General features: G+C 38.0%; 3 protein-coding genes and 1 long non-coding RNA gene across 19 annotated transcripts; 3 read left to right on the top strand and 1 right to left on the bottom strand.

The window, feature by feature from the left end:
* Positions 1-3,280: 3,280 nt before the first annotated feature.
* Positions 3,281-5,686, bottom strand: LOC103719804 (heavy metal-associated isoprenylated plant protein 7). The gene is given in 6 exon segments (XM_008809203.4): positions 3,281-3,960; positions 3,963-4,184; positions 4,682-4,769; positions 4,891-5,102; positions 5,203-5,479; positions 5,567-5,686. Coding segments are annotated over 6 exon segments (1,077 nt in total). The 5' UTR covers positions 5,576-5,686; the 3' UTR covers positions 3,281-3,691.
* A 12,579-nt stretch (positions 5,687-18,265) lies between these two features.
* On the top strand, positions 18,266-42,797 carry LOC103719805 (F-box only protein 6). Of its 16 annotated transcripts, none has more exons than XM_039133393.1 (8): positions 18,276-18,430; positions 18,539-18,607; positions 18,754-18,881; positions 33,040-33,116; positions 35,326-35,384; positions 39,752-39,809; positions 39,895-40,426; positions 41,332-42,797. In XM_039133393.1, exon 8 carries the CDS (start codon positions 41,351-41,353, stop codon positions 42,470-42,472), a length of 1,122 nt encoding a protein of 373 aa, XP_038989321.1. In that variant the 5' UTR covers positions 18,276-18,430; positions 18,539-18,607; positions 18,754-18,881; positions 33,040-33,116; positions 35,326-35,384; positions 39,752-39,809; positions 39,895-40,426; positions 41,332-41,350; the 3' UTR covers positions 42,473-42,797. The 16 variants fall into 16 exon arrangements, 15 of the variants coding, with proteins under 15 accessions (XP_038989321.1, XP_038989320.1, XP_038989319.1 ...); XM_039133392.1 differs by lacking the exon at positions 35,326-35,384 and adding an exon at positions 38,069-38,171 and having other exon boundaries at positions 32,395-33,116; XM_039133391.1 differs by having other exon boundaries at positions 32,395-33,116.
* Positions 42,798-45,988: 3,191 nt separating this feature from the next.
* LOC103719814 (probable serine/threonine-protein kinase PBL7) lies at positions 45,989-48,889 on the top strand. The gene is made up of 3 exons (XM_026809516.2): positions 45,989-46,194; positions 47,266-47,657; positions 48,364-48,889. The coding sequence occupies exons 1-3, from the start codon at positions 46,074-46,076 to the stop codon at positions 48,667-48,669; spliced, it is 819 nt and encodes a 272-aa protein (XP_026665317.1). The 5' UTR covers positions 45,989-46,073; the 3' UTR covers positions 48,670-48,889.
* An 11,886-nt stretch (positions 48,890-60,775) lies between these two features.
* On the top strand, positions 60,776-61,189 carry LOC120113143. The gene is made up of 2 exons (XR_005514970.1): positions 60,776-60,817; positions 60,924-61,189. It is a non-coding gene; the product is annotated as an uncharacterized LOC120113143 (long non-coding RNA).
* Positions 61,190-72,089: the final 10,900 nt, after the last annotated feature.

Genomic DNA, 72,089 nt, shown 5'->3' with positions numbered 1-72,089 from the left:
TAATTGCAAAGCAGTTCATGAACAAATCATACTGCAATTACTTGTTGGCTTGGTATCATGAACACATTGTGGCATGCATGTACATTTAGGTAGACTTTATCTGCACAATTAATATTACAGACCAGCTCGATCATATTAGAAGATAACTCGATCATAATAATTAAATAGATTTAGAAGATCCATGCTTCGAGGTATGGATAGAGATGGAATGAGCCGAGGAGGAGGAGCTTCCTCGGATACTTCATAACTTTTTATTTTCTAATTTTATTGAACATATTCATATTTATATTATGTAAAATATCTATTCTATAATATATATATATATATATCATATATTCTATATGATTGGAGTTTCATGGAATGGAATTTTGGTGATGGAGGGGGTTGCATTAATTATCACTACGGTCAAGTGGCCTGGCAAGTCTCAAAAATTATCAAACACTTCCATTGAAATATTGGCAAAAAGGGAATCTGCACGGCATTCAACTTGTATGACAACTAACAATGGTGGAAGGAAAGGGAGCATGGGAACAAGATTAAATAAATGAAAAAGTGTGAACTATTCTGTTCTCCTTTTGGATTGCATTGTCGAGGGAATACGGTAGAGTTACAGAATAGTAGGACGCTGGTTTCACGTTGAATGCTCATGGTGTGGGGAAAGTTTTGGTACCCACTTTGGGGCCCATAGTACGACCATTTGTAATACATAGATTCGGACATTGCTAAAATGAATAACTTCAAAATATACCGACATGCCGTTTATTTTGGTGCAATAAAGATCAATAGTTATGCTGTAAGTGCACTGATCGGTGCAATTATTGTCGTATGGTAATCACGTAGAGTTGTTACCATGCTATTAATGTGCCATCAAACTATTATCATGCAGATATAGCACGTCTCACTAAAACTAAGTAATAGATATTAATTCCATCCTATATAGAAATGATTCAGATAAGCAATTTCAGACTTTTCTCAACATATTTCACTATCTTGCTCTAGATCTCTAACTTAAGTAATCGAAGGTTCCTGCTTGAAATCTTTCAGCAGCAGATTTTTTACAGGTTAACACCATCTTCCATCTTAGTTTCAACCAATCTCAGATCATTTCGGTCTCATCCAATTCTCAGTGCACTTCAATTCCAACCAAGCTCAGCACACAGCAGACGAATCCAACTGAAACAATCAGCACTATTAAATTCTCTTTCAGCAAAATAGTGATTAAAATTCACTTCCAATTCATGTATAATGCTCTTAGCGGTCAAAGAGAATTAATTAGAGTCGTGGAGACAAGTAAAAGTAAAGACTACTTTGAATGAATTAAGTATATAGTCATCTTGACCTAAGACGGAGCACTTGTTTTAATTACTATTTTATGCATTCAAGCGTCACAACTATAAAGTGAGATCTGGTTAGATTCTAAATAATAAAAGACACCTCGTTCCATATTTAATTGTAGATAAGATCACAGCTTGTGATTCGTAACACTGACCGTTCCACTTATAATATTTGTTTAACTAAAAATTAACCCAGCTATAATCTGTACATGCACACATGTCGCATCTTATAGTAGTGTGCCACTGGATCAATCAAACTACTCAACCAAATAATTATTTTTCTAAAATACTTAACTTTTAAAGCTAACAAGAGGCTCTAAGAAACTAATGACGTACCAACCTGTGCTAATTTACCCTCCCACTTCGTTAAACAAAACAAAACAAAACAAAACACAAGGGGTTGGCGTGTTTACCAATTTAATAGCTTTCTTGCACCAACCGAAGTATACGCCTTGCACAACGAGCCAAAATTGGAGCCGGTCATCGGACTGGTCGACCACATAAAAGCCGGTTTACTACTACCAGTCCATGGGACTTTAGCTTCGAAGAGTTCTGATTGCTTTATGGTTCGACACTTCGATGACACTTCGATGAACTTATTTAGACGAAAACCGCTGATATTTCTTCTTTTTTATATTTTTTTATTTTTAATTTATTTAGCTGTAGTCACGTGAGATCTATATAAATGTCATTCTTATCCCGAACAAAATAAAAAATCTCCAGTTTAGACCCCAGTCGATGGGACTTTAGCTTCGAAGAGTTTCTGATTGCTTTCTTTATGGTTCGACACTTCGATGACACTTCGATGAACTTATTTAGACAAAAACTGCTGATTTTTTTTTTTTTATTTTTTTTATTTTTAATTTATTTAGCTGTAGCCACGTGAGATCTATGTAAATGTCATTCTTATCCCGAACAAAATAAAAAATCTCTAGTTTAGACCCGCCCAAAGTTTCAGCTAAAACTGCGGCTAGGGAGGGACCAGAATGTAATGTTTTCATTTGAGTGGGTGATGCAAGCATTTTTGTCGTGTCTCCCGCTCCAATCTCTTATCAAAGCAACCAGACAGCGACTTCGATCGCTATCCACGGATCTCCTCAAGGTCTCTCCATATCCCGAATAACAACCATTCGAAAAGCAACCGTATTTCTTTTCAAATCAACACCTATTCTTTTTACATATTGATCCCTGACAGAATATCCGTCACCTTTTCCATCCAAAGGGGCATGCAAAAAGTAAAGCTTTTTTTTTTTTAACAACATACTACCTAGCTCTGGGCAAATATTCCATAGGTCCTGCTGAACATGTTCCCTCGTAATGAGTCGCATGACTAAAATAACAGTAACTATGAAGTATTTTTATTAACTTTAGGTTGAGGTTTAGCTGCAAAAATTGTACCATGAAACCATAGGGCTTTAGACAAGGCTAATAAGGCTAGGAAAGTTGAGAAGTATTTTGGCTTTGTAGCAGTATAGGATGTAGTGGCTAGCAATGATGGATCACAACTGAGATGCCAAAGGGCAAAAACCAAACCAAGGTTGGAGCAAAATTTGACAGAGGCATTTCAATACCACTAGCGCCCAACTCACCCAATAACACAGAAGGTGAAGGTTAAATTTAGCTACCTCATGCTTTCCCATAGCAGTGATGAAAAGCTTCTTAAAGGCTATATGTACCAATCGGCCACCTTTTTCCAAAACAAAGAGAACATGACAAGACTCCCTGCACACGTATTTAATAGATATTAAAAGTATGACAATGATGCTCCATGCAGTCAATTATTAAAAAGGCCAAAAAAAAAGAAGAAGAAGCCAATCTATAACTAAATATACTCAAATAAAAAATACTAGAGACAGAGATAGATCTAAACCCCTGCTCATAACTCCATCATAACCTGAGCAACTTACCAAACATAGTAGCTATTCCCCTCATTTTCTCTACTTAAATTCCAGAAGCTTCTCTGCATACAATCCCAAGTAAACTTGAAACTAGTCCAGAATTTCTTACACAAAAATACCAGTCCAAAGAGAAAGTACAGCTTAACTTACATATTGCTAAAAAGAAAGGATACATGCAAATGCTACAATTCGCTAAACAGATTTTTCTCATAAAAATAAGAAGATAAAGATGAAAGAAAGAAGGGGTAAAAGAAGAAAAGGAAAGGGGGCAAAAGGAAAGGAAAAAAAAAAACAAAAAGCAGAAACTTACACAGGGGAGAGGAACAAAAGAAGGACAAGAACGAGAAAAATAAAAGGTTGACAGCCTCCTCAAAAAGAGATGATTATTTCTAATTATATGTTTACCGGGGTAGATACCGCAAAGAAATTTCTCTCTCAACCCCCCAACTTTCTCCATTTTCACATCACGGCACACGCGTTGGGGTTCTCATCGCTAAAGATCTGAGGAGGAGGGGGATACGAGTACGGGGGATACGCGTATCCCACTCCGTATCTCGGATAGTAGTAGTATAACTCGTTCTTCATCAAATCCACCACCTTTGCGGCGCCGCCGGCGGCAGCCACCGCCGCCGTGGCGTCCTCCGCCGCTCCACCGCTGCCCTCCTTCTCCTTCTCCTCTCCGCCTCCGCCGTCTCCGCCGCCCTCCTTCTCGTCTTTCTTCTCCCCTCGGCCTTCTCGCCGCCAGCGTCGGCCTTCTTCTCGTCCTTGCCGCCCTCCTTGCCGTCGGCGGCCTTCTTCTCGTCGTCCGGCTTCTTCTCCACCGGCTCCTGCTTCACGACCACCGCGTGCTTCCCCGTCCGCTTGTAGACGTACTCCACCAGCTTCGCCGGGTCGAGCACCCCGGTCACCGTGACCAGCGTGGCCTTCAGATCCGGCTCCACCGACTGGACCCCTGCTCCATTTCCCCCATCAAAATCCAATTTTTAGACCAATACCCGAATCTATCCACATAAAAAAACGGAGCTTTGGACCGAAATCTCGAACCGAGATAAGAGTTTCAGTCAGCGAGAGCAGAGAAAACCAGAGAAATCTACTGAATTCATCATGAATCCATTAAAAAAAAAGTTAAAATAGCAACAGGGTAGGTAAAGCATGAAGCGCACTGTAAGTCTGAGGTCTGAAGTCTAAATCCATTAAAAAAAAAGTTGAAGCTTTTCTTAAAATTTGAAATATAGAATGAGTCAGAGTAACTGGAATTAGAAAAAGCAAAAACCAAGGGATAATCCACTGAGTACAAATCTTAAAAAACCTCGTTTTTGCTATATTTTGAACCAGATCCAGCAGGAAATCATTAAAAAATGGAACTCGGATTCTGATTTTAAAAAGGAACTTCTTTTTTTTTTCTCTTTGGTGTTTCAGAAAGAGAAAGGGAGCTTTCTTTAGGATAACCTTTCATCTTTAGGATCCTTTTCTTAATCTCCTGGGCGCAGGCCTCGCAATGCATGTGAACCTTGAGCACCACTGCTATCACCGGTGGCTGGAGAGGAGAAGAAAACAGAGCTCAGAGAAACTATTAGGAAGAAAAAAGAGCTAGCTTTAATAGACTGAGACAGAGGGATTAAGAAGAAGAGAAGAGAGAAGAGGAATAGCTAACTGACCTCCTCCTTCTTCTCCTCCGGCTTGGGCTTCTCATCCTTCTTCTCCTCTTCTTTCTTCTCCGACTTGGGTGGCGGCAGGGGAGTGAGAAGCTCCACCTTGCGGCCCGTCTTCCTCTGGACTCTTTCCACCACCTTCAGCGGATCCTCCGCCGCCTTCTTCCCCTTCACCACCACCTTGTGGATCCGGCAGTCTGTCTGCACCTCCTCCACACCTTCCAAAAACGCAAAAAAAGAAATCTCATTTTATGTCGATTTCCCCGACAAATTAGCCCCCAAAAGCGATTTTTACATATAAAGAAGAGATTTTTATACCTTCGAATCCTTTTAAGCAGCGCCTCACCTTCCGGGCGCAGCCCTCGCAGTGCATGTAGACACGAATCACGATCTCTTCCGGCGGCGGGGGCGGTGGCGCCGCCTCCCCCTTCTTCTCTTCCTCCCCACCGCCTTCCTTCTTCTCCACCTCCCCTCCTCCTCCTCCTCCGCCGCCGCCGCCGTCCTTCCCTTCCTCCGCCTTCGCCTCCTCCTTCTTCTCCTTCTTCCCCTCCTCCGGCTTCTCCTCCTTCTTCCCCTCCTCCGGATTCTTCTCCTCCTGCCATCAAAATCAAATATTTCCAATAAAATCATCAATAAAACCTTCTAAACATGAAATCCGAGAAGAAAAGGCGCCGGATTTCACCTCCCCCATCTCTTTATCGGTGTCCAACAGCAGCCCCGAGCTCAAGTTTTTTGCAACGCCGGCGATGGAAGCGATGCGATGCAAAGCGTCAGTCTCTCTCTCTCTCTCTCTCGCACCTCTTGTGGGGAAGAAGAGGGGAGTGGCCTGACGTGGCATTAAATAAGCCGTCACGTGCGACGGGAGCGTGATTGGGCTTGGGAGTTCGAGCACCGTACGTATCTAAATTTCTATGCGAAATGTCGATCTAACGCTCCGTTATCCATCAGAACCCATCCTGTCCGTCTATGCGAGGCGTCATCGTATGGGAATGGCTTGAAATATCGGTGCCGCCTCACATGGACGGACGAGATGCGTTTGATTGAGAAAATATGCGGGATGGGTTTATTAAGTCGTGTAGGTACTTTATGCGCGCCTGCGGAACGTGGATCGGGTGCTTATCGTTTGCGGAAATCCGCCGTTGGTTTTCAGCTACAATACATCCTGTCCGTCTATTTATTTTTTCGGGCCGTTATGGTGAATTCTGTCTTACGCTGTGGCGCAGGGCTGGATGCGGCGTTTGACGAAGCGCATCGAGAATAAATACATCGGTAGAAATTAAAAAATAAAATATTTAAAAATTAAGCAGAAAAATTTGAAATGGAATCCCTCATCATAGTTATAGTTCTACTATAAATAACCACATAAACTGCCATCCAAGCATCATCATCATTGGATTCTTGATAAATATATAAAGCTCAGAAAAAGACCAAATTATGCATCCATAAAATAGGAGAAAACCTACTTTAGTAGATGGTGAACCTAAAAGCCAGAAAATTAGAAAGTTCTCAATACCAATATGGCATAAGTCAAATCTTTCCATGCAGCACGTAATTCTGCTATCAGAACTGAAACATTAAAAATTCTAACTCCACTTGTTGTTACTAGAGCATCACCAGCACTTTCGATAACAAAACTCAATTCATTGAAAATATGTTTCTCCTCTATACTGCTATCAAAATAGATCTTGAGGAAGTAGGGAATAAAGTGCAATGTATACTGGAACTCATCCATGTAGAAGGAGAAGGAATTGATAAAAGTTATGACCTTTTGGATAGAAATATAATAAGAAATAATTGGTGCTAATTGAGCATATAGAAATCAACTTGTCTAGCATGGAAACTATTTAAGATTTTAGGACGTATAAATATTTGATGATGACCTGAATGCCTTGATGTTCATTTTAATTTTTCTTTTTTTATTATATGCCATGAGATGCACTAGATCAAACTAGTCAATATTCCTAATCTCCGAGCCATAAAATATAGCCTACTATCTCTAATCTGCATGCAGAATAAAGATCATATGATTTGAAATACTACCATATGTATAGAATGGTTAAAAATGGATACTTTAAATAACACGAAACAATGCATACTTTTTTGACTATTCGATGCATATGCTAAGATAACATTTGGCATCACTTTGATTTTTATGTTGAGAAGTAAATTATTATTTATATTTTATTTAAAATTTTTAAAATATAAATATGTTTGGTGTTTTTAATTTTTTTTAAATAATTAAAAATGATGATGGTGGCTAAGGAGCTTGTCATAGTGCTGGTAGAAAATAAAGCCAATAATGATAGTGGCAATGGTGGTTGTAAGAATGCTAGCAATGTGGCTGTGATGCAATGGTCGTAAGGGTATCGATGATATAGTTGTGGTTGTGATGATGGTGGTGTAGTAAAGGCTATAGTGGTGGCAGTGTCGCCACGAATATAGCAGTGGTGGTGGGAGTGGAGATGTTGCGACAATAGTGGAGATAATAGTGATAGAAAAATATTGTGAAGGTGATAGTGACAATTGTGGCAGCGGTAGCAGCGATGGAGATGAGTGCAAAAATTGTGGCAATGATGGTGGCGACGATAGAGGTGGTGTTGATGGTGGCAATAAAAATATAAATTTCTTATTTGAGAAAATAGTGAAAGTAAGAATTTCTTACAATTTTTTTTCTAAATTAACAAAAATCTTTTGAAATGTAGAAAATAAATTTAATATCATGAACATGTTTTTGCATCGGCTTTTATTTTATTTTATTTTATTTTTAAAAAAAACAGTGATGCCAAACAAGCTCTAAGGATCTCCAAATTACATAATGTTTTGTGTATAAAAAATTTAAAGATAGTTGATCACATCTAATGGCTCAAATTATTAGCATTGAGTCCTATTATCTAGCTGGGATTGACCGATACTATATATTGTTCAAATTCTAGCCCACCTATGTTTTAATAATCCATTTTGTCTCTTCAATGTTTTATGCATAGTATAAGCTAAAGATGGCTATGGTTTAGTTTGATGAGGAATAAATATTTACACTAGAATTTGGCTAGTATACAGATTTTAATCTCTATTTTTCTTTCAAGGGAGAGAGAATTGAACAAAAGAGAGATGAATTTGCTAATTAAAAATGTTTGGATCCATAACACATACATGTTGAGACAACAATTTAACTCAAAAAGCTTGTGCTGCACTGGTGAAGATAATAGTTATACTTAGAAGTCATCATAGGATACTATAACGGAACAATGATACTATGGTTATCGTTATTTGATTTTTTTTAAAATTCGAGTAATGTATATATTCTTGAATTTTGAAACTATAACAATGTGATTCAATAATAGTTTTGACAATTTTATATGCAATTACCATAGCCATAAAACTTGTAAAAAGTTACTTTTAAGTTGTCATCTAATTGTTGCTATCATGGATGTATCATACCTTACAATCATTATAACCTTCACTATAACATTATGATGATTATTATTTATAGCCTTCACGATGAAAGATGTTTGGTACTTGGATATTATTATCCACAGAAAGATTAATTAGCAAAAATATCTAGACAACGAGTAACTATATTCTTTTTATCCAATGTTAAGTAGTGCACCATGTAAAATGGCCAATTCTAACTAGATTAACCAAAATCTTTGAGATGTTATTACAAATGACAGATCATCATGTGAAGGGTGCCAAAATAATTGTACCAATACCACCTCATTAAATAGTGACACAACAAGCAATTACAATATCAAATTGAGAAATATACCTTGCAGAGATTTAATTCTTTTTTCATATATTTTTTAAAGCTGCTAGCCTACCTTAGTTTTCCTAAATGGCATCCTTCTCCATTTGTGACAGATCTAGTATTATCCTAGGATTATATACTTCATTTATCATAATTTTATTTCAAGTATATATTATATGATATATAATATAACTTTTATTCTTTCCCTCCGATGGCAAGTCGATCTGCCATTTGCTTTGATATATAATATAGTAAGTCAGACTTCGTTAATAATGCTGAGGTTTGCATGTAATTCTGTTTCTGTAAGTCTAAAGAAGTAGTAGTAGCAGTAGAAGTAATCCGGAGCTCCTCGTTTTGCTCAAGCTATTGCATTAGAAAACTTTACGAAACAGAAGAAGTGCAATGATCTTGTTAATTATTTTTTAATCAACAGAAGCACATTGGAATGCTGCATGATTATTTTATGATCAGTGGGAAATGGTGCAAGCAGAAGGTATATTTCGTTTTGCCATTTTAAAGCATGATAATGTGATCATTGGTGGACTCCAAGACCTAAATCTTAACATTGTCAATGGAGGATTTACAATCTGCAAGTATCTGACAGAAGTATGTTGGGATTAGATTATTTTAAACCACAACCCATGACTCCAATTATAACATGTCTATGGGCAGTCATGGTAGTTTGAGATTAAAAAAATAACTTTACTTGATTCACATGCCATTGCACATGAACAGAGAATGTTGTTTGAGCCAAATCATATGGCATATGGGAGGTTTTTGAATTTGACCTCTTTGTCTACCTGCAGAATACCTTCACCAACAAACATTGAGACCCAAGCTGAAAGGAACAGATAAGCTGTTGGGCCTCCTGCACCATTACAGATGGAGGACCACCAAGATTAGCAGCATGCATGCATGTCAATTATTGAGTGGGGCCCCCACATACCACATTGTGGGGCATGTACTTGGTACATGGGGTTAAATTGGGTGCATGAGAAAGGTTCATGAACTTCAGGTCCATTCTAGCTGCTTAGGCTTTTGTCCATACCTTTGGACCATATTCACAATGTTTTGAAACTGAAGCATTAACATAATGACTCATATATATGTTTGTTTCATTTTTTTCCCCTCAAATATATATCAAAAACTCCTCCATATATAGTTTAGATACAAGAGGCTTCACAGAAGGGCCTAAAAGAAATATAATACTTATCTGTGTTAATCATTAAAGAAAGAGAGAGTTTTGATGGGTAGGTATGATCCCATGAACTATTATGATTGAGATGTGCTAAATGGAAGGGTTTTGGTTTATGTGAATTGGTATACATACTTCTCTTCAGCAAATCTATTCTAATAAGTATTTTAAGGATAATTCGGGCTCAAATCCTCGGTGCTAGATTTAGTTCCTTCGCCAAAATTGGTGGTTGGCTCGCACATGCAAGATAAAAATTTTCAATTGTTCGCCGGTATTAGAGTTGATAGTAGAAAGCGAAATAACTTTTTTTTTTCCCAGCTTTTCTATGTTTTGTTAAATATTGAACCCAAATGCATTCAGTTATTAATAGTTGTGAATTATTGTCCTTTTTAAGGAAATTTGTAGAGATTCCAACTAGAGGATAATTGCTAAAGGAATTGGAGAAGAGAGAGACAGTCCAACAGAGAGGGAGGAAGGAACCAAATTTTATGATCAAAACTGAACAAAAACTCAGCTAGATTTGGGAACAGCCAACACGCACAAAAAACATGAAAGGGAGGCGAAAACTATGCTATGGAGTTGAAGCTTTCTAAGAACTTATTCTTACAATCTCATACAACGTATCCAGCTTTTATGATACTCATGTCATTGATCAAGCAGCTTGAGAAAATTGGGGTACAATCATTCAAATTAATAAGATATTTGTTCAGACTTAGTTTTTTTAATTTTTAAAGAGAGATAAAGGGAAGATCCACCTGCAACACAATTATTCAGGTTTGAATATTGACTTATGCATCATTCTAAACTCGAATCCAAAATCATTTGTTGCTGAGCAAAAGTTTAGGGTTTAGGATTTAGGTTACACCAGGACAAAACCCAGATCGAAAAAGTCATGCACCAAATCAAGTCAGGTCAATTGAAACATGCCAACAGGAAGCAGCTGATGATTTGAACCTGTGACCATGTACTGAATGATCAACTTAGGAAAAGTCCAAGTTAAAATTACCACATGGACTTTTTTTACCATGTTAGAATCATTCAGTAAATGTTGCATGAATCATGATTCCATAGCCTTTGCCAATTGAACATCACCTCCTCAAAATCAAATTTTGCCGACAAATACTAAAACATGACAAGAGCAGGGATTTACATCTCCCATTTTATTTGCTAATCGGCGATTAGCATGTCAAGGTTGATGGAACCATGTCTATTTTCAATAACTATCAGTCAGCTATGCATCATCTATGCGTTGTAAACATTGTAGGTGGTGGCTATCTTACCACATGGGATGTTCCATCCCTAACCATTTTCCCTAGATTATTTCATAAGTAGGTTTGGCCTCACTTTGGTTTGTCTATGACTGCGAGGGTTATAAGTAACATAACAACCACCTACATATTATTATTGAATTGTAAGCAATAATAAATCTAAATAGGCCTCATATTTATTGTAAATCAATATAGATTCAAATTGGACATTGATAGTTTGGACATAAATGTGGATATTATAGGCCATCAAAACAAAATATTAGTATATAAAAGATAAGTTAAATTAAAGACATGCTAATTTGGTCACTTGTTTTTTTTTTAAAACTTCTAAATAGGAATACAAATAAAATTGAATATTCGAATATGTATCAGATAGATGCTTATCCATTTCAATTTTTCTTTGAATAGATATAAATATGGATATATATATATTAGTAAGATACTTCAATTTATATTCATATTTAGATAGATTTAAAATAGATTCAAATAGTATTATCTTGACTATTTTCAATTCTATTTAAAAATGGGCATTTAGAATATTACATTTGCTTATTAAAGCCCAAAAGTGGTTTCACCCACTCGAGTCAGCCATGCAGCCTATCCAATAATTGTTGGCACAAAAGACCCCCTTAGAATTCACTCTTCGCGCTTTGTCATAGAAAGTACAATAAAGGTTGCTATGTAACTGACCTAATTCAGAATTGGTCTCATAGGATTTCCCAGAAGCAGATGAATATTCATTGGCTTCTTATTCCATATATAGCCATGACATTGAGAAAGATCTACGAAGGCGTTTCAAGAATCAATCCAATTCAATCTTTGCTTGTTCTATTTGAAAAAAGGATGGAATTGTAATGGAATTGAAATGATTAACGGATTGATTAAAAGATCCTTTTAATAGGCTAGAATTCGTTATTTGAATGAAAATAGATCTTATTGAATTCTATTAAATATTTGCCGATGCATTCCGTACCTTGCTAAAAAAACTGATCCTTATTTACCAACCACACATTGTCTAACCAAAACAAATTTACTCTCAGTACATTCCTCAAAAATCTAATACACCCTGCTTCTTTCCCAACTAATGAGGACATCTTTGTGGAATTGCCACATCTAAAATCAAGCAGAATTTTGCAAATAAATACTCCACTTTTTTTTGAATAGTAACCTTAGCTTATTATTGTACGAAGAAAACTTCCCCTTCAATTAGTCCTTTTTTTTTTATGAACAACATATATGAAAACAAATCAAGTCTTTTCCTAAGATTTCCAATAGCCGCCTCAAATTCAAGTTGATTACATTTCACGAAAAGCCCTACCTGTAAATATCAATGGATGTAGATTTATCGCCAAATAATTCTTAATATCATCATTGTTGCCGGGCTACGGTGGCTGAGGCTCTTAATAGATAATCAGTCCTAAGGAAAAGCCATTGGTTCCTTGCCACTGAATGACAAATAATCAATCAATGAACTCTGCTAATCAAGATAGCTGACCCAAGACTTGGGCCACTTAGGGCCCAAAAAGTAAACCTCCACCAATCACAAATCAAATGCCGCAGGGAATCTTAACTTGCACCCAAACAAGCCTATCTTCTAAAGCTGAAGGTATCACCTTCCAATGTCGATCGATCGACTGGTGGGGCATCACCAGCTGAACTCCACAGATTAGAGACAAGATTGTAGGCCTGGCTTGATTGATCAGTGGAGAGTTGGGCTGTGGCCCGTGAATTCACAGCAGCAGCACATGGAGGGGGAGACTGGGGACAATGGAGGTATGTGGGCAGAGACATGTGAGAATTGAAGGGAATTTGTGAAGATATGTTTGATCCATCATGGTGCCAAATGTCGTGATCGTACAGCGAAAGCATCGGCATTGGACCAGCTGAGCTGCTTGCACCATATCTTGTCTGCCTCGAGCCATCTCTATCCTTGATGTTACATTAAAATGGTGGGGCTATGACATTGTCATCCTCCTGAAGGGGTACATGACTTACCATGTCTATGAGTGGCTATTTATACAAATGAATCGAAAAAATCTTTGCTCTTGCTCCTCCTGCACCTTCTTCTTGATGCTTGATAAAAATCGTCGATCTTGACACTAAGTAGAATGACAGTTTTTGGAGGCCAAACAAGTTATGTTTACATTGTGGGCACTAAAATGAAGACCTTTCTTCAGATATTTTGTTTGTTACAGCAGCTATTATTGCATGGATATTGCTTGAGCTTTCCACAGTAAATGATTATTTTTCATAATTGCTGCTATTTTTATAACTCTTACAGTGATCTCTCGAGAAATGCCATTATGAGTTATGGCCCTGAGGATACTGGCATGCTCTGATTCTAGGAAACAAGCAAGAATTAGGTACACAAAACTTGGGAGACCTATGTTACAATGAAACAAGCTTTTGGATGTCAGAAATTAATTCCTTTCTCATGCAAACAGACACACCATTGAATGTCTGAAAGAGTCAGAGACAGAGGGTTGTGACTTTCAGGTGGAGAAATCAGCTTATAATTTCTGATATGTGAGGGTGAAAGCAGAAAGTAGACATGGTGGACGACCAAAAACTATATTCCTGGGCTACCTAATTTCTTTACCCAATGCTATGTTCTGCTCAGCTATGAGCGGTGGAGAACTCCACCCATGCAGAAAAACATTGCAAGAAATATGGGGAAAAGACAGTAAAAAAATCACACCGAGAGCAAGCATGCTCTCATGAATATGCAAAATACAAAAGAATCAAACAAATCATATGATGATAATTTTTTCATGAATTGGATCAATTTGGATCAATGATTCATGGCTTTCTGAGTTTTGTTCAAATTAAGTTTCTTTGAAGTTCTGAAGAGTGTTTCCTTTGCTGGTCTCTAAAAATTTTTTGCTAATTCTTTCCCAAAAAAAATAATGGCTTCTTTTTTTTCAAAAAAAAAATTCAATAGTTCTTTATGCCATAATAAATCACAAATGCAAATAGATTGGAGTTAACACTAATTGCATTAAAAGGAGTGAGAGAGAGAGAGAATGAAATTGTGACAACAAACTGTTAGAGCTAAAACACTTGCAATGCCCTACCCTATGCAATCCCAGTGAATTCAAGCATCAAAGGAGTAACTTGTTAATCACAAGCCCAAGTTGAAAGCAATTCTTCCAAAAAGAAAAGTGTAGCACATTAAGTCTCAAAAAGTGCAATAGTTCCCAGCTAGTTTACTCATGAATTAATATTGGTTGGGTTACAGGTTTATGAACCAACAATATGTCTGCCAAGTCTATACCTTGAGAGCCTTCCATGGTACCATGCCACATTTAGACATTTACAAAGCTGGTTGGCAAGGATAAGAGGGAATCTGCTCACCAGTATAATGAATATACCTACACCACTTTGATCAATTTGTCCAATAGTTAGGCACTGAATAAAGAGATAGAGGTTGTGGAGCTCACATATGTTTGTCCTTGGGCCACTAGGACAGTGGTAGTGGGATCCAACCAGGCTCTTCCCACCTGTGAAGTAATAAGAAACCATCAGAAAGGAGACACTTAACACATGTCTCATTTATCTCCCCAAACAACCCCACCTCCATAGCAACAATCTTGCCATGAATGCAACCTTGTCCTTGTTACATCATATGCTTTCTCCTTTCATTTAACATGAGAGCATCCTCTGAATAACTAGAGGATGAGTGGTGTGAATTTCCTACTTCTCTTCCTTCCCTGGCCAACTGCAGCATCAGTGACTGATCCAGCAAGTACACAAATATTGTGGAAAGCTTTAATCGAGTCGATATTTGGATATGAATCTTGTGCAAATGTTTCTGACTTACCACCTCTATCATTGTTAAATCCCTTTATAGGTCTCCCTAATTGGATCTCAACTTCTTTCTTGTATTCTCGAACTTTTTTAAATGCTCCGGGCTTATGTGTAATTAAATACATGTGCCCAAATCTTAAAAGTCATTAATAAAGGTGATGAAATATTTCACTCTCTAATGTGTCTTGACCCTTATGGGTCCACACATATCGGAATGAATAACTTCTAACAATTTTTTAGTATATCATTTTTTCTTAAATAGCTTCTTAGTCATTTAAGAGGCAACCCATGGGTGTAACTCCTGGAGTTTCGGTTAGTCGATGTAGGATTCGCGCATGAACCATGGAGATCCGGTCTATGAATCTTGGTCATCTATCTATGTTATGTGTAATGGCCGTGACTGCATGAACTCGAGCGGCATATTTGACTGCGGTGCACCAAGACACCAATCAAAATCAAATTCGCTCTTTGGCCTATGATGAATGATGAATAGCTTCTTATTGATAATAAGAAGAGTATATAGAGTATAAACCAGCACTTTATATTGTGTAAATGCTTTAAAACAAAAGAGTAAACAGTGGCCAGCCACCTCATATTTCATTAGTAAATGAGATGACACAAAAGCATACATTTGTAAATGTGGTAAGAGGAAAAAACCAGTCATTTATTCTTTCATGGTCGATTTGCAACCCTGTTTATCTCCCTACTTTTTGATTGGTTTTGGAGTCCTCTGTGGCCTCTTAATAGTGTAATGGAAATGGAATGGCTTTACCCCAAGGCTAGCTGAGGAAGGAGTAGCTTGACCTGGTGTCTTGTGAGTTATGCTATAGTTTTTGTTTCTTAGGGGGTAGGAGCTTTTGCTGCTATAGTTTAGGAAGCTTGGGCCTGGCCCAGCCCAGCAAGATGAAAATCTAAAGGTCTGCAAGAAACCATAAGGCTAAAATAGTATGGAAGGCTCTTTGAACTGCCATCAAATACAACCAAACCATGCAAAACCACAACATGTTGCAAAACTTAGGTTGGATCATCAAATCATGCCATGTTTAAACTGCACCAAGACACCTGCTGAACAAAACTAGGCTAGCTTGCACCTACTTTGAAATCAAGCTACTCATGCTAGCCAACCACACTGCCAAATAACTAGTGCCAAAATGCATGAGAGAACATGCCTTCCTGTAGGCTTGAATTGTTGGAAAATCTATGTACTAAATATTATAAATCTCTTTTATCTGATTTATTATTTTATCTTTAATATTTAAAATGGCTTTCTGCACACGCTAAATAATAAATTAAGTTTTCATATTATCTAGTTTGAGGTGCGCTATGGAAGGCACTTTCTTCAGAGTAGAACTTATCCTGCCCAAGTGCAAATAATTGATGGTGATCTACTCCCAAGATATAACGAACTGTTTCGTATTCTTCTTAAAGTACACTCTGATAAAGAAGAATCAAGGTTGAACCCGAATTAACCAAATCTAGATGTGTTGACAATCAGCAAATTTGATTGAAGTAATCTCTCCAGTCCTTTTATATGCGAACATAATTCTCTTTTCAAAATGCTTAATGGGTGCACTTGAATTCACTCAATTAGTGCTCTCAACTCTCTTCTCTAATTTGGTGTTATTCAGATGGAAGAGGATTATTCCGATGGATGGGAAGCATGATTCTCTTTTCTATTTATAGATATGAAAGGGTGAGTATGATAGCATCTTTTTTATTAAATGTATCTCTTTACATAATCTATCTATTAATTAAGGCTTGTGTCTCTTGGGAGGATCATCAAATCAAATGCATCTTTTCGTGAGAATGTGTCTTTTCATTTAGGAAAGTCTTCCGAAAAGTCCATATGTGAAGCGTCCATTCTCTCTATATATTTTTTAAATACCACATGAGAAACAACTGAAAATGTGTCCGTAGAATTTTCATAGAATTTTAAGAGAAGAGATAGAAATAAAAATAAAAAACTAAATCTTATCTGTTTAGAAAACTAAACCATCTGGGGGTCTAACATAAAATTTTATATTTAACTAGGTTTATATTTAGATAAATATCCAATATAAAATTCTAAAATCTCAAAATTTTAAATTGAATAATTTATTAATCAGCCAATATGAATCAATATTCACTATTCTTAATCCGTAGTTATTTTCTTTTCTTATTCAACTCTATAAAGATTAAAGAGTTTACAATTTCTCTAGCAATCTGAACAAACTCGTAGCTACTCCGTTTCTTCTTCCATGCTATCACTATATTTTTCTTGATATATTTATATGAAGCATGCATAAACCGTTTATGAAAACTTGCCGTTTGAAGCCTTGCACTTGTATTGAAATTTACAGCATAGGTTATAAAGATCTCTTCAGACAACGTAGGAATCCCAGAATAGAAACTTGATGAAAAATGATAAACTGGAAATCAACATCTACTGTGCCAATACTGGCCTTGGACTGCTTGTCCGGTGGTATGGATTGGTAAGACCCTGCGCCATGTTAGCCCTGTACCGACATAGTAGAGGCGGAAGAAAGACAACGGAAGAGAGAAAAAGAAAGAGAAAGGAGAGGCCGCTAGAGAGCCAGAAGAGTGTCAGGGAGCTGCTGCACGAAGGAAGCAGAGGCTAGAGATTTGCGGAGGCGAGGCTCCATCTCTAATCTCCTATTTCGTTCGAAATAGGGGCCTGATACGGGCCCTTTTATTTTTATGAATTTTAAGTGAAAGTCGGCGAACCCATTTAAAATAAGTAAAGCCGACAATGAGTTTGCTAGCTTTCACTTAAAATTCGTAAAAATAAAAGAGCCCCTCTCTGGGATCCTGTTTCGAACAAAATAGGGGATCGGAGGCGGAGCCCTGTCTCTGTGGCTCCCCAGCCTCTGCCTTCCCCCACGGAGGCTCTCTGGCCTCCACCGGCCGGCCCCGGCTGCCTTCTCCCTCCCTCCCCTGCTCTCTCTCTCTCTCCCCTCTCTTTTCTTCTTATTCTCTCCCTCCATCGCCGGTCTCGATTTCGTTGTCAAAATCATTCTGGTCTACCGCCGGTACAACTTGGGATGCCTCAAATCAAGCGGTTTGGAATAGTTCTGCCGACCGTACTAGAAATTACCTAGCAAATTAAGAAATTATTTTGAATATGAAAAAATAAAAAAAAAATCAATAGAAATTTGTAAAAATTGATTGCCCCCAAAAACCTCTATTGCTTCTTTCTTTCTTTGTTGTTAGGTTTTTGGGATTGTAGATAGAATCCAAGTCTTTTTTTAAGGAAATCTTTCCCTACCTAATGATCTTTAGGCAGCATAATTACAAGTAACTCATAATAGATAACCACCGTTGATCTCTATTTGGACGGTTTTGACATTCTTTTCCTTTTTTTTAATTCAATACCTGGGTAAAGTCCTTTAGGGAGGTGACCGGTGCTCTTTCCTTCAAGGGAGAAAGGAGAGATTTAGACTATGGAAACGTCGTCAATTCCTCACCGGCCCTTGCCGGAGAGAAGCTCAAAGGGGAATGGAACGTGGCGCAGCTTCGCGGTCCCTTCCTCAGGTTTGCCGGCGTTCATGACTTGCTCCTCTTGTTTGTGAGATTTTTCTGAATTTTGTGTGTTTTTTTTGGGATATTTTTGCAATCCTTTTGCCCCTCTTTGGTGTGTAGAGTTGGAGAAGTCTCCGGGCTGAGAGAAGATCAGCAATGCTCATTGCTTCACCTTTTGAGAGCTCTTCGGTGTGTGATTTCAAGCACCTTCTCCTTCCTTAGCAAACTTGTTTGTTTAGGATTTAGGATTTGGTATTTGCGGATGGTTTTTGCTGAAAAGATTTGATTTTGATAATGTTGTCATGGACAAGTTTTCATTTTTTGATGTGCGGCAGGGAACTCATGAATTCCTGGTCGACGTTCCATTCTTAATAATGTTACCCTATACAAGCCTTGTCAGCTTGGTTGGATACTGCTTTGAGAGGGGATGAGGGGTTCTTGGTTTATGAGTACATTCCACAAGGTAGCTTGGAAAATCACTTAATACATCCGTATTGTGCTTTTATGTGGACGGGTCTGGTTCATTACATGCATTATTTGCATGGGCATGAACCTTGACTTGTTACCACCTCAGATCTTTGACTAGAAAATAGTGTATCAATCGTTCTAAGGATGAGTTTACTGAATTTGAATTACTTTTTCTTGCCCAATTGTATTGTAGCTGTTTCACCAGACATTCTGTTCAAAGTTGTATACTCAACCACAAGAGGTTATTTTTATCCTTCCCTTATTTTGCTTTAAGATTTATTGCATGTTCCCCTGTTTTTGGACTGCTTAATCCAGAATTAAGTCAATTTTCCTCTTGATTCTGCCCCCCAAGACCCAATTCTGTTCTTGTAATTCCTACCAGTGGCCCTATTACTCTCTTCCATCCCCTGAAAACAGATAGGTGCCTTCTCTCAGAAAGGCACTTCTAAGATGCTTGAGCAAAAACTGACTGCTGCTTATGATGTCTGTACTGGTTGAGTACCTGTACGGGTCTAATACTGAGAATGCAAACCTTATGTGGTAGACATAAACATCAAGATCTGATGAGGTCAAACACAATTTTTTATTGCTTCATGGAGCTTAGGAACTTAATGAATGCCCATATTCAAAAAGGAAAAAAAAGAGTGAGAAAAGAAGACTCTTTTATAAATTGTTAAATGTTTTGGTCAGAGTAAGATATAGAAGAGACATGGCTGTCACTTTTGAATCAAATTGATAGATCAATTGAATCAAGTGAAACATGTCTGCCTAAACTGTGGGTGGTATACAGGGGCCTGTAGACAAGTCATACCTGATTTAGACTAAAATGTCTGGCCCTTGCCTGACCAAGCAACAAGGACAATTTGAAGTAATTGGCAATGTCCCCTTCACATGTATGAGATCCTGTAACTGAATCATGCATTATACTTTATTCCAGCTGCCGTATGAGCGACTTGGTGCGCACCCCGTAGTCTCCTCTGCATTTTGTTCAGCTGTCATATAAGTGACCAGGCGCATAACCCTAACTCTGTCATCTACATCAGTCGACTCCAGGATATTACGAGTCGACTCCAAGCGTATCAGAATCACTGGCACGGGCTCGAGTCGACTCCAGACCAGTACGAGTCGACTCCGACTGAGAACAGACAGACGAACAGAAAGCATCAACTTAAAACCTGTCAGCGAGTCGATTCCTGAAGTGCGCGAGTCGACTCCGTGCTTACCGAGTCGACTCCGGAGTAATATGAGTCGACTCCAAGAAGCTACAGACAGAAAAGTCAGAGAGCATTATTTCGACCCTGAGATTCGAGTCGACTCCTGTGGAACGCGAGTCGACTCCGATGGTTGGCAGGTCGACTCCAAAGAAAGCGAGAGTCGACTCTCAGTGGTACACAAGAAAAAGTCAGAGAGGAGTTTTCGGACTCTGAGATTCGAGTTGACTCCCGCAATACACGAGTCGACTCCAAGGCAGCGCTCCACCAAAAAACAGAAGGCCAAGTTTCGGAAACTGAGAGCCGAGTCGACTCCAGAGAAGTTCGAGTCGACTCCCAGGATTCGAGTCGACTCGAGTGGGCCAAGTTGAAAATGGCTCCGTGGATTTCATGAGATGAGCCGACTCCGAAAATGCCAAGTCAGCTCCAGAAGTTGGCGAGTCGACTCCGGGTCAAGACGAGTCGACTCCCAGTCGAAGAGGCCACTTTAATTCAAATCCGGAACAGTTGCCGAGTCGACTCCAGAAAAGCATGAGTCGACTCCCGCTACAGCCGAGTCGACTCCTGATCGCGCGAGTCGACTCCGACCCCCAACGGACATATTGTCAGGTTGTGCAGAGTGTGCAGAACGGGCAGAAAAAGGTGTCTAACGGCTAGTTTCCGTGGGGGATGGCTTAAATAGCCACAGAGGACTGTAGCAAGGCAGAAAGCACCATTCCATTCAAAGATCAAGCATTCATTCTCTGCAAGTTGGTTTTCAACGAAAAGAGGAAGAGCGCCATTAACTCCATCCAACTTCCTCTTCCCAGCATTTAAAGAAGCCTCCTCCTGCATTCAAGTCGACCAGACATTCAAGAGGAGACCCGAAGTTCAAGAAGCCCTACTCTACTCCAACTCAAACGTGTTTGAGGGCTTCTAACCTCTCTTAGTTTATATTGTTATTTATCTGCTTTTGAGAAGCTTTGTTTTCTGTTTGTCTTTTATTTCCATCTTGTCTTTGCTTGGTTCAATCGGGGGATTGAATCAAGGGTATAGAGGTTGGTTGGTGAGCCGAGTGTAAAACCAACGTGTAAGGGTTCGATTGTGATCCCGGAAAAACAATCGGGGTGGTTCTAGTCGGTGAGCCTGGGAAAACCGACCGAGTTCGTTGTGAGCTCGTAAAACAACAAGTTTGGTTGTGAGCTTGTAAAACAACCGGCTGTAATCCAAGGGGTTATAGTGAATTCCCAAGTGAGACTTGGGGAGTGGACGTAGGAGCAAGGGTTAGCTCCGAACCACTATAAAACATTGTTTGTGATTGTTGTCTCTCTTTCTCTCATTTCATTCACTCAGCACATAGCAACTAATTAATCATCTTGCAAAAGTATTAATTAGTCATCCACAAAAGTTTTAATTGCAAAATTATTTTAAAACCCAATTCACCCCCCCTCTTGGGTTGTCTATCTGGGCAACAAGTGGTATCAGAGCCTAAACTCTTCTACCCTAAGAGTAAAAGATCAAAATGACAACCCCATTTGGATCTTCCCACATTGAGGGTCAGTCCACCCAAAGACCCCCATTCTTTAATGGATCCGACTACTCATATTGGAAGGCTAGGATGAGAATATTCATCCAAGCCCAAGACTATGAGATGTGGACCATTGTATAAATGGACCATACATCCCATCCATCTATGTAGAGGGGTCACTGTACCCAAACTAGAAAAGGATTGGGATGAACATGACATGAGAAAGGCACAACTCAATTCTAAAGCAATGAATGTGCTTTACTGTGCATTAGATAGGAATGAATTCAATAGAGTCTCTACTTGCAATTCTGCAAAAGAGATTTGGGACAGACTTGAAGTGACCCATGAGGGCACGAATCAAGTCAAAGAATCCAAAATAAATATATTAGTTCATAAGTATGAACTATTTAAGATGGATTCTAATGAGACAATCACTAGCATGTTCACTAGGTTTACTGACATTGTCAATGGCCTAAAAAGCCTTGGCAAAAACTATACTAACAGTGATCTTGTCAGGAAAATTCTTCGCTGTCTACCAAGGTCATGGGAAGCCAAGGTGACGGCAATCCAAGAAGCTAAGGACTTGAACAAGCTTCCACTTGAAGAGCTCCTTGGATCCCTAATGACTCACGAGCTAACAATGAAGCAGCACAGCGAAGAAGAGTCCTCCCATAAGAAAAAGGTAATAGCTCTTAAATCTACATCATCTAACAAAGACTTTCTTGCAGTAGCAGCAGTGAAGAAGAGATCATGAGGGAGATGATGATGAGGCTCTTCTTGTGCGCAAGTTCAGAAAATTCATCAACCACAAGAAGTCCTATCATCAAAGGAGAGGCCCCTCAAATTCCTATCGCAAGGATAAAGGTAAGGAAAGGGAAAATGAGGGGATTGGTGTTATGAGTGCAAGAAGCCGGGACACATCAGAGCTGAGTGTCCCTTACTAAAGAAGGGGCAAGTACAAGAAGAAGAAAGCCCTTGTCACCACCTTATCGGACTCCGACGCATCATCTTCATCATCGGATGAGGAACAAGAAGAAAAGGCCAATTTCTGCTTCATGGCCAATGAAAATGAGGTAACATCCGAACACATCTTGATTTTACTTTGATGAATGTATGATGCATTTAATGAATTAATGATTGAATATAAGGCTATAAACTTAAGAATAAAGAGCTAAAACTAGCTAATCAATCTTACCTACATAAATGCGATAAATTAGTTAAGGATAAGGACTTATCACCAAAGAAAACAGAACTTAAGACAAGCAACCAACTCTTAACAAAAGAATACCTTAACTAAAGATAATGAAAAACTAACTAAGAAATTTCAGAACTTAAAAACAATAAACATCTTAAAAGAATCTCAAAAAGACTAAATTCTAAAAACAGAAAAACAAACTCTAACTAAAGAACTTGAAAAATACAAACCTTTGGTTGAAAAATTTACATATAGTTCTGAAAAATTGAATATGATACTTAATAGTCAACGAGCGTATTCAATAGAGCGGTTTAGGGTATAAACCTAAAAATAAGCAAAAACTTCTTAGTAACTTCTTTGTTAAAGCAGGAGAAAGTAAAACTAAGAAAATAACCTGTTTTTGTTGTGGAACTGTAGGACATAAAGCAAATGTGTGCAATTATAGAAAGGAAAAACAAAAGAAAAATTAAAAGGGTATGGGTTCCAAAAGGAACCAACATGACTAACCATGAAGGACCCAAGAAAACTTGGGTACCTAAGATTATATGATTTGCTTGTGTAGGAGTGTCTTGCAGCCAAGGTCAACAAAAATTGCTGGTACTTGGATAGTGGCTGCTCAAGACACATGACGGGTGACAAGGATCAATTCTTCACCCTTGAAGCTAAGAAGGGAGGTGCTGTGACTTTTGGAGACAACAACCAAGGTCACATCATTGGTATAGGTAAAGTACAAATTACCCCTTCTACTTTTATTGATAATGTTCGATATGTTGATGGTCTTAAGCATAATTTATTAAGCATTAGTCAATTATGTGATAGAGGTATAATGTTATGTTTAAACCATCACTATGCATCATAACAAACCCAAATGACAATAGTTTAGTTTTTAAAGGAATAAGACGTGGAAATGTGTATGTTGTAGACCTTGAGGATCTTGCCAAACACAACCCATGTTTAGTTGTTAATGAAACTAAGGACAATGATGCTAGTTGGTTATGGCACCGTAAGTTAGGTCATGCAAGCATGGACACAATATCTAAACTAGTTAAAAGAGATTCTGTGATAGGTTTGCCAAAATTAAAGTTTGAAAAGAATAAAATATGTGAAGCATGTCAATTTGGCAAACAATCAAGGAACTCCTTTAAATCTATAAATTGTGTCTCTACCTCTAGACCTCTAGAACTACTACACATGGACCTATTCGGACCAACTAGAACCACAAGCCTAGGTGGAAATAAATATGGTCTAGTTATTGTAGATGATTATTCTAGATACACTTGGGTCATGTTCTTAGCACATAAGGATCAAGCTTTTTCAGTTTTAAAAATTTCATAAAGAAGTAACCAATGCTAGAGATACTTCAGTAATAGCTATTAGAAGTGACCATGGTACCGAATTTGAAAATCATTTATTTGATGAGTTTTGTAGTAAAAAGGGGATAACACACAATTTTTCTGCACCTAGGACACCACAACAAAATGGAGTTGTGGAGAGGAAAAATAGAACTCTAGAGGAAATGGCTAGAACTATGTTATGTGAAAGTAACCTCCCTAAGTACTTTTGGGGAGAAGCCATTAATACTTCTTGTCATATATTAAATAGAGTTTTATTGAGACCCATTATAAAGAAAACACCTTATGAACTTTGGAAAAACAGAAAACCAAAGGTAAACTATTTTCATATCTTTGGATGTAGGTGTTTTGTTCATAATAATGGGAAAGATAATCTAGGAAAATTTGACTCTAAATCTGATGAGGGCATATTCTTAGGGTACTCTACAACTAGTAAAGCCTATAGAGTCTTTAATAAAAGAACCCTAGTTATAGAAGAATCCATACATGTTGTTTTGATGATTCTAGTGATATCTCTTCTAGTAAGAGAGTTAATTTTGATGATGATACGGAAATTCTTGAAGAAAAGATTGATGAGATGACATTACAAGATAACAATCAAAAATTAATTGAAGATGCATCATCAAGCCAAGAGACTATAGTAGATCATGGGCTAACTAAAGCTTGGAGGTATGCTCACGGGCATCCTAAGGAATTAATTCTAGATGATCCGTCTCAACCTATTAGGACTAGAGCATCCCTTAGGAACTTAAACAATCATCTAGCTTTCGTTTCACATTTTGAGCCCAAACACATAGAAGAAGCTGAAAAAGATGTAAATTGGATAAATGCAATGCAAGAAGAATTAAACCAATTTACTAGAAACAAAGTATGGAATCTAGTTGAAAGACCTACTGAATATCAATTATAGGTACCAAATGGATTTATAAAAATAAACTTGATGAAAATGGAATTGTAATAAGGAATAAGGCTAGACTAGTAGCAAAGGGTATAATCAAGAAGAAGGTATAGATTTTGATGAAACCTTTGCTCCTGTAGCTAGACTTGAGGCATTAGATTTTATAGCATTGCATGCTCTAAGGACTTCAAATTATTTCAAATGGATGTAAAAAGTGCATTTTTAAATGGGTATATTAATGAGGAGGTATATGTAGAACAACCTCCTGGTTTTGAAAATCATCAATACCCTAATCATGTTTATAAATTGAACAAAGCACTTTATGGTTTGAAACAAGCACCTAGAGCATGGTATGAGAGGCTTAGCAAATTCCTATTAGAACATGAGTTCTCTAGGGGTAATGTAGATACAACACTATTTCTGAAAAAGCAAAACAAAGATATGTTATTAGTGCAGATTTATGTTGATGATATTATTTTCGGTGCTACTAACAATCGCCTCTGCGAAGAATTTGCTGATTTGATGCAGAGTGAATTTGAGATGAGCATGATGGGAGAGCTGAATACTTTCGGGCTTCAAATCAAACAATCTGAAGGAGGCATCTTCATCAATCAAGCCAAATACATCAAGGAGATGCTTAAGAAGTTTGATATGGAGGGAAACAAGTCAATCAGCACCCCCATGAGCTCATCATGCAAATTAGACCAAGATGAATCAGGTAAATCTGTAGATCAGAAACTATATAGAGGTATGATAGGATCTTTATTGTATCTTACTGCAAGTAGACCTGATATCATGTTTAGTGTTTGCATGTGTGCAAGATATCAGTCTAATCCTAAAGAATCTCATCTAATTGCCAGTCAAAAGAATCTTTAAATACCTAATAGGAACCAAGAATATAGGTTATGGTATTCTAAAGAATCTAGCCTAAAATTAATAGGATACACAGATTCAGACTTTGCTGGATGTAAACTTGAATAGAAAAAGTACCAGCGGGTCTTGTCAATTTCTAGGAGAAAACCTAATCTCATGGTTTAGCAAGAAACAAAACTCGGTTGCTTTATCTACTGCTGAAGCTGAATATGTTGCAGCCGGAGTTGTTGTGCTCAAATCTTGTGGATCAAACAACAATTAGAAGATTATGGCATTAAACAAGACAAAATTCCTATTAATTGTGATAATACAAGTGCCATTAATCTAACTAAAAATCCAATTCAGCATTCAAGAACTAAACATATTGAGATAAGACATCACTTCATAAGAGATCATGTACTGAATGGTGATGTGACACTTCAATTTGTTTGTACTGATGATCATTAGCTGACATTTTTACAAAACCCTTAAGTGAAGAGAGATTTAGTGTGCTTAGGAGGGGATTAGGAGTGATTGATCCATCCTCAGTGGTAGTTTCCACTAGATTCATTGATTTTGATGATTAGATTGTGGTTAAATAGAGTTTCTTTTCAATGATCATCAAATCAGATCATAATTTAGTGATTTTTCCTCATTCGGCACGAACATAGCATGATTTTAGGTGCGTGCCAAAGTTCGAGACGACTCGAGTAAGTTTCAGAGTCGGCTCGTAAGGGGGAGTCGACTCGCGCTTAGTCGGGAGTCGACTCGAGGTCGATGGCAGCAGAGGTGGAGTCGACTCGCATACAGTCGGGAGTCGACTCGCGCATAAGGAGAGTCGGGGTCAATAGGCGCATAAGGAGAGTCGACTCGCGCATACTTTGGAGTCGACTTCGAGGTCGAGTCGACTCGCAGTCGGGATCCGACTTTTTAACCCTAACTTCATCGCTTAGAAAACATTTCTTTTCACCGCCGCCACTGTTCAAAACCCTAGAGTTCGACTCGTAGATCGTCTCCGGCCGCCCTAGGTCCTTTTTCCGTCGATTTTTCATCGCCCATTAGGTTTCATCCCATTCTAGGTCAACCATGCCTCGCAAATCCGTTGTCTCAAGCCGGAAGAGGCCCCATTTCCGCGACCGGTGCCGAGCGGCGTTCCAAGGCTCGGAACGACCCCGTGAGGCCACAACCTCCGGCTCGTTCCCCGCCGAGGGCGGTTCCCGCGAGGCCGTGCGCCGGGAAGGCGGTCTCCACCGGGAGATACGTTGATTTCGACTATCTCTCCCGGGAGGGCTTCACCATAGGTGAGAGAATTGCGTGTCCAGGGCTTAGAATATTTCCTTACGTTAGATCTCCCCACATACCCTAGATTAGTTAGAGAGTTTTACGGTACCGTCCATCGGGGAGATGGGGGTATAGAGGGCACGGTAGCCGGTGTCCCTTTGTTCATATTCGGAGGATATCATTGCCCACATCCTCCACCTTCCACAAGTAGGGGTGGCTCCCACACATCCGAGGATAGGACTTGAGGCCCTTACGGCCATTCTAGGATACCCACCTCAGTCCCCCTTAGATGAGGTGTCCGCTAGCTCACTTCCTGTTGAGGTGCGGATCCTCCTGAGCATCTTGTCTAGGTCCATCTTTCCGAAGACTGGCCGCTTCGATTTTGTTTCTGAGAGGGACCTCGCCCTTATGTTTTATTCTTCAGGACACCCAATCAACTTCCCCAAACTCATTTATAGGTATCTGTGTGAGCCACTAGATAGACCTAGGCTCACCCTCCCTATGGCATGTTGTTCACCCTTATCTTTAGGGAGGCCGAGCTCCCTATTCCTGAGGGGGAACCCTCTCGTGGCATTGCGATGGACAGATCGCATGCGTCCGGAGACCCTACACAGGATGGGATTTCGGAAGGTAGAGGGGACCTGGGTTAGGAAATCTTCCACCTCCACACATACCACCAGACATTCCCCTAGTCCTGAGCCAGACTCAGATTATCCTGACTTTTCCCTCCACTTCTGCTCCTAACCACCTCAGCCGGACCCTCCTCCTCAGCTCCACCACCCATGGAGGTCCGGATCGCTCCTGAGCAGCTCCTGGAGTTGCGGCAGGAGATTGTCCGAGACCTGCGAGATGATCTGCTTCGGGAGCTCCGAGGAACAGTGCCTGCTCCCACTTCTTGCACCCACATCTTCTGAGTTGGTCCCTTCCTTGACAGCCGTGACTGACATGACGGCCCATGTACGGGAAGAGATCTACAATGTCCGGAGTTTGGTCCAGGCTCAGTTCTCCAGTATGAGTGAGGTCACGGGCATCACTCGGAAGATGCGCGATGACATCCGGAAGGACATGAGCACCACTACTCAGGGGGCCGAGCGCTTGGCGAATGTGCTCATCGACAAGCTGGACACACTTCAGAAGTCGGTGACCGAGCTCGACACGATGCATAGCAGGGCCACCTCGGCCATCATCCGACAGCTAGAGCACGTCACCAATGCGGTCCAAGCACTTGCTGACCGCATGCCTCGGGGAGCCACATCCTCTTCGAGGAAGCCCTAGATATCGTTTTGTATTTTGACATGTATTGTTTTGCTTTACTTATTGTATTCTCAAATGTATTTACATACAAATCAATACAATGAGTAGACATGTTCTCTTCAATTCCTGTGCAATTTGATCTATGATTGATTGTGTGTACTGCTTACCTCCTTTTTGATACGATGACAAAAAGGGGGGAAATACTTAAATACAAAAGGACTCAAATGAAAATTAAAGAAAATTAAAACATAATTTATTCTTAGTGGATTTGGTACCTCGAGGCTCATTATCTCTCTGTTGGGGCTCCTAATGGAGTAATCTCCAGAATCTATTCAAGGGATATTCGGAGATTAGCTGAATCCAACTCAAGAACAAATTGACAGATTTTTCCTCTAAAAACCAAAAATTTAAAATCAAAAAATTCAATACATTAAAAGAAAATTCAGAGAATCAAATCATAAGTAGAATGCATATGTTGAGGGGGAGAATCTGAATGTTTTTAAGAAAGCTAAATCATTAAATATATATAAGCCAAACAATTGATTGCATGATATAAAGGCTTATATAATTCCAAATGAAAGGGGGAGCTTTAATTCCAAAATTTATTGCTTCACACCTTTCAAGCTTGGATATATTAAATTACCAGATATTTGAATTCATTTATGGATTTTATTTCCTTGTTTATTGAGCAATTCACTTTACATATACTCAAAGTTTTGTCATCATCAAAAAGGGGGAGATTGTGGAGTGATTGATTAAAACCCCTATTTGATTTTGATGAGCTCAAAGCATTTGAGTATATCTTATGTTTACTAATGAATTCAATTAAGTGTTTCAGTGAAAATCGTGTCTAAGTGTTTCTAGACTTGGTTCAAGATATTTTGGATAAGGTATGAAGTCAGTTTGAACCAAAGTCTGAGATTCGAGTCGACTCCAGGATATTACGAGTCGACTCCAAGCGTATCAGAATCACTGGCACGGGCTCGAGTCGACTCCAGACCAGTACGAGTCGACTCCGACTGAGAACAGACAGACGAACAGAAAGCATCAACTTAAAACCTGTCAGCGAGTCGACTCCTGAAGTGCACGAGTCGACTCCGATGCTTACCGAGTCGACTCCGGAGTAATATGAGTCGACTCCAAGAAGCTACAGACAGAAAAGTCAGAGAGCGTTATTTCGACCCTGAGATTCGAGTCGACTCCTGTGGAACGCGAGTCGACTCCGATGGTTGGCAGGTCGACTCCAAAGAAAGCGAGAGTCGACTCTCAGTGGTACACAAAAAAAGTCAGAGAGGAGTTTTCGGACTCTGAGATTCGAGTCGACTCCCGCAATACACGAGTCGACTCCAAGGCAGCGCTCCACTAAAAAGACAGAAGGCCAAGTTTCGAAAACTGAGAGCCAAGTCGACTCCAGAGAAGTTCGAGTCGACTCCAAGACTGGACGAGCCAAAAGACAGAAGATCGGGAGTTCGGGCTCTGAGCGCCGAGTCGACTCCCAGGATTATCGAGTCGACTCGAGTGGGCCAAGTTGAAAACTGGCTCCATGGATTTCATGAGATGAGCCGACTCCGAAAATGCCAAGTCAGCTCCAGAAGTTGGCGAGTCGACTCCGGGTCAAGACGAGTCGACTCCCAGTCGAAGAGGCCACTTTAATTCAAATCCGGAACAGTTGCCGAGTCGACTCCAGAAAAGCATGAGTCGACTCCCGCTACAGCCGAGTCGACTCCTGATCGTGCGAGTCGACTCCGACCCCCCAACGGACATATTGTCAGGTTGTGCAGAGTGTGCAGAACGGGCAGAAAAAGGCGTCTAACGGCTAGTTTCCCGTGGGGGATGGCTTAAATAGCCACAGAGGACTGTAGCAAGGTAGAAAAGCACCATTCCACTCAAAGAGATTAAGCTTTCATTCTCTGCAAGTTGGTTTTCAACGAAAAGAGGGAAGAGCGGAATTAACTCCATCCAACTTCCTCTTCCCAGCATTTAAAGAAGCCTCCTCCTGCATTCAAGTCGACCAGACATTCAAGAGGAGACCCGAAGCTCAAGAAGCCCTACTCAACTCCAACTCAAACGTGTTTGAGGGCTTCTAACCTCTCTTCAGTTTATATTGTTATTTATCTGCTTTTGAGAAGCTTTGTTTTCTGTTTGTCCCTTTTATTTACATCTTGTCTTTGCTTGGTTGAATCAAGGGTATAGAGGTTGGTTGGTGAGCCGAGTGTAAAACCAACGTGTGTAAGGGTTCGATTGTGATCCCGGGAAAACAATCGGGGTGGTTCTAGTCGGTGAGCCTGGGAAAACCGACCGAGTTCGTTATGAGCTCGTAAAACAACAAGTTTGGTTGTGAGCTTGGAAAACAACCGGCTGTAATCCAAGGGGTTATAGTGAATTCCCAAGTGAGGCTTGGGGAGTGGACGTAGGAGCAAGGGTTAGCTCCGAACCACTATAAACATCGTGTTTGTGATTGCTTGTCTCTCTTTCTCTCATTCTCATTTCACTCAAAGCACATAGCAACTAATTAATCACCTTGCAAAAGTATTAATTAGTCATCTACAAAAGTTTTAATTGTAAAATTATTTTAAAACCCAATTCACCCCCCCTCTTGGGTTGTCTATCTGGGCAACAACATCATAAGATGCCTCAACTTTTTTCCATGAAATCTCAAAAATGCCTTTCCCACATAGAACGCATCAGTCAACTGTCATATACACAATAAAAACAACTGCTCTGGCTGTTGTAGGAAAAAGGAACCCCACAAAAAGAGGTGTATTTCAACTGTAAGACGACATAGTTAATAAAAAGGGATTGTGCATATATTTCCATCTTCGGAAATGGTGATGCAATTCTTTCAAAGAGATAGCTTCACCCATAATATGTGGGCGGTGTTGCCTAAACTTGGTCGTTCAAATAATTATCTCCAATTCTGGTTCTAATAAGGAGAGAAGCTAAATATATAGTAATCGCTATGAAAGCTTTTGATTGATGTGAGAAATAGGAGGTTGCGGAGGTGCAAAACATTCCTGGTTATACTGGACGTTGCTGAACAAGCAGTAGTGCACTGCATAAAGAAAAAGTTGCCTTGCTCAAGATGGTCTAAGAAGTTTTTTCTCTTGAAAATCTCCAAAATTCAAAGGTCAAACTCTCTCTCTCTCTCTCTCTCTAAGATCTTTGTTGTTGTTTCTTAAAATTAGAGTACTTGGATTATATTTATTTATTTTTTTTTTTAATTTTAGTGGACCTAATGTGTGTTTTCCAAGGATCGCTATGCTAGTACCAGGGCACGTACCAGTTTCCTAGAGGCATGGTTCGGTATGGCCCTCGCGTCGTTCCGTGCCGTGCTTGTGTCGACACAATAGAGAGGGCTAGAGAGAGAGAAAATAGGAGAGAGGAAAAGGGAGAGAGGGGGAGGGAGAATAGGAGAGAGGAAAAGGGAGGGAGGGAGACAAATGGCTGGAGGATGCCGGTGGAGGGCCACGGAGGTTCGAGGATGGGCATGGAGGGGCAAAGAAGGGGCTTCACCCTCCGGTTCCCCTGTTTCATTTGAAACAAGGGTTCCGGAGGGGCTCTTTTTTTATGTTGAAGAAATTGAGTAAAGTCGGCAAGCACATTGCCTCCTCCCCTGTTCTCTCTCTCTCTCTCTCTCTCTTTCCGTCCGCTCTCCCCTGGACCCTTCCCTCTCTCTTTCACTTTTCAGATTCTTGGCTTTTCATTGTTCATTTTTTATTCGGAGTTTGGAAACTTCATCCATTTTTAGATTAGATGTCTAGGGTTAGGTCATTCCATGCAGTTCAGATTTAAAGGTCTATTTTTAAGAACTATTTACTGATTTTCATGTTGGATGCCAGTTTTCTACAATGCACTATAATGTCGGAATGCTGAATTCTGATGATTTTCTATTATAATATGGTTTTGATTGATGTTTTCTTGAAATCAGAAAAATCAATTTTACTATTTTCCTTTGTAGGTTATGGTGGTGAGGTGCTTCACAGGGTGGGATTCCACTGTATTATGGAAATTGCAGGGTCCCTAAATTTTTCTCACTTGATAAACGTTTTGAGCAATAGAGTAATATTAAATTTAAATTATTCTCTGTGTTTCTGTTTGCATTTTGTTCGATCCTTTTTAAGTTGATTGTTTGAAACTCTTTGAAATTATAAGCACTGTTTTGCTTCATGCTTTATTAAATTTGTAGGTTGGCTATTCAAAGTGAGGTTGTTCTGAACAAATCTCTATAATGTCTTTGTCAACAATTTGGAAGTTTATGTTATTTTTAAGTTTTCAGAAAGTATGGTCCTAAACTGAATGGAGGAAAAAGGATTTATATTGCTGACCCCAACTAGTTTGGGATTAAGGCTTATCTAAGTTGAGTATTTTTTTTTAAAAAAGGAATTCAACAATCTATTTATTACTTATTGTTTTGCATGATTAGATGTTAGATTTGCGGTAGATTTGTTCTTTCCACTCTATATAAGATATTAGATTTTTCTGAAGTTTTCCATGGTATTAACATGATTGACTTCTAGGACATTTTGATGGTGTATAGTTTTGCTATTTTGTGATGTCTTGACTGATACAGATTTTATACTGACCAATGTTGCTTTCTCGATAGAAACTCATGAGGATCTCCTTGTTTCGTAAATCAGAGTTGTGCTTTGACTTCTGAAGGCTTCTGTTATATTTCAACAGGTAAAAATCATCACATTGTTGAATGACCATATTATCTTTTTTACTTTTTTGCTTTTATGAGTGTAATAGTAATATGATCGTGGATGCCATTTGTTTCCTCTTCAACAAAAATTAGTGAATTGATAGTATAACTCATGCGAAGAGTTTTACAACTTTGTGCATTTAACTCAAATTTTAAGCATTTAATGGCTGTATTATTTGAATGCCTTAGCCATTGCTATACATAACTTCAAGTTTTGAAAACAATAGTCATTTCTTTCTTTTTATGGTGAGTAAAATGTATTTGGGCAATTGTTCACTTTGTTGCTCAATGAATTAATGAATGGATGAATGATATGAATAAACAAGAAATGAATGAATGGATAAGTGAAAGCTAATTCCTTTTTTAGGGGTCTTCTCTAGTCACCATTGAGCATACACTTAGGCTTAAGTGCTTGTTTTTAAACATGCTACGAATAAATGAACAATGATTATTTGGTATTCATTATTTGTTGCTAGTTAAGTAGAGGTTTAACAAATATTTTGGGTATCAGGCCAGTTCTTATATGCTATGCATTACTTCTACATAGTTATGGAAAAGTTTAATGATGCATATTATAATGGTAGTGGAAACAATAAAATTACCTGTGACCAATTAAGGGAAGGTTCAAGAATTGTTTCTAGTAACAGATCAATTGTTGTGTGATATGCATATTTGCTAAAGAAGGAAACATGTAGCACATTCTTGTTTCAGTGGACTAATGGTCACATGACAATCAAAGAAATGTGCAAAGCTTCCTTCTTTCAATGAAAATAGTTATGTTCTATCCACTAGCTGCTACCAGCCAGTTAAGAAAAGGTGTATTCTCTAAAGGAGGAAATAAATCTATTTTGAGTTTTAATAACAAAGTTAGAAAGGTCACCCAAGAGTGGGTCTAAATATGAGGCTTGGTGTTGGTATAGAAGATTATATTGGTAAATTGAAGCTTGATCATTTTTACTATTGTGTGCATGCTTGCCTGTCTCAGAGAGAGAGAGAGAGAGAGAGAGAGAGAGAGAGAGAGAGAGATGGGACTCTAAGCTCCCTCGTGCTTGCTTTACGAGTATTGCTGAGGACCGACCAAGACTAGCACAAGCCATTGTTGGCAACTTAACCTTACCAAAGTTAGTATGCTGAGTCTACTTTCTTTGAAATTGACCTATAAACCTACCCAAAATATATGAAAATTCTTTTACATGCTTCATAGAAGTCAAATAACAAATTTTGGCTCAATTCTATCTCATTTTATTTTATTACAAATGACAAATAATCCATGGCATGTCCTACACCTGACCAACTCTATTCCTAAACCTCAATAAGAAATTAGTCATGATCAACTTACAGAACAAAAATCATTTCTAGAGTCATATTTTATATTTTAAAATGACTTATGTGGAATAACTACTATACATAAATATTATTGTTGCCATATAGATTAGATCAAGATTAGTCAAATTTAGCTTAAGGTTGCAAATGGGTTGGGTTGACCCGTGAACCAACCCAAATGGACCTGTTTCACCCGATTAGACCCATTTGTGAGGACCCATAGGGCCAGGTCGGGTTCCAAAATTAGACCCTTTCAACATTTTAGGTTCGGTCTGGGATTATTGAACTTTGACCTGACTAGACCTGGCCCGGTTCATATGTAATCTGGGTCTTAGTTAGGTGTCCTTATTTTTTACCCGACCTAAAACCTTTTAGACTTGTTAAGCCATGAAATAAAAAGAGGTGACTTTGGTGAGCCTGTCTATATTGACTCCTAACCCCAACTCCCGATTCTCCTAAAAGCTCTCTTGTTTCTTCCGTTTCTTAGAAACCCTAGATCCCTGAATCCCGATCTCTTTATCTCGATCCAGCCGTCTAGCGACATCGGCTTGCTCGACGGTTTGGTCCATCAGCCCTACCCCTCCTCCATGTCAATCACCTGGAGGTCTGGTTCATTGCTATTGTTGGCCACGACGGTAGCATCTGGGCATAGAGCGCCAACTTTCCCCAGATATCCCCGTCTCGATTCCAACAAAATCTTCCTTTCAAATATGAGGTTTGATTCGAATCGATTACCTTCCCTAATCGCCTTTCTTGACTGGTTTGAATTAATTTTTTTCCTTCTTTTAATCATTTATTGGTTAGATCTCATGTGCTAATCTCATTGATGTTATTTATTTTCTTTCTTGGTTGAGTTTGGTGAAGATGGGGAGATGGTTCTTGATTTGAGTCGGTGGTATCTAACCCACCGTGCTTGGTATGAGGTCCGATCATCTATTCTCTTCTTTTTGATGTATTATTTATCATTCTGGTTTCATGTTAGGGTGTCATAGAATCTTTACAAGTTTTGTGGTATGTTTGATCTTCGACTTGAAGGGATTGAAAGGTTCAAGAAATTATATTTTGCCGTTTCTTGAATAGCTTCTTATTTTTCTTGTGAGATGTATTATAGCAAGGGCCAAGATTAAATGATCAATTATTATGCTTAAAATTTCACTTTTATATACATGTGATATTCAATTTCAGGTTTATTTGTTATTGTTCTTGACCTAACAAGCAACCCTGACCGACCCAAACGCCGAATATCAGTTTGGGACTAGGTCATCCATGACCCAACCCGATCTGAATGACCTGTTGTGCCTAAAACATCTCTTGTGGACTTGCCCCAAATCGATTGTCTTTTGGATTGGGTTTGGTCCATCGTCAAGGCCCGAACATGAAACTAGATCAGGGTCAAGCATTCCCCTATCCCACTTGACCCATTTGCATACCTAATTTAGCTCGAGTTGGAGTTAACCTAGGTATTAGTTGAGAGGTTCTAATCAAGGCCAATCTTCTTATTATATCTAGATATGATATAATGTCTTTTTAGGGTCAACTGACTAAACTAAGTACACATCAAATTATCTAGGGTATGAAATGCCCACAAATTATAAGCTTCTTCTTAGAGAAACAAAAATCATCTAATGTAAGATTGATTGAAAAATATGCTACATGCATCATAGGAATTCTCCAACAAAATAATATTCAGAGAGAACAAGGGAAAAAAAAGAAACAAATTTAACAAGATAAAATTTAGGATCAACTGTATATCAAATTTTGAAAATACATATTGCTATAATACATGGAACCATCCCTTAAGTGTGAGCGATCAGGGCCAAATTTCGTCGTTTAGGCCCTGAAACAGGTTGGTTAAAACAAAATTTTCTTTTCAGGAAAGATTTTGATCGGGCATATCTTGTAATTCGGAAAGCATTAGGTGGAGTGGCTAAAGACGAAGTCGATGTAAAAGTCGAGATCTATCTTTGTAGGATTTTAGCGTTTTCATAATTATTTCTACTATTCATGTCTATTTTAAGAAAGCTATATCCTCTTTCAACTAGAAGACAAATATGGCCTAAATTATACAAGGGCCATCTTCACTAGTATACGAAGAGACTAGACCCTACTTTAACCAATTCTTCTACTTTTCTTATTTTTTTTAAGAGATTTGAGTTAAATAGGTCGAGGAAATTACTTCCTTCTCCCCAATCAAATCAATTTTTGTCTCCCCAATTGCCACTATATAATAGTATAGATTTGTAGCTAATTATCCAAGCGGGAAGCAAACAACTCATGGAGTCATTCAGAGTTCCAAGACCTGTCAAAAGTAATTAGATCAGACACTCGAAGATTGTCATTGATGGCTTGTGTATTAAACATTGTAGGAGGATGTTTGAATTTCAAAGCTGTGTTCATAATTCATAGAATGGCTATATGAAGGATTAAATAGGAAATTGTTTTTATCCTTGCTGAGATATCAGTTTGCATCAATATCCATGGCTCATCGATATTGATATAAACTTTATATGGATCATTTTTATCTCCATAACAACAAATATATCTCTATATGTCAACTGATATGAGATTATAATATCAGCCTAGATTTCTTAATCAAGTATTTTACGTGTTCTTTCCCAGTTTGGCCTAGGCTTCCACATCAGACGAAACCCTGGATTTTTAAAAACCTTGACGGGAACCTCAATTAGATAAAGATGTATATTTGGTATTATGCAAGTACAAATGATTGAGACTATATACTGAACCACATTACGGGCAGATGAATAATTTTTTGCAACTGGTAGGGACTAGATACTCAATAATAGTCATGATAAATAATCATAGAATATGTGGTGGGGTAGGCAATGCCAATATTTTAGTTTTATGAGTGATTGATGAGACTATCTCACTTGCTAAAGACTAATAAAGGATGCCTTCGGAGGAAGAAAATTGGGGTTTGGTGGGAGAAGGTTGATGGTGTAATGTGTGCACGTCTTTCAAAGAACTTGATAGATGGTTAAAAAGAACTGAAATAATGTTGTGAAGAAATAAAGGAATTGAATAGAGGTATTGCAGGTGATGGAGTTTTAGGCAATTACTCAGAGTGTGGTAGGATGGACACATTTCTTATACTTTGCTTTTGTAGTTGCAGTTGATTTTAAACTGGATATTACAAAAATCTAGGATTGCCCTAGTTGGTGGCTAGATCTTAGCAGCTGGAATCTTCGACCTAGGGTAATGCACTTGCGGTGGAATCTTTCTGCAATCTTGAACCTACACCCACTTCCTAAGCACTTCCTTAACAAAAGTGTTTCGAAAGTATTTGCTTTTCCATCTTGTATTCCCTCTGATTTTGGCATCTAAGGTCTAGATCATATGATGCCATTAATTTGGGAGTGAATTTGAATATCCATTTTCATTATCATTTATTTCTTTCTAATATTCTTACATTATTTTGATGTGAATTTTCATCTATATATTTGTATTTTATGATGTTTCTTCAAGATATCATACAAAGCATTGATCCAGCTTCAAAGGACTATGACATGTTAGATATTCTTAAAAAGAACAAGAATTTACTAGATTCAGCTTGAATTCTGTATTCTTTATTTATCCAAATTCTTAGCAGGTCTTGCACTATCTTGGGAGAGCTGATCAAACTGAAGTTAGTCTTAACAACCATTGATAGCTTATGAAATGTTAGGAGTTAAAGATAACAATGGTCATTGCAGGTAGGTTGAGGCTGAGTGCCATGCTGCAAGGGTATCTTTTCTTTGCTCCAATTGAAGAGAAGGAATTTCTTCCTTCAATTCACTCAACTCGAATCTCATACCAAAAAAAGAATAAAGAAAAACAAGTTTTTCTGGAAAATTAAGAGCAATGTTTTCCTCTTTACTTTCTACAAAGCAAGGTCTTAATTTTTGCTAGTGAGCTCTATCTCCAATCTCCAGCAATTTGTGTTAGATTGCCATTCCAGCTAAAGAGGTCAAATTTTCTCAAAAACAGAAAACATAGAATTTCCATAGTTTGCCATATCTTGACTTCCCTCTTATCACATCACTGAGTTCTTCTTGGATTAGGAGGTACAATCTGTTAATGCTTACTGAAACTATTAAGCTGGTTTAATTAGGCAATTTGGCGTTTCAGATGACCTTGAATCATGGTCATTTTGATCCCAATAGGCTCCTCTGTGAGTTTTCTCTTTGTAGATCTTGTTGATGATGCCATCAAAAAAAGAGAAGGCCGATAATGGATAGTCATGCCTTCTGAAAGTTCTGCTGCAGAAACTAGCTGTGGATGTCGCTAAACTTGCTCGCAGACCCTGCCTAGACCTGCTTGAATGGCCTAGCTAGTCTACAACGAGTTTAATGATCCTTGTGGATAATGTGAATATGGACTAATATTTCAGAAATTATGCAGAAAGACACATTTTTGAATTATGTGTCATTGCCTATCTTGGTTGCAAAACCTTGATACGACTTTGTCTATTTGGAAAATATATCTCTCTGTTACCTAATCTGAAACCTTTTGGTAATTCATCTCATTAATAAAGACATGTATTTCTTCTAAAAAAGATAAAGAAAAAAGGCATTTGTTTCATAAAACATTGTGTTCCCAGACTTAGGTTCGTGATTACTAATTAATTTGTATCTTGGACTGTGGATCTAAACACTCTTGTTTTGATAGCTTTGAGTGATGCATGTAGGCATGTGATATGGCCATTCCAATGAGGTGCTCTCTTACTATACACTTTTTGCCTTAAAAACACATTTTATTCTAAGATGAATAATGGAAATATTTTTGTCATATTTTCACTTTTTTATATGACTAAAGAGTCAGTTTCATATGAACTCCAACTTCTAGCGCAATGTAGACAATATGTACATGCAATATATATGTGATTTTGCTCATTGTGTATCTCAGTACATATATACATGCATGCATGTATGCTTGTATGTACCTACGTAGGTACATATGTATGTATGCATGTACGTTTCGCAGTAAGTACATACTTATATGCATATGCATGCGTATGGAAGTGCAAAGACCAGGTAACTGCTTTGTGTAACTACGTAAGGAACATTGTTACTCAATCCGACTTTACTTTTTGAGTTTCTTAACTCATTTTTCTTACTGATGATATCCATGAATTTAAAATTTGGATATTCTGCTAGGAGTTAATTGGGGGTGTCTCTCTACTTTCTTTGTATTTTTTCTTGTTCCTTTCAGATTGTAAAGTGCCTTCGTGCTTTTATTTCATGTTTTAGCAGCACTACATAATTTCATCATTTTGAGTTATTTGCTGTTTCAGGGACAAATTCTCTTCGTTGGCACAACTCCAAGGTTCAAGTTTTCTCAAGTGACTGTAGGTACATTTTCAATCCATACATCCACAAATTACTTACACCCTAATATAAAAGGGCGGCCCTATGAACAAGGCTTCCATCATTGCAGGGTCTCGGAAGGGTCATATGTATGCAGCCTTGCATGTAGAGAGGCTATTTCTGTGTTTCGAACTCATGACCTCTAGGTCACAATGGAGCAATCTTACTGTTGCACCAAGGCTCATCCTCACTTACACCTCGATATGCTATTTCTTTATTTGATTTGGATTGTTCTATATGGACTTCATCAATCATAGGTTAATAGCAATTCTTAAGTTTTCTTTGGTTGCTTTGTTTAGGTTGTGAATGAGAATCATTTCAGGGGCTTCATGCCTCTATAGTCTGATTCAGTGAAGGAATTCAAATATTGGAACTTAACATGGATGCACCACAAGCTACATTGAGATGCTTGAGGGTTAAAACTTCAAGTCTATCTATTTGAAGATGGAAAGCAAACTGCTGTATTCATGACGCAATGCTTGAAGGTGCTATTCTGCAGTTATTATTATCAAAAACATAATTTGTGCAGAACAGTTTCCTTAAAAAAATTGCAGAAAGGAAAGTCAAAAATTTTGCCTGATACAGTTGTTGTCTTGATAAAGGTAAAGCTTGCATATGTGCCATTCTCTTCCAAAAGAATCTTCTATTAATTAATATGGGACTAGACCTTTTTACATTACGGTGATCCATATTAGTGAAGAAATAAAGGGGGCAGAGCCCAAATACAGCTCATTTCATATACAGTAATCCATTAATAGTCTAATATTAATAGTTCTTAAAAAACTAATCTTAATCTCTCAGCCCTCTAAGTGGTTTATGCATGTTTTCCATGCTTGGCCTTGAACACACAATTTGGAAAGAGTGCTGGCCAACAACCTTTGCATAGACATCACCCAGTTGATCTTCATATTGTATCTTAGAAGCAATTATTGTCTTAGACAGACTAAAGTAACTTTCAGATCTATATTTATGAATGAATGAGAGATTTATAGCTCTGTTTTCTTGGAACATCTTCATTTGTTTGTAGACAACTCAGCCTATCATGTGCATAAAATTTTTGAACACAACAAACTAATTTAGATTCAGCTTCTAATTTTGGTAAATAATTCTACATGTTTACTGATATGTACCTGAACTTGGTATATTGGTGAGCCAATTTATAGAATTTAGTTGCTTTAAATATCAAGGTGATCATTTCTGTTACACATAATCCCTTCAGTTTTAGAACCTCTGAGTGGTCCTTAAATGAGACATAACTCTTATGGGAAGAGCTGTAAGGGAATAGATGTGTGTCAACTATTTTTTTGGTTATGTTTATGAATTTGAATGCATGTACAATGCGTTGAATACACTTTATTCCTCTTTATTTTTTAGATTTCTGAGATATTTTAAAGGAATGTGTAAGATGAGCTGAATTGCTGTTACCAGTGTTTCATCTGCATGGTTGATATTCCTTTATCCTCTATAACAGTTCACTGATGATTGTTTGGGGTTTATTTACAAGCAGGAAATTGAGGGTTGCGAAGATGGCAGAAGTTAGGCCTGCCCAGAGATCCTGCAGAAGACAGAACTGCAATATTTCTCTTGGTGCTTCGAGTTCAAATGATGACTCTGTTTGGAAAGGTTTACCAGACCATCTTATTGAAGCAGTTTTGAAACGACTTCCCTTGGCCCCAATCTGTCGTTTCCGTGCAGTATGTAAAGGTTGGAACTCTTTGCTTACTTCTTACAGGTTCTGCCAACAGCTGGCAGGAATTCCGTGGATATACGTTGTAATTTTTCAAAAAGAAAACAGCGGAGCGCTGTATGACCCTGTCGAAAGGAATTGGTACCGTTGCATTATTCCCCATCTGCATGGGAAGGATGTCCGTCCTTTGGCTTCTGCTGGTAGCCTTATTTGCTTATATGACACTGACAATCAAAGGCTTTGTGTCGCCAACCCACTTAAGAATTCAGTCAGACCACTTCCACATCCACCCTGTTTGCGTTGGCCATTTGTAGAAGTTGGAATGACTCTGAATGGAGATAACATAAGCAGTGGATACAAAATTGTTTCATTGGGAACCGGTGGGTCTTATGTCATATATGATTCCCTTCAAAATAATTGGATTCATCGTGGTCGGTTACCTTCAGTTTGCCTTCCTCTCTCATTTGTGCCTGGATCAAAGGTTGTATCAATTGGTTGCAAGGTCTACTTTCTGCGTATCAAACCAGATGGTCTGATCTCTTATAATATGGACAATGACATCTGGGAGCAATTCTTTGTCCAACTACCATCTAATCTATCAGATTATTCACTTGCTGAGGGTGAGGGAAAGCTCCTGCTTCTAGAGGCAACATCTGGGAGAACTTGTCGTTTGCAAGTCTTTGAGTTGCAGAATCTGAGGTGGAGAACAGTGAGCTGCACACCAGCAAACTTTTGTGGGGAGTTTTACAAGAGTAATGTTCTGATGCAATGTATAAGCAATCAAAAGTTGATTATGGTTTCACTAAGTTCAGACATATTGACCCGAATATATACATATGATGTGCTGGAGAGGAAGTGGTACAGGGATATCTTGCTTCCCCCTGGGATGGAGAGAACAAAAGGGAAGCAGAAGATATTGCTGGGTGCAGCATTCGACTCTAGTCTCACTGCTTCAGCCTGATTGCTCTTTCTTGTCTTGGTCAAATGTAAACGGCAAGACTGATGATTACTTTGACTTGTTTTGATGGTCAGTGGACAGATTCTAGTTTTTTCAATATGATGTTGTAGTGGTGCAGTCGGTTTTATGTCAGTTGTCTAGAGATTTTCAATAAACATCATCTGGATTTAGCCCCTCCGTGGTAAATGTTTCTGTTTGTGGATATTATCTCGGGCCTTGATTCATGTGTGGCCTTGTTTGACAAATTGCTTATACTGAAATAAACCTTTAGAGATGATATGTTGATGCATTAAAACATAATGTGCCATGGCCAGAGTATTAACATTTACTTCTACATATAATCACTTGGTTAATGAAGATAGGATTCATTTACTATAGTGCTCAATTTTTCTTGTCAGCCTGTTATTGACTTACCTGAAGAGTTGTGGAGAATTTGGTCTCTACAACAAGATGGATGAGTTTTCTGCCTTCAAAAAAAAATGTGTAAAGATATTATTCAGCCGATTTCTGAATGTGTTGGTCCTTCGGCTCTTAAGAGAAATGGTTCTTCTAAGTGTGCTCTTTTTCTTCAAATCTTATTGCCTAGGAGACCAGTTTTTCGGTAGAGGATTCATGCTGTTTCAGCTTCTCCTCTCCTATAGCAGCAAAAGAGGACAACTGAGATAAGAATGTTTTCGTGGCTCTTAAATCTTTCGTTTTTTGGATGGATGGCATGCCGTTGAATCTATTTTGTTCCAATCTTTTTGTATGTGATCTCCAAAAGAAAAGAATGTTTTCGTAGCTTTTAAATCTTTCTTTTTTTTATTTATGGGTTGCTCGAGACTTGAATCTTGGAACTGGTCGAACGGAAGTAGATTTTTTTTTCTGGTTGGAATAGTGGAAAAAGATCCCTCCCAAACTGTGCTTGTATTTTTCATTGCACCCCACTTTCTCTATGTATAAACAAAACTTGCATTCCAAAAAGATAATATAATAATTCTGGCTACCAAGTCGATTCAACTGCTACACTTTCTACAATGAGTATTGTTAAAATCAAAATTCATGAAATTTTTTCTCTCTTCATCATCTATAAATCATTTCTATTTTATTTGTAAGTCGCGTTGCATTACCAAACCAATGAATTCAACAAACCAATTTTTTTTAAAGTTTTATCAATAATTTACTTGTGTAGGAAAGAATCTGATATTTTCTAAATCCTCATGTAAGGAATTAATTTTTTTTTCCAACAAAGATAACGAATTAGAAAGAATTGGTTGACGAAATATGAACCGGAGACTAATCTTGATATACCTAAGAACAATATATTTGTTACCACAAGATATATTAGCTGCTGCGGATTATTTGATTAGAATAAAATTGGAAATGGATACGCTTGATAATATAAATGACTTGAAAAATATACCTGTAAGAAAAGGCAGATTCTAGGATAGTTTCTTCCAGGCATTTCTTCCATTTTTTTATTATTTATTTTTTTTATCTATTTGTAAATTTATTTTATACAATTATTACCGATTTTCAGAAAACAATCTCAATAATGATAGCAGCAAATTAGTGAATCATATCTTCATTCATTGCCCATTTTCTAGAAGGATTGGTGGGTTCCATTAAGCCAAACCTAACCTGGAAGGCTGACCAACCAAGTTGCTCTCTCTAGACCCATGGATAGATAAGAAAGTAAAATGCCCATTACTAAAAGCTTGGGTTTTGATTAAATTGGCCACACATTGGCAGCTTTGGAGGGAAGAATGCTGGAGACTTTCTCAAGGAAAAAACCTTTCCTAAATTAGTTCTAATTTCTGCTCTAAAGCTTTGTAGTTCCTGAGTTTATTTATGCTAGTAAAAGGGTCACATTGATGTACTTAAGTGATATAAACCAGCTCCTTGTATATTAATATCCTTTTTCAGTTACTAAACTGGTGGGAGTTCCCATGCATCCTCCTCCATTCTTCTCCAAAAATTGAGGTTCCTGAAAGCCCTACCATTCATTGCCTATAATTTAAACTCCAAACACACCTCGCAGATGAGAAAGAGACCATATTTGTAACTATATTTGCCATTTTGTAGAGGGAGAGTTCAAGGAATAAAAAACACTTTGTGAATTAATATTTTTATGATTATATGTAAAATAAGACACAAATATACATATATTGCAAAATTTTAATTTATAGTATTTTATTAGTCATAACAAAATTTAAATCTATTTATACTAATGATATCATATACCAACAAAATGACAAGGGACATATAATTCATACTAATTATTTTATAATTGTGGCCAAGGTATCATTAGCTATGAAAAAAATTTAAAATTTTAATGGATTAAATGCTTAGTGGAGGACTCTGATTGGTTAGCCAGATGTACACCGATTTATTTTTTAAAAAAAATTTATACTGCATCTAGAAGTAATAGCCACGTGGATTTATGTGGTACATTGTATTGTTAAAAAAAAAAAAAAACAGAAAAAGCCATTATAGTTTGCTATAACAACTTTACATGTTCAATAACTGAAAAAAAAAAGAAAAATCCTTGTACGGTCTGAACGCGTTTGAACGGCAGTTATGCCCGCCTCCCGCTGCCATGCCTTCTCAACCGTCCCTCTTCTCCCGCCCTTCTCCGGTGGAAACGGAGCAAACGCCCGACGAGCTGCGCCCTAACGGAACCCTAGAACCTCTCCTTTTCTCTATTTCTGGCCTTTCCGTTAGGGTTTCCACCTCCCGTCCCCTCCTCCTCTCCTTTGATTTATTCTCCCAATTGGGACTCCGCCGGGATTAGTAGAGATCGGTGCGGCTCTTGGCTCCATCAATCCTTACTTTCCCCCCCTTTTCTAGGGTTTATTGAAGGGAGAGAGAGGGGATTTAGAGATTTCTTTGTTCTTTTTTGAGAGATTTAGGTTCCGGATTTGTAGACTCTTAGCGTTCTTTTGGAACGGAAATGGACAAAAGAGAGATTTAGAGAGCTTGCGGTTTGAGAATTTTAAAAAGTTGAATTTTGGACTTGTAGCGCTTAATCCTAAGTAATATTGGGATGAGGGCCAGAGGAATGAGCTGCTTTTCTTGTGGAAGCCCTCGTCAGAGAGAAGCTCGAAGGAAGATGGAAAGCAGCAGAATTCCCCGTTCCCCATCTCGCCTTATTGATTCTTCTGGTACACTCCTGGCTTGCTTTTATTTGTTGAATTATTCTGAATTTCATTTCATTTTTTGGATTTTGTCGGTAATCTTTGTTCCTCTTTGTTGTGTAGAGTTGGAGAAGTTGGCACCTTCTCCGGTAGCTGTCGGAGAGAGGAGAAGCAATGCTCATAGCTTTACCTTTCGAGAGCTCGCAGCTGCCACCAAGAACTTCAAGGAAACTAATTTGATAGGAGAAGGGGGTTTTGGAAAGGTTTATAAGGGGCACTTGAATTCAGGCCAGGCAAGCACAAATTATCCTTGATTAACAAAGCTTGTTTATTTAGGCTGTGGCATCTGCAAGTGACTTTTGCTGAGGATGTTTGATTCTGATAGTTGTGCTGTACAAATTTTGATTTTTGATGAGAAGGTTGTAGCAATCAAGCAGCTCAATCCGAATGGGCTGCAGGGGACTCATGAATTCCTGGTCGAGGTTCTTATGTTGATAATGTTGCACCATCCAAACCTCGTCAGCTTGATTGGCTACTGCCATGAGAGGGATGAGAGGCTCTTGGTTTATGAGTACATGCGACAGGGTAGCTTGGAAAATCACCTATTCGGTAAACGTCTCTATAAAATATATCCATGCTCTTGTACTTTTGTGTTTACTAATCTGGTTCCATGTATTATTTGCTTACTTGTGTACCTTTTAATTTGTTTATTCGGTAAACTTCTTTATAAAGTATATCCATAATCTTGTACTTTTGTGTTTACTGATCTGGTTCCATGTATGATTTGCATAGTTGTGTACCTTTTGATTTGTTAAAACCTCAGATTTTTGTTTGATAAGAAAATGATGTATTAGTTGTTTTGAAAAAAAATGAAGTCACTTATATTTAACTCCCTTTTGGTGTATTAGTTGAGGAATTTCATGGAATCTCCTTTTGCTTTCCTTGATTGACACCCTTCAGGAATGAAGTGTATCTTCAAGGATTGAGATGATGCTCAGGAGCTTGTTGAAACATAAAATATAAATTGTGTGGATAGTAAATGTGCTCAACTAATACCTAGTGACCTCAGTGTTACTAATTTACAAGCAAGATAACACCCCAGCCATGACCATAACTGAAAATGCTCATTCCTCTAATTTGTGTGCAAGCTGTTTCATCATACATTCCCATTGATTTTTGCCCCCACTTTTCTTCTTCTCATTCTACTTCATATCGATTTGAACTACATATATTTCCTTCATTGAATACTTCAGTTCTTCAGCGCCTGCACATAGGGCGATATTTTGAATATGTTGCAAATTTTTGAAGCAAGAATAGTAGTCAGAACCATTTGTCTTCGGCATATATGCAAGCATTATGGTTTTGCTTTTTCACAATTTTTCAGCAATCCTTGCCAGTGATCTCATTTATGTTTCAATTCGTCAGACCACAGTCATCCTTTTCTTGCTTTATATGTATCTACAAAACTGATAGCCTTTGCTATACTTTTGCATCATCACTACAACCCTACACTGTATGAGAAACAAGTCATTGGACATGTACATGTCTTTTTTATTCAGTTTATTGATCGGTAAATATTTGCCATCTTGTTTGTGGTCTATCAAGTACCAATGTTTTTCATACTGGAGTTTTTCATTTTTGATTGAGCGAATGCTGATTCTTAAGTAATTCTTTGCTTAGATCTGCCGCCTGGTAAAGCACCACTTGATTGGAACACGCGGATAAAGATTGCTGTTGGTGCTGCAAAAGGGCTCACCTATTTGCATGATGTGGTCAACCCACCTGTTATCTATCGTGACTTAAAATCTTCAAATATATTATTAGATGATGACTTCAACCCTAAGCTCTCTGACTTTGGACTAGCCAAACTTGGACCTGTTGGTGACAACACTCACGTTTCAACAAGGGTGATGGGGACCTATGGCTATTGTGCTCCTGATTATGCTACAAGCGGCAAGCTGACTGTGAAGGCTGATGTATATAGCTTTGGTGTGGTGCTGTTGGAGCTGATCACTGGTCAGAAGGCATTTGACTTATCAAAGGAATCAGGGGAGCAAAATTTAATTAAAAGGGTAGGTCATTGCAACAATGCCATTTCGGTTCTAAATCTATTTTGCTTCCCACTGCAAAGTGCATCTGAAGCTTGTTTTTTTTTCTTTCTATTAGCTACGAGTAATACCATTTCACATGAAATTTATACAAGCTTCCTTCATCTTATTATTCAGTAAGATTCATTAAAATGCATGACTACCAAATGGTTCTAAAAATATCCTCCATTTCATCTATAAATTTCTAACGTTGTATTGTATCTTCTTGCTTCAATGCTGGATCTGAGTAAGATGCATAACAGACTAATGATTTTTTGCTCTTCTTACTTTTAGGATGGTGTACCTTTTCTTCACTTCATCAATATTGCAAAGATGTTGATGTGTTCTCTATGTAAACTATGGATACATCAGGGCCAGGCTAGTCTAGTGTTCAAGAAATAATCACAATGATATTGCTGTAATTTTATGTATCTATTGTTTCGATTATCAAATCATAAGAATTTTAATTTATAACTTAAGTTTATCTCGATTAGCTAGCTTGGGTCATGAACACAATCCCTGAGATGGATTTGACTTTTTCTATGTCCATGTCAGGACCAGGCAGTTCTAAAGGTAGATATATTCATTCAAGTCACCATATATCTCTGTTCTTTTTATTCGAATCCTTATTTTTCTACCTCTAATTAAGCTGTTGTTGTTGTTCTAATTATGATTTCTTTTTTTTTCCCAGGCGCATCCATTTCTCAGTGATAGGAGGAAGTTCACTCAACTGGCTGATCCATTACTGCGAGGGCGTTACCCGCTCCGTGCCTTTTACCAGCTAGCTGTCATCACCTCAATGTGTCTTCATGAGAGGGCTCATATTCGCCCCACCATGCATGATGTGGCTGTTTCCCTCGACCATGTAGCATCTCAGCCCTACATATCGGAGTCCAAACGCAGGATCCGTAGCTCCCCCTCCTCCCCTATGCCAGTACCTCCACCAAGAACTGCCGGTGCTCCTGAAGCACCAGTCTGGGATGGTTTGAAGGGTTAATCGCTTTCTTAATGAAAGCAAACTCATTTGTTCTCAAAAGAAATCACAAAAAAGAAAAAAGAAAAAGAAAAAATTTAGGAGTTAGCTTTGGCAATACCAGTATTAACCACATGCTATGCACATGGTTTATCCAAGAGAAGGGAACATTTGATGGATGACTGTGATCTTATTGATCAAGATTATGTGAACTATATTTATATCAACTCCCTTTCAAAGCTCATGTACATATTTCTCTTAGTCATATAATAGAGTGCATATGAAGGAGTTTATTCAGTAGAGGAAGGGTGAGTATAAGAGAGAAGAGTCGATATCTAAGAAAAAACATGGAATATGATGGACCTTTTATCCTTATTATAATCCTCTGCGGATGAGGGGTCAAAGAGAATTTAAAGGGAGACAAGAAGCTTAAAACAGTTTAAGGTGAAAAGATCAGCATTATTATCAGTTCAGACTTCAGAATGCAGGACTGGCTGGCCTCTATTCGCTCCATGTGGATGGTTTAGCACAAGCAGGAGTTCATGTTCAGGGTAGGATGGGACTGCATTGTTATGGCTCATTGCTGGCCAATATGGCTGGACGATATTCTTGTGCCTTTGCCAAGAAAGGAAGGACTGCTATTGAAGTGATTCAGGCCATTGATAGATGCATTTGCGATCGGACCAGTAACTGGCCTTCAGTGAGAAAGAAGAGGGGGTTCGTTACTAGACAGACACAAGCTCTCCTGCTGCCAGTCTAACCATTGGCACACACTTCTCCAATTGCTGGTGAGGAGAACTGGGGTGGTGCTAGGAAATGGGTCAGTTATTTTTGTCTGTATTTTGTTCAAGTTGATAGATATTTCTCATATGTTAATCTTGCTGTGTTGAAGAATTTGATCAGTTTTGGTTTTTTTTTTTTTTTTTTTTTTTGTGGCTGGGGGGTGGGGGTTCTGAGTTTGTTTTTTGAAGTCAGCTGTAGTGATTACTGTTAAATTCGTTCTTTTAGGTCTATTTGTTGTGCTGAAATATTGTTCTTCTTCCCCACATCATTGCCTACATAAAACGAGGCCACTGTTTTGCTAACAAAAATGAAAAGAAAAGAAAAGATCACAGTTGTTTCTCTGACTAATGAGAGTTGAATATATGCTTTAAACAAGTTTATTGGATATTTCGTTAAAACAATTGTAGGGACACCTGGTGAAGAAGGGGAAAGCATGGTTTATTTTTCAGAAGAGGTAAATCTTCATCCCTCTTCAAATTGTATGTATTGGTTTGTTTGCTTTATCATGTCATCTGTTGGAAATGATTGGACGTTGCATGTAGGCTTCGTTTCATGCTGCAAATGTTGTGTTTGATTTGATTAGGTTTGGTTGTCTTTGTTTCTCTCAAGACAACCACTCTTTTAGCTTGCTCTCATTTCTGTTTATCGTGAAATGAATTTGTGGGGAAACGCACTTTTCCTTGAAAAAGATGGACAATTTGATCTGTAGGCTGGAAGTCAAATTTATTTGAAGAGCTTAAAATATTCCATGAGAATAATATGGCAGCTGAACGCTAAAAGAGTCTCAATGCTTCCAATATAGTTTGGATGGGGATTTGCAACCCCCTATCTGCTAGGTGATGCAAATTGATGTAAATGGTAAAGAAGAGCTTTTGACACTCTTGGTAGAGTATATTCGCATTTTTTTTTTTCATCTACTGTAAGTTTTCTATGATATTAGTGTTAAAGGATAAACTCAAGCATAGTCACATATTTTAAGGCAGTCTTAAATGAAAAGTTGAAGGGGCAAGCACAGGTCACAAGGTGCTTTAAAATTCAGAGGTTTAGAGTTCCCAGACGTTTGGAGTTTCCCATAAAAAGTTATGACTGTTTATGTAATCAAGGATCAAGGATCAGACTTTAATACTGCCGTTTAGAATTCTGTTTTGCTTTTATTCTTGTATGAAACCTAAGAGTTTGCTTTGGTCTATAAGAAGAGTTGTATTCTATGGCTTATCAATACATAGAGAAGAAAGAAATATATGATTTGAGAATTAATAGTAAGAAAAGTGTGTGAATCCACTCTTGTTCCTCCTCTTAAAGAAACAATCTCTCTGGCAGCATCTTGGTGTGTGTGCCACTCAATATGGCTAAGAAATCTTCTTCACGAGCTAAAGTTCCAGCAACATGAGGCAACCGAAATCCGTGTCGACAATAAGTCGGCAATTGAGTTGGCAAAAAATCCGGTGCACCATGAAAGGAGCAAACATATAGATGTTCGCTTTCATTCCATTCGGGAGCATGTGAAGGAAGGCAATGTGCAATTGAGTCACGTTGCGAGTCGTGACCAAGTGGCGGATATCTTTACAAAACCGCTACCAAAAGAGCTATTCGAAAAATATAAGATGATGATTGGAATGAAGGATGGAAAATGTTTGAGTTTAAGGGAGGAATTTGTTAAAGGATAAACTCAAGCATAGTCACATATTTTAAGGCAGCCTTAAATGAGAAGTTGAAGGGGCAAGCACAGGTCACAAGGTGCTTTAAAATTCAGAGGTTTAGAGTTCCCAGACCTTTGGAGTTTCCCATAAAAGGTGACTGTTTATGTAACCAAGGGTCAGACTTTAATACTGCCGTTTAGAATTTTGTTTTGCTTTTATTCTTGTATGAAACCTAAGAGTTTGCTTTGGTCTATAAGAAGAGTTGTATTCTGTGGCTTATCAATACATAGAGAAGAAAGAAATATATGTTTTGAGAATTAATAATAAGAAAGGTGTGTGAATCCACTCTTGTTCCTCCTCTTAAAGAAACAATCTCTGTGTATCAATTAGATGCGATCCAACATCTGATAATCTTTTCCAGTTTGCTGGTTAAGATGTACGAGTGATATTATAATGTTTTCATTATATGCTTAAAAAAAATTGCAAATAGTTTTTTGTTGTACAGTTGATTATTTTGGCTTTGTTATGTAAGTTAGATTAATTACATGCAGGGCTTGTTTGAAGTATTGTAAGTCAAGCCACAGACAATTCAAGTTGCAGCTACAAGCCAGCCCTCTGGTCCTAGAGTTGCTCATTGAACTATAACTTAAGACTATCTTATTATAGGTCAACTTAAGGTCAAAATGGCAACAGGATGAATTCCAGCCGCTTAAGTAGGTATCTTAATTAAAAAAAAAAATCTCTCCTTCCTTCCCCTCTCCTCCTCTACCCCAATCTCGATTTCCCTCCTTTTCATCGCCCTCAATATTGTAGCCAAACCCCACCATCTCCAAGAGGCCAATGGCCACCACCTCCACTTGGATTTCACCATAGTAGACCTCTTCTCCTTCTCCTTCCCTTCGCCTCTCCTCCCTTGCCCGGCTCTCGAGTCCCTCCTTGATTGCCAACCCTGACAACATCCAAGAGGCATATGGCCATCTCCTCTGCTTTGGGTCATCATAGTAGCTTTCCCATTGCCTGCCTCCTCCACCATCTCTCCAACCATCATGTCCCCACCCACCTCTACTCACTTCTTATCTTCGCTCTGGTCCCCTACCTTAACTTCTTCTTGACTATCCTTATCTGCAATACTGCCTTTCTCCTCAACTCTTCCTCCTCTTCTTTAACATTGCTCCTTAACCCTCGTTCTGCCTCTACACTACCATGCACCACCTTTGCCCATGATCCTGCCCCTCTCTTTTATCTTCTCTGTCCTCCATAAAACCTGCACCGCCACCCACTCCCTCCCCATGGGCACTTAGATCCATGCCCAAGCCTTGGCACCGATAGCTTATGATGTTGATCCCTTCATTTAGAACACCTTTATTCCCATACATATTGAATGTTTTGACCTGGCATTAATTTGCAATATATTCAACAAGATACTAGTTAGAGATGCCCCTCTATTCTCTAAACTCTATTTCAAATACAAAAAGTAAGCTTTTTTGTTAAATCAACTACTACAACTTGAGTTGCAGTATAACTTCAACTATAGAGTTCCAAAGAATCAACGTGTTGTTAAAAAAATTGCTTAACCAAATATATTATCACTTTTTTATATTATTTTATTAAAAGAGAGAAGTATATTCTTTTTTAGATTCTATCCATCAATCTATATTACCAAATTATTCTTAAGGTCCTCTCCTCAAGAATATATACAAAAATAATATTATTACGAGTTTAATATGTTTCTAATACATCTCTATTTATTTTCATACTTCTATATATGTGCATTCTCTGTTTCCATTTCCAACCGAATTGGATCCGTTTAGAAGACAAATTGAAAGTTCTAAATTAATTAGATTTTTCCTATCCAAAATAATAGAAAATCAATAAAATAACTAAAATCCTAAACAAAATTGGACTTTAATGTCTCTCTATCTCTCCTCTCTCCGTAAATAAAAAAAATAATACAATAATATAGGTAATAATAATAAAGCCATGTCACCAAATTCAAGCACTAGACTTATCTCAATTTATCAAAAAAAAACTTATATTTGTAAGCATGGAAGTTCAGGAACAACAGAAAAATTATAAAAACACACATTGTCTTCTTCCATTCCAGTGGAAGAGTCTCCTAAACAAGCAAGAAACTTGGAAACCTAGAATGCAAAAACAAAGGGAACACTTCCTTGGCCTAAAACAAAAAAAAGGCCTAGATTTTTTATGAAATAATAAAAAGAAACTAGATCAATAAATCTGCGTCATCTGGCTTTGAGCCAATCAGCAACATGTTATCAAGCTTATTACTAATCTCTTTTGTCTTGGTATCCATTTCTTCTTCTGTTTTATGTCTTCTTTACCTTCCTCTAATCCTTATTCTCCTTCATCATAGTGTGCCTACATATTGTGTTGGCTCATCGAGTTAGTCTTTCGCTACCGATTAAGGTAAGGATTCCTATGCACGATCGCCTGTATAGATGTGAATATTTTTATGTATGTACATATATGAAGGCTTTCGATGTTGCATGTATTATTATGTTAGTTGTTTCCACACCAAACATGACATTGAATTATGTTTAAACATGGTAAGCATATTATGTATAATTAACTTGTGACAATCTAGAATATTCTAGAATTGTATAATTGGAGAAAGGGGCATTTAATCTAGTGTCACGATAGAAACATAGCACGTATGATTGGTTGGGCTAAGATGCATGGACTAGAGGTGAAAATATAGTGTGTGGTGGCTAGTCAGAAGCCAATCATGGCTATAGCTAGCTTGATGTAGAGGAAACCTAGCATTAGAGCTAGCTGGTGATCAGTGATAGAAATGTGAAATATTTGATTTTTCAGGTTTGGACTGAGGTACAATACGATGATGTTGCTACTGAGAGAAGGAAACATGATGTGTGTTGGCCCGATCACAAGCAAGGTTGTGACTGTGGTTAGTCCAAGCTGGGATGTCACATCTTTGGATTCGATCTATAGTAATTGAGTAAAGATAAATATTTTTTACAAAATTATTGTTAAATTGAATTGCTGATTCGATGATATATGATATGCATATTGGAGCCATTATCCTGATCATATGATATTTGCACTGGAGCTACAAAGACATGTTGGAATTATTGTGTGTTGAATTTGTTTGATAAATATTCAGCTACCGGTTTGATGGCATATAACTTTATCTTATGTTTATTTTTTTAACAATTATATATTTGTTAAAACTTGTTATTTTGCTGTGTGCGTGTGTGGAAGATTCTTATCGGATTGCTAGCTCATATTTCCATTCATGGCCCAATGTTGTATAGGCCGTATATCCAAGCCAATAGCAATAATAACAAACTCCTCTGCTCCCTCGACCTTAATTAACTCCCATCCTACCACCGCATTGTATCTAACCGTACTATGGCACATCGATACAAATAGCTAAAGAACTTACATTAGACATCTCCGGCTGAACCGTTAGGCAACACTACGGCGCCTGGGTCAATTCCATTCACCAAACAAGATGTATTTCTTTCATAGAAATTTTAGCAAGCGCTTTGGACTAGCATTACTTCTATAGGAATTATTTGGGGATTTCTTCTATTTTTGTTAACAAATAGATCATAAATTTTTAATGACATCCATTGCAGTGCAAACAATTTTAATTAGTAAGTCTTTTCTTCTATGAATTGCTTTTTTCCTTATTTTTGGTTGAATTCTCTCCGATGGAATTGCTGTACATGAAGAAAAAAAATCTCTTTTTTTTTATGAAAATAAAAAAAAGAAAAGAATTCGACGATAAGAGAAGAGGAGAAAGAAGAAAATTAAAAAAAAAATGAAAATGATTTGTGCAGACAATAGCTAAAGTAGTGTAGTACACTACAGTAAAAGTGTGAAAAGCCGACGCTTAAATGCCGACGCTAAAGGAAAGCATCGGCATTTCCTGCTCCCGCGCCAAGCTTTCCCGACGCTCTTGGTGAGCGTGGGAAATTTGAAGCAGTGGACGACGCTTAAACGCGTCGTCGTAGACTTGATGCTAAAACGACGCTTATAAGCATCGCCAAGGCCCCCTTAAAACCCAGCGCCCGACCCCAAGCCCGCATTCTTGCCCTAGCTACTCCCGATACCCCTTATTTTTCTCTCCGGCGCTGCCCCCATCTCCCTCCTCTCCGGCGGCTGAAAGCCATGAATGGGACTTCCTTGACGCCAACGGCCACGTTCCAGAAGGCCTACCTCCTCTCCGGCGTCGACCGACCGACCCCAACGCGCTCCGCCCAAGGTAGTTTCTCCTACTCCATTCTCTCCCTCTGTCTTCTGTAGTTTCTATCATTCCACATCCCCTTGCATTCCTTTGCGAAAAGAAACTAGGAATCAAAGAACAGTGAAACGGGTATCTTTTTTCTTTTTCCCTTTTGCCCCCCTCCACAAACCAGCATCTGTGAAAGGGCCTACTGAATAAAGGGAACCGCCTGTGGGTCCTAAGAATTTTGGAAGACTAGGAAGCTTTCTTTTTCTTTTCCTCTCTCTCCTTCTCGCGCTCTTTAGGGGAGTTCAAAAATTCTGTGTCACTTAAGGTAGATAAGGGCTCCCATAAGATTTTGAGTTTAGACTGCAGTCCTTTTGCTCCGACACAAATCATGCCTTCCTCCTTCCCCTCATCCATTGCCATCTTATCTCTCCGTCTCTTGATTAAACTCACAGTTGCGCTGCAGGCAAGCAGACAAACATGGGTGGAACGAGCACTTGGAAATTAGAATTTGATTAAATTTTGAATTAAAGTACGTTCATCCTCCATCTAAAGGTCTTTCTCATACAGTGTGCTATATTAAACTTTCTGCTTAGGCTTCTAAAACCAAGGATCATCACACGACAAAAAAAAAGCCAACTAAGCATCAAATTCTAGGTCTAGATGCCCGTCTAGATACAGTGTGCACTCAGTTTTTTAAAATGTTAGTTTCAGTAGTGTTTTGCGTTTCAGTTATGGTTGTTCTCCCTCACAGAAGGCTATTTTTTCTTATGTTCTTAGTTCTTTTTGGAATCTGCAGAAGACAGCTTCTATGATATATAGAGGTCTTAAAAGAGTTTGATGTACTGTGCTAATGTTTTAAGTTTTCCTATGACTTTGAATTGTAAGTGTCATAGATTTCATTGTTTAAGAAGCCATATAAGGCCATACTTCGCTTTGCATCTAGAGGTAAGCCTCTTCAAGGCTCTCTAGGTGTGAAGGATATCATATCAGGTTAAAAGGTGTGTAACATGCAAACCCTGTACTTCTATGTTATGCCTTATTTGAGAGTTTTAGCAGTTAGACCTTTATTATTTTCACAACCAAATATAATGAAAAACACGGTGTTTTTTTTAAAATTTTTGCATACTCAAATTTCAAACTATGGTGCAGTGCGTTAGTGTAGCTGTTCATTATTATTTGGTTAGTGGAATTTGATCCTCCAGATTATCCTTGGTAATAAAGTAACAAGAATATTTAATTATTTGCCATTATCATAGATTTTATGATTTACTCATGAATTGCCCATGACTGATTCAAAAACTTTAATGCCTTACAAATTAATGATGCTCTATGTTGTTACTGGTGGTCTTGTTTTTGCTACTATTTATGGTTAGTTCTCACCAATTCTATTTTTCTTGTGAAGAAATATAATAGATAGTTCAATAATCAAAGTTTCTTTATTTTTGTTGTTTTTCTAATCTTTGATCACCAGAAATCTTTCCAAACGTGAATTGTCCTCATTAGCTGAACTGTGCCCAAGAGCTCTAGAGTATAGAGATCAAATTGGTTTGGTATTAGAGTATCCATGTCATTCAATTGGAGCACATGTTAAACAACTGATGATCAAAAAGATTGACACAATAGAAGCTTATACATGTTAAACAACTGATAGTTCAAGCAAGCTATATATTGCAGGGCTTTAGTTTCTATCATTTCTCTGTTCTAATTGCAATTTGAGGAGTCCTAATTAGAGTAGGATAAGTGCAAAGTTTAGACCAAAAAAGGAATCTTATATTCTAGTTGTTCAGTAGATGCAGGGAGACATTCTTGTTGTATCAATATCATCGAATATACTTTATATGATATTTAATGTAGCTTTCTTCTTGAGAACATGATTTTGAATTAAATATTCTGGCAGAACTTTTCCTGCATGTCTAGCTACTATCTCTGCTTTAACTATCATAGCTGGTATCCCAGTAGTTTAGGATACCAGCTATGAGTTTTTTTTAACAACTTGCAAGGATAAGAAATCAAATAGTAGGTGAGTTGATGTTTCTCGAACTGGTTGTTGTTGACATTCTTAAATAAATTTCATGTGTTCATGCTTGTGGAACTTCACGATGGGAAAAACATAAAGATGACGAGAATGATTCGTTGACTGAAGTGGATGCTGCACCGACTAAGAAAAAATCGGCTAAAATTTTGAGGTATTTTTCTCTTATACCAAGATTGAAAAGGATGTTTGCATCACCGAAGACGGCTTCCTCGATGAGATGGCATGACGAAGGCCGTACAAAGGATGGAATGTTACGACACCCAGCGGATAGTCCCGCATGGAAAGCATTTGATGATAGGCATCCCGAATTTGCAATAATGTTGTGCAAATAATGTTGTGCCAACTGATGAAGTAAATGCGCCAACGAGTTTGATGCAATGAAGGAATCCCGTGTACAAGATCTTCTGATCTCAGTATGTGTTTGATTGTTAGAAGTTTTTGTTTTTTCCTTTATATTGCTCAGCTTACTATTTGTGTTATAAAGAAAAAACTTATAAAAAAATGCTTTACAAGTTTGCTTTATATGACGCATAATTGCATGTGTTTTTTCTCTGGATTCTCTGGTTTCTGTTTGCAGCTAAGAGAAAGGCTGAGGCAGCGAGGATCAGGCAGAAGTATTCAGATAGGGTTCCGGTGAATATTATTGATTTTCCTGAGTTTTTTTCCCGTAATTTCTTTGTTTAATTTGCAATGCTTGTATTTCTGGTTTGGTTCCATCATCAAGTTTATGTTAATCGAAAGGACCTGAAATTTTGTTATCTGTTATCCTGGAGAAATGTTTTTTGTTGAAAAAGAACCTAAATATAGGTAGTTTTTTTTTGTTATTTGATACCCCATTTTAATTGCTTGAGGATCCTCCTTTAAATTACTTGCAGGCTCCTAACTTTTTTTATGAGGCTTGAACTACCTCCATGCAGGGATTTTAGGTTTAACCTCAAATTCTTTTATCCGTTGGATATTTTTTTAGTAAGTATCATGACACATTTTGTAAGAAAGGATTCTAATGCTATGGACATATGTTCTATGGTATATACAAACTTCTTGTTTCAGTGGGATGCGGGCATGGTATAAGGGGTTGGTCTGTATTTATATTTGGTGTGTTGCTACCTTTGTTGTCTTTGCTAGTTTAATCAGGTATGTCTTTGTTGCTACCTTTTCCAATTCCGCATTGACTACTAATCAGGCATCTGAAGCTCCTCCTAGGTGACTTGGGAGTAGAACAGCAAGAAGGCTAGGGAATCGAGCAGACTTGCCTGAAAACCAGTAGCTCTCCAGCTTCAGAGGTGATCTCTTTTTGAATCTCAGCCCGATGCCATACCGCCCGAGGGCTGGCATATCTTCCCTTGTAAAGCATCTTATAATCTGTCTACCGTCCTTGAGATATTCTTTTGTTGTTGGGTTGGGAGAGTAGCAGCATGTAAATTATATCATATTATGCATCAGACATGGGGAAAGAAACATGGTTAAGGGCTAAAGATCTGAGTTATCTGACAGACACAGGAAGTATGCACAAGGTCTTCCTTCTCCCATGCCCTTCTTCTGCTGACTGAAACCTTTTCAATTTTTTTCTTGGGAAAAAAAGGTTCTTCTCCCATGTCGTATCCAATTTGAGTCATTCTTTTCAAGTCTAACAACCAAAAGTTGATGTCATTCTTTTCAAGTCTTACAACCATGCAGTAATATGTTTACAACCATGAAAGCATTAAAATTTCTAGCAAGATGATGATGCCTCCATGGCAATGGAACTTTATTTAGTATAAATTTATCATTTAACCAAATATTGATTCTTTTTTGTGCATACCAGGTAACAATATGCCCCGAGGGAGACGATTTAGAGATGTGGAGTTCCAGCATTCTCAGGTGGGATCTACTTCTGATCAGTCCCTACAGTCCCAGCAGCCATGTGAGCATCAGCAGCACGAGTCAGGATCTCAGCGCGAGCCTCCTGCTGATTGCCCGGAGGATGAGCTCCGGATCCAGGGTAATTCGATTTAAAGTTCATATTTTATGTTCATATTTGTCTTCAACTTTTTAAGACATATTTTATTTAATTTTAATAGATGCACAAGGGACGGTGAGGACGAGACGGGGACCCACTCAAGCAAAGGATGTGTGGAAGCTTCCTTCGGGTGAGAAGATCATCATCCGATGCAACGAATTGGGGCAGCCCTTCAATAGAGCTGGAAGTCTACTATCAAGCTTTTTAGGATCGGTTGCACGCAAGGGTCAGCTGTGTCCACTCAACTATACGAAGTGGAATGACATGCTTCCTTCGTATAAGGTTGAGCTTCTTAGACTTATACAGGTAATGAATTGAATTTATTCTTTTTAATTCGACACCTCCTGTATATTAATTTGCTTAGTATCATAATTTTATTTTAGATGTTTAATATTATTATAACATTCTGAATCTTGTTGTAGGGTAAGTTTGTACTCCCTCCAGAGAGCCATGATTGGGTGCTAAAGTCCCTCAATCGCAAATGGAAAGAATATAAAGCAAAATTGAAGACGGACTTCAAGCGCGAAGGTATGACAGAGGAGGAGGTTGCTCGTGTGACTCCTCCTGATGTATACCCTCAGCAGTGGAGGGAGCTTGTTCATTACTGGTTTTCTGAAAGAGAACAGGTCACGTATATTGTTTCAATATCTTCTATTATCTTTATTATTAATATAGATTGCAAATATATACATTGAATCATATTATACTGTGTGCTTTTATTTTGGCAGACATATTCTAATATTGGTAGAGCTGCACGAGCATCTCAAGCAGTTTCTCATACTTCAGGCTCGAAGAGTTATGCGAGACGTAGAAATGAATTCGTAAGTTCTTTTAAAACTATTTGAAACTCTACTAACATATAGCACGTATCATGATATATAGTTTGCCTATATACTTTCCGTATGTGTAGATAGTAGAGCATGGAAGGGAGCCTGGTAAGGTAGAGTTTTATAAGATGACCCACACTCACCGAGATGGCAGCTTTGTCCGGGACGAGTCGAGAGATATAGTTGTATGTATTCATTTTTTATTTGATCATAATTATTAATTTTACTTCCTTTAAATTATTAATGTGACTGTTTATTTTTTTGAGAGAGATATAGGAAAGAGCTACAAATCTCATTTCAGAGTGCGTCGGGGAGTCATCATCATCCGACGCGGCCAGTCGCGTCGAGGCTCAGGTCTATGCAGAATTGATGGGCCCAGAACGTTATGGTCGGATGAGGGGTTACGGTATCGGAGTTACCCCCACTCAGCTGTCTGCAGTGAGCCGATATACCCAAGATGCCAGACAAGGTACTAGCACTGCAGAGGTTTGTAGTTTGAAGACAGAGATGGCACAGATAAAGCAGTCATATGAGACAAGGATAGAGGAGATGAGGCAGAGTCATATGACTGATATGGCGGAGTTGAAGCAGAGCCAAGAGTTGAAGATACAATCTTTGCAGGATCAGCTTGACCATATTTCATCTTTTTTGCAGAGATTTGCTCCTCCGGTACATAACTAAATATATTTGAATATTTTATATAATTATAATGTATTCTTGTATGAGCGTGATGACCTTCGTATTTTTAGTTTCTAAAGTATTTTTTTTCTTGTAGGTTGCTGATACTTCATCTACTCGTAGAGATGATGATGCCGTCGACTCTTGATACATCGTAGATTGTGTACTTACGATTTTGAGATGAATGTTTTTAGATTGTTTTAAATTTTTTTTTTTGATACTTACCTCAATTTCCAAAATACGATTATGCCAGAACTTTGATAAGTATAGATCTTGGAAAGGACTTTAATTAGTATGTTCTATGTTGACTTGACAGGAACATGGTTTCCAAAATCTTATGTATAACAATTAGTTTGTAGAGTTTGATCGGTTTAAGATAGACAAGGTAGAGGAGCAGGAAGACAGGAAGAAGGATGAGGCTAAGCCTGTCTCCTATTCATATTCCTTCTTCCACCTCATTTTCTCCCTTGCCAGCATGTACTCGGCTATGCTTCTTACTGGCTGGTCCACGTCCGTTGGTGAAAGTGGTAAGCTTGTTGATGTTGGGTGGCCCTCTGTGTGGGTCAGGATTGTGACTGGGTGGGCCACAGCAGCTCTCTACATCTGGTCTCTAATTGCTCCCATTCTCTTCCCAGATAGGGAGTTCTGACTCCCAAGTATGTAAAAGGATGCAATACATCCTCTGCATCTGGACGACTTGACTCCCACGATCTAGATGAGGTAACTGGAATACATCTTCTTCATGAAAGTAAACTGTAGATTTTGCTTTTCTTCCTCTTGTTCTTCTTCGATGGTTAGCAGGGCTACTTGTCATACATGAGAAACCTGATAGATCATTCTTGTGGTTCTATTTTGCTGGCCAGCAATCTTGATCGTTTGCATTTTACTTGATTGTGTGCTTTTGCTAATTTTTGTTCTGTATTCTTTCAATTTTTGCAATCTTTGGAGCTGTGGAATGTGATAGAGAACCAAACCATGACGGTCCAGGCACACGAAGGTCTTATTGCAGCATTGGCACAGTCACAAGCCACAGGAATGGTGGCCTCTGCTAGCCATGACAAGTCTGTTAAGCTGTGGAAGTAAACATGGGGGGTGTTGCAGTGGAAGTAAGCTGTGGAAGTAAGCCACAGGAATTTTTGGAAGCTACTTTGATGGTTTATGTATTCGTAGACTAGATGTTTTGTGTCATCTATACTGAACTTCTTGTTCTATCTTACTAATCCCAGTGGTGTAGAAATGCATACCTTGTTATAATTAGTGTTGGAAGCAGTGGAACAGAGCTACTGCTGCACTGATTGTTGGTAAATCTTAGTTTTTAAGGTAACACGTGCTTGCTTTTCCATGTCTAGCCTCCATGATGGATGTGCTTCTTGGCAAACTATGTCTCTTCAACCAAATGATACTTTATATAATATATCTATGAACCATGTAATTTATGTTGATTTGGAGAAATAGTGCGATCTGATGACTAGTGTAATTTATGTAATTTATGTTGATTCATGTATGAGGTTTAACTATGCTCGTGATGAAGTTGATTTGATTGGTAAGGATGTGGGTGGTGCAGAATTGAATGGGTATGGTAATCGAAGATATTCCTCTGTTCTGAAAGCAGCTAGAGATCGTGGGAGAAGTCACATTAGCTTCAAAGATTCTGACAATGATTCTCATATGATTTCCCCATCAGTCTGGAAATCTGGAGGCCCATATCATGTGGCTCGTAGGGCATACCAGGAAGATTCTGACGAGTGTTATGAGACAGTTTATGCTGCTCGTCTCAGTGACAGGACGAGGCCTATGCTGTTTGATGTGGATTTGAAGGTTCAAGCAAGTTATCAAGGTGAGCATGTTCCTCTGGTTTCTCTGATGAGCAGATTGAATGGCAAAGCAATTATAGGACACCCTGTTCAAATTGAAATACTCAAAGATGGTTCCACTGATCCACTTGTTTCTAGAAATCTTTTTGGTCTGGATGAAAATACAGCATGCCCACCTGTCTGGAGGACTGCAAGAAGAACTGCCATGCAACGAGTTCCTCGTTCTAACCCATCAGCCTTGGATGGTGAAGATGCTGGTGGTCTTCAATATAGAGACAGAGAAAGCAAACCTCAAGCTCACAACTACCAGAAGTTCGCAACCCATAGGTTTGATGTTTAACGACGCTTTATTGCGTCACTCAAGTAGCATAAACCGACGCTTTTAAGCGTCGGCATAGTCCAACACAAAATACGGTGGGAAGTACGCCGACGCTTTTAAGCGTCGGGTTTGTATAAAATGAACGACGCTTAAAAGCGTCGGCATAGTCCAACACAAATACGGTGGGAAGCGTCGGTTCAAGTACGCCGACGCTTTTAAGCGTCGGGTTTGTATAAAATGAACGACGCTTAAAAGCGTCGGCATAGAGCGACGACGCTTTTTTGACGCGTCGGGTTAAACCCGACCCACGCCCACCTGCCCGACGTCTGACCCACGCTTTGCGATGCGTGGGCTGGAAATTCGGGAGAGACCAAAAAAAGCGCCGGGAGATATCCTTTCTTTTGTAGTGGTACCTATCTTCCGTTATACTACTGTAAAACCATCTTATCTATCAATCAGAATAAAAGCAAAATTACCATGTTTGCTCACGATGAATGCATTTAATTTCTAGGTCTGTGATATTATCATGATGATTTATAAGGTGATCTTAACAGTGGCCGGTATCCATTTCTCTAGCTATAACTGGTATGGCACTGAAATCAACCGTCCAAAGGTTTTTTTTTTCCTTTTGAAAATAAATGATTGACAGGATCGTTGTCAACTCGTCCATGTTTGCCGTCTTTTTTTTTGTTTTTTTATCATATAGAGAAGTGGAGTTGTCACATCCCAAGATCTTACTCAAAATGGCTAGTCGGAAGATATTATTTGGGGTCCTCATCACATACTCCTCTCGTTTAAGCCTTAATATTCTCGTCAGGCTAAGGATTCAAATCCATTCAAATCTAATCACATACAATACGATCGGCCCATGATCAGCTTTAATGGATCCGTGCTGCAGTATTCTCTAGTCCATATAGGCTATGGGCCGAGTCTGCTCTGATACTATTAGTCACAACTCAGGATTTCACCCAAAATAGCTAGTCAGAAAATGTTATTTGGATTTCTTGATCCTGTATGAGTACCCAATATTTATCCAATGAATAACCGATGTGGGATTAAATACACGCCCGCATAGGACCTCATAAGGATATTTAGTTTAGGAGCCTTAAGTTAGGAATAACTTGCAAATTTTCAGTTTGAATTGAACATGAACCATACGTTGCTTTTGAGTTGCTTTTGAGTCTTTAAACTTGCAAATCCACCTGAGAGCCCTCAATTGGATGGTAAGCAAATGAGAATTTATAAAACTGACCATGTAAATGGGACAAAGCTTGATATCTATTGTTATAGTTTAATATAACTTGTCAGACCTGAACTTCAATGTAAATGAAAGATTTGAGCGTGGGTTTTAAATAACAGTATTATAATGTTTGTAAAGGCCATTATAATCGTTTTGTCCACCCCATTAGTATTATTGAGTTAAATAACATGGAAAAATACGATGGCTTTTATTTTCTATTATTTCCTTTTGTAACTTATTATTTTAACATAGATAATGGTCACTACTTTCACTTGTACCTCCTTTACATAAAATAATATTTTTAGAATTCAAATTTTTGCCTCAAAATTTAATCGAAATGTGATTTTACTTGAAGTATATTTTACAACAAAATTCTCTCAAATTTTGCCCGACATGTATGATGTCCTGCAGCTGATGTCCAAGTTGGCTGCAATTTTTATTATTTTTCTGGCTTATATTAATATCGAGCACCTCCCAACATGAAATATGTAAAATTCTTTTAATTTAAATTAATAAAATCCAAAATATTAGCTGATGTAATATATTCATATAAATCAATATTTTTAAATATTTTTTCATTTTTTAAAATAATTTTCATTAATAAATCTCGAAATTAATAACTAAATATAATTTTAATATGTAATCTGTTATTTGTACTGATTTTGATATTTTGGTTTAGAAGTATCAACAGAAATTTTAAAAAGCTTAATTTTTTTAGATTAGGTTCTCGCACGCACCAAGGTAATCGATATATGGAGATCCAAAGACCTTGGAGATCTTAAAAAAAAAAAAAAAAGACCTTGGTGATCTCCAAGAGGAATATTTTTACCGGTGCAATTCCTTGTGCATGGCGCCGGTAAGCAGCGTACGTGCACGAACTACGACGTACGTCAACTTCCACCATTCCCATGCAAGGCAAAAGGTGGTCCAAAACGCATGCTGTACTTTCACACGTGTGGCTAGATTAGAGCAAATGAAACGCATGCTGTACTTTCCTTCTGTCAGAATGTGAGGAGAATAATAGCTTGCTGTTGGCCTGCTTGTATCACCAAATCCCACAGCCTTTGGATATTTTTCAGGGATGCCATTGACCATTCTTGACAAAACCTCTCCAAAACTTGGCCTGTGCTCTTCCCAACCTACCCTTGAACTAAGCCGCATGGAGGCAGTGAGTTTAAGCTTGCCAAGTTCTTCCCCTCAAAAGGAAGGAAAAGAAAAAACTTTTCTTATCCTTGCCAAGGAATTTAGCTAAAAAAATACAGGCAGAACAGATTACTCTTGGGTGGCTTATAATTATTTTCAAAGAAATTATCATTATTATTTTCTTTGGTCGTTGAGAAAGTATACAAGCATAAGTACGACTATTTTATGAGCGTCGAGCATATAAATAAGTTAACTCTCAATTATATAAATATTCAACTACTACTTCAATGAGTTGGGTTAATTAGCACCTGCCTTATCAATTATTATTCTAGTTATTTGATGAGCAAAATTGAATCAGTTCTTTTTTCTTACCGAATGATAGTGCCTTACGGTTACAGTTGTGGAATATAAAAAAATACTTGAAATGTATGACGTCTCTTATGCTTAGTAAAATCCATGTATAATACCCAAAATTTGCTTGCAACTTGTTAAAACATGATAATTACTTAAAGCAAATTTGAATTTTAGTATGCATGAAACAAATATCTTAAATAATACAAACATATCAATGAATTGGTCAATACACTTGGCTTGAGCCCACCAAACCTTGGTTGATTTATAGTTGAACTAGTTTCAACGCATGCTCATAAACTAATTAATTACGTGACGGCGGATCTTTTGATCTATATCTTCTAGAGGCATTGCATCACATCGTGAATCTTCTTTACTCACTAATCACTTTGATAGATGAGACTTACTCATCCATTAATAATAATGAACGATGATAAACATATATTGTTGTTGGCCTTATAATCTGTTCGGTACCCAACTATTGATTAGTAATCGAGACCATGCATGTATATATAGACAATGGTGTGCGAATAACTAAATTGTTTTGCTATTTTAAGAAGCAGAGATGATCCAAAACACCAATGCATTATCCCAGTACTAGAATTGGATGCTAATCTAGATAAACCATGCGATTGAAAAAATAATACATGAAAGATTCGTAATTAGCATCCACAAATAACATTTTAAGTGGAAATCCAAGAGAATATCAGAAATCAATACGTATCACGCTGTCCATTTTGGGAAAGCTACCTTTCAGACAAGACCAACCGCCGCCAAACTTTTTTTTTGGTCGTCCCACCGGAAGAAGCCAAATTTCTCTACCGAACAGCCAGATCGACCGTCATTTTTCCAAGCAGCTTAAATGGATGGAGGATATTTCTCACGCATAAAAAAGATTATGCATTCCCTATCGGTGTACCTCAGAGTATCTTCGGTCGCTATCGGGGAGTAGCCATCAGGGGCATTCTCGAGGTAGATTTTTCGGCCAACGAAGTCCAAATTGGGAGTGAGAGTTTCCTTGATACGGCAACGTGGGGGAAGGGGGCGGCGGTGCCGAGGTGTTCGCCTTCAGGAGAAGGAAGCGGAGGGTGGCGTCGGTGGTGGTGACGGCGGCGGCGTTGCTGAAGCCTTGTTATCCACAAAAGTTCATGAGCTCTCAAAACCAAGGGCAATCTCTCTCTCTCTCTCTCTCTCTCTCTGGGGTACTCTGAGAACAGCACGCATAATCTCTCTTTCCCTCCTCACAGCCGCTCGGAAAACAAATAGGAAAATGTCTCTCTCGATCTCTAAATCCAGGAGATCTGAAAGCCCAAGGCTATCTCTCTCTCTCTTTCGCGATCAGGAGCTCTGAAGACTTAAAACAGAAGGCATCTCTCTGTGTGTCTGCATGTGTATGTGGAATGAAATATGGATGCTTAAATGGGTCTCTGAGGAGGTTCTTCTTTTAATCAACAATTCAGTTTTTTGTATTTTTTTGGTTAATTTTGACGAGTTTGGGCTTGTGACAAATGGATAGAAAATTTAGTCTCCAGAATCGTATAGATTTCTTGATGATTTGATGAAAAAAAAAATATAGATGTTTTGGGATCTCTTGCCCTTTGTTTGTCAGTATGATTCTTTTAGGATTAGATGATTAGATCCTAGATCTTTTTTTCTTTTAGTTTGATATCTTTGTATGTTAGTGGTTGTGGAACCATCTTGAGATCGAGAGCGATATACTATTATTTTAGTTGGTTAAAAGATTAGATTAAACATGCAAACTTTGATTTCTTCGTGCAGTTCTCTATAACCCTTTGAAAATTAATGATGAGTTTATTTTTTTCGAAATGTTTATTTATTTATTTATTTATTCATTTATCTCAGATAGAATTTTGAGTTTGCTCGTTCCTTGAATTGATCTTTCCTTGAAATCAAGGACCCACATTGTGCTCCGACTTTATTTTATATGATTTTTGGAGGTGATATGCTACGCTGGACTAGACTATTTGATGGAAATTGGAGAGTATGTGAATTTTTTATATTCAATAATGTTTATGTATTTTCCCAATTTCATGAGTCTTGCCTATATTAGATGTTCGGTTTTGCTAGATCTTTACCATTAGAAATATAGGAGTTGAGCTCTAGAAATTTTTATAATAATAATAAACCATTATGGGTGAGTCTAAAATTCTGATAGCATTCAATTATACTGCTTTCCGTTATCTTGACTTACATAAGCTTTTATGCTGAATACTTTTCCTTTTTTCTGAATAGATGAACTCCGACAGATCATTGCTGTCTGCTCTTTTCTCTTATTTTCTTGACCCAGCTTCTGCTTTGGAATTTTGAAGGCCTTTGCTATCTATTGTCAGGTATTCAATATAAAGAGTTATATTTTCGACAAATTTTCATAGGCAACAACACATGTTCTTTTAGTGTTATAATTTTTTCTTTGAGGTATTTGCGAGCTTTCTCATGTTGCTATTCCAATTTCCATGATCAAGCATCATAAAAATCATTGTAGGTCATGATATGCAAGTACTAATGCTATCCAACCATCTTTCGATTTCAGTGTGTGTACTACAAGTTAAAGCCCACTAATCAATTGTCTTTCACCTAGTTGGAATAATGATGCTAGTCAAAGTAAAGCAATGGAAATTAAATCTCTAGGCATGGATTCCCCTAGCTTATTTCAAAAACAAGTTTGGATCAATGTCTCCATAGATAGGGGTCACTTGACGCTTATAGGATATAAGACTGTTGGATCTGTTCATCTCTTTATGCTTTGTGGAAAAAGAAGGGTGTATCAAGAAAACATTCACAATAAAAAACAAAGTTTAAGTAGTCTCGTTTCACAAATTTAACCTTTTGCTTCCTGTATAACAAATATAAAATTTTCATAATAGCATGTCTCTCTAGAATTCCTCATGCATCCATGATTAGTATATTTTTGTAGATTTTCTTATACACACTAGTAAGAACTTTTTTTATGAGCTAAGTTTGGGCCTTATATATGGAATGCAGCCACATGCATGTGTTGGTTATGCAAGATTATGGAACTTTTTCAAAATCATTATTAACAATTACGCAATGTAGAATTTTAGGAATGACATGATCCTTAATTTAGGGTGTTAGGAGAAAATAAGGATATAAACACATTATTTATATGAGGTGTGCAAAACATGCATGTGTAGGCAGCAAAAACCTACTTTATGTCATGGGTTTGAAATGTGGTGTATGGAATGGTTCGATCATCCCAATTAGTGAAAGATGGTTGGTTAAGATGGTATTTGTCCTATCTCCCCTATTTTTGGCTGATCTTCCACTACTAGCTCCCAAAACCCATGCTTACACTTACCTTCCCCATGCTAATGCTTTCATCCTTCATCATGCTAGTGCCTTTGATAAAAATGGGCAAACCAACTAAATGGTCCTTATCTGAGGATTGCAGTAGTATACTTCTATAATAAGGGGCTGGGAGGATTCATAGTAGGTTGGGGGAGGGGAAATTGGGGACATTGCAATCAACCCTACCACTTACCACCATCTATTACCAGTATCACAAGTGTCATACACTCACCAATGTATACTATAATTATATTAGTTTCACACCTTTTACTATCTACGTTTAGTAATTCTAACGAACACAACTTCATTCATACCTTTTTTAGCAAGAGAATGTGAACCATGTCAAAGATGGAACGTCACCCTAGATATGTTAGAATGTCTTGTATTCTTTGGCACCCAGTACTAATAGAGGATTGCTTGTAACAACCTATGATCTCACCCAAGAAGATTAAGGTGTTATTTAAATTTCTTGACCCTGTATATATACCTAAGATCTTTTCGGAATATAACCAATGTGGGACTAGATACATGCTTGCACTGAACCTTATATACTCCTCCGTTTAAACCCTAGCATCCTAATCAGCTTAAGGGTCCATCCACTGAGTAGAGCAGATTTGGTTAGAAGGGGACTCCCTCATTATCATTTCTTGGATTAATGATAATTCTACATATAGGCATCGTGAAATTACTTTGTTAAAGGATATCGAGCAATGGAGGGCTATAATATGGATATTTATGGTGACACACATCTATCATAAGGGCAACCAAGCAGCGGATTGGAAGTGGCATAGGCTTTTAAAGGTGACTTCACCATCCGCAAGGGATATTAGGTTCATCCTTCACTTGGGCAAATTCTCTTGGTTGATGTTTTTGGGATATCCTTTTCAAAGTTTTAGAGTGCCTCCTCTCTTGTACCAAAAAAAATAAAAAAATCAAATCACAAACACCATAATTAATCATGATCAACTGCAAAAGAGCCCATGCTATATTGTTCCCTGATCATACACCATAGGTCGTGTCTGTTTCATTATCATGTGTCACGACCCAAGACCTCACTCGATGTAGCTAGCTAGAATGTATTGCTTTGGATTTTTTGGATCTTGTATAAGTATCTAAAATCCTATTAGCACATAACTGATGTAGGACTAAAAACACACCTGCACAAATTCGCACATTACTTGCCTAAGGAAAGATACTTGCATTAGAGCTAGTAGGTTGAGCAAGCCCATGAGGTGAGTTGATAGAGGAAGGAGAGAAAAATGGAGGAACGAAACCATGTCTAATATGGTGTCCCGTTATTTTATTTGCTAGAATCAAGAGCATGAATAGGTGTAGGTGGAGGGAAGTTGGTAGTTTAGAAATACTTAAGAAAGCAAGTTTAGGCTCAAAATCTAGGGTAGATTTTAAAATAGGTATATTACCCTAGGCAGAAGACTCTAGCTACTAAAGCTCATTATCAAAAAAGAAAATTGAGAACTTTAAGGAGATTGGCACTTGAAATTAAGAAACACTCAAGGAGATATTATTGATTAGTGTTACCTTTAATTATGTAGTAATTTGAGTAGCATCAATGGGAACCAAACAATAATGGAATATGAGACTTATATTCAGCCCATACTACAATTAAATATGAGTTGGATCCTCCCTAGTCTGAACTAGAGAGGTCTAGTTCCTAATAACTAATCAACATTGCACTGTATAATTAGTGATTAAGTGGAGCCAAGATAGCATAGAACATGTTCATCTCAATCCTTGCTCAACCTTCAGTTTTTCTGTAATACTCAACCAATTGGCTAATTGAAAATTAGACCCCTCTAATTCAAGCATGAACTAAGAAGGATTCTAACTCATTGCCTAAATCATTACTGTAATAGACACTAAGGACCCAATTATGTATAGATGCTCTAAAGTAGAAAATAAGATTCCTCAGTAGATTGGTATCATCTGATATTAATAGCTCTCTCCAGAGTGCAAGTGCTGAGGAATGGTTCTAGAACAAACCTCAGAAGATGGCATTGCCTCCACTATTCTCAAAAAAAAAAAAAAAATCACATTAATTTGCCCTTGAGAACCAATCTTGTCCACATGATTCTAAACTTCAAAGTTTGCTCTTGAAGCTTGTACAATTCTTCCTATTTGAAATGTTCTAAAACATCATATTGTTATAAATTTGTTGATGATTTTTGATTAAGTCTGCGTTCTCTATGACATATGTAGTTGTCTTTAGAAAAGAATTTACATTTCTTGTCTAGTGACAAAAGGAAAGTAAACCATGATAAACTACAATTTAGACTAATGTTCAAGTCCTAGGCTCCTACTACAATAGGCTAAACCAAATCTATATCAACAGATTCCGATAAAAATGTCTCTTTATGAGTAGACTTTCCAAAATAGCAAAACAATATCTATAAGCAAATTGTAGTGTTTCATTGTGTTACAACAGTAGAGTTGTTTCATAGGTTGGCTATCAAACTGATCATGTACGTCTAGCATATCTTTCATTTTGATTCAATATTTCTAGATGTCAATTATATTTACTTTAGAGGAAGTTAAATGAGAGGTCGAGAGAGTAGAATGAGATCTTTTTAGAATGATGAGAGAGAGAGTGATGCAGGACGGCAGAAAAAAGAGGGAGAAAGAGAAAAGAAGGAGACGAGAGCAAGACGAGAAAAGGGGAAGAAGGAGAACCAGGCTTCTCACCTAGCTCTAGCCATGGTTTCACGCCAAGGTTTCAGAGAAAGGAGGCTAATTCATTCAATCATTCATCAAACCCTAAACACGAACATGGATCCATATATATAGGGTCACAAAATAACAAAAATACTCTTACAAAGAAAACAATCTTATAAAAGCCCTAAAATGACAATATGCAAACTAGCTTATAACATAAAATCAATCCAAAATAAAATCAAGCTAACTAAACTGGCTGGACCCGCTGAACTGGCTGGATCCTATGGCGACCAACTGATCTGGCAATGGTGTGGCACTGGTGTCTACACCAACTCTCTCCGGGTAGCCCTGGTAGTACTCCAACAAGTCCCGGTCTATCGGTTGTAGCTCCTCGCACGG

Source organism: Phoenix dactylifera, chromosome 14 (assembly GCF_009389715.1).
Source record: "Phoenix dactylifera cultivar Barhee BC4 chromosome 14, palm_55x_up_171113_PBpolish2nd_filt_p, whole genome shotgun sequence".
Lineage (NCBI taxonomy): Eukaryota > Viridiplantae > Streptophyta > Magnoliopsida > Arecales > Arecaceae > Phoenix > Phoenix dactylifera.
The sequence above is the reverse complement of the archived record's forward strand: the minus strand, read 5'-3'. Positions and strand labels throughout refer to the sequence as shown.

Excerpts from the sequence above, each read along its gene's own strand:
- LOC103719805 (XM_039133387.1), top strand. Across the intron at positions 39,810-41,331 it reads GTTTTCTCAAGTGACTGTAG|GAAATTGAGGGTTGCGAAGA; the intron begins GTACATTTTCAA and ends ATTTACAAGCAG.
- LOC103719814 (XM_026809516.2), top strand. The coding sequence starts at position 46,074 with ATGTTGATAATGTTGCACCATCCAAACCTCGTCAGCTTGATTGGCTAC. Across the intron at positions 46,195-47,265 it reads CTTGGAAAATCACCTATTCG|ATCTGCCGCCTGGTAAAGCA; the intron begins GTAAACGTCTCT and ends TTCTTTGCTTAG. Across the intron at positions 47,658-48,363 it reads AGCAAAATTTAATTAAAAGG|GCGCATCCATTTCTCAGTGA; the intron begins GTAGGTCATTGC and ends TTTTTTTCCCAG.